The sequence below is a fragment of the Pinus tabuliformis genome, chromosome 6, assembly GCF_031772625.1.
Source record: "Pinus tabuliformis cultivar Carrire ecotype Pingquan chromosome 6, CPIR1, whole genome shotgun sequence".
Taxonomy (NCBI): Eukaryota; Viridiplantae; Streptophyta; class Pinopsida; order Pinales; family Pinaceae; genus Pinus; species Pinus tabuliformis.
This window is the reverse complement of record NC_142292.1, coordinates 1,668,862,345-1,668,934,433: the sequence shown is the minus strand read 5'-3', so window position 1 is coordinate 1,668,934,433 and position 72,089 is coordinate 1,668,862,345.

The following is a 72,089-nucleotide window of genomic DNA, read 5'->3' as shown; positions in this document are numbered from 1 at the left end:
GTTGGAGGAATAGGCATGACAATGCCAAGAGGAATCTTGCATTGGACCCTTTGTGGTCATTGGAATTCTTGAGTTGGTTCGCCAGTGGAATTCCAAACTGGACTTAGTATGTTCTTTGTCAAAGAACTATCTGGATGTGAAAATAACTCAATCCATTTGTAGAAGCTAGTTCCCATTGGTTAGGAGGAGTATTATTTTGCCACCATGGTTCTCATATCAAAACAAGTTAACTAATGAGATAAGTAATGTGCTAAAAATGAATTTTCTATATAATTTTGTAAATATTTTATCTACATCTTGACAGGAAAGGAGCCTAGTACTTGGTAAAGAATTAATGGAAGTATGGTTCCTTTATTGTATTACCAATCTTGTGATTGTCTTAGCAGGGTCTAATACAATATGCACTTGGTGTATTTATTTATTATTTTGATTATTAGAGAGCTAGGTGCTCTCTGAGTACTTTTAGAAGCACTGGTTATGTGCACTTGGTGCAGTGATCTATTATTTTTATGATTATAAGGTTGTTACTCTCTAAGTACTTGTGGAGGTACCGTGACTAAAATATCACTTTACATTACATGAATGATTCATAGTTAAAAGTATTTCATTTGATTGAAAATATTGTGACTAATATGATTATGTTGGATTTGTTAGTCATACATTGCAGAGTGCTTTCCATAGAGTGTTGATGGGTTGTCAAACCATTCTTAAAGTGTTTGCATAAAAGTGACCATGACTTCTCAGAGTAATTGGTAGGTAATGGTAAGTTGGTATATATACTTTGTTTTTATTTTGTGAATTGAATAATAGCTAAGTGAAGGAAAGTAGAACTGGAAAATTTTTGCAGTTATAAATGCTTATGACTATTGATTTTTCTTATGTTATAACATTATTATTTTTTGCTTATTTTTGAAGGAGAAACTGACCATTCCATTTCTCAGCACTTTATGTACTCTTATTTTTCTAAACATTGAGCATAATGAGAAGGGGTCATGCCATTAGAGCTGATCCAAGGAGATGTAGCCCAGGATGGGTGAATTCATTTAACAATGGCTGGAGTATTATTGATTTATGCATGCTTCCATTTAGTGTTTTGATTTCATTTTTAAAGTTTTTTTCATGAAATTAACTTAAGAAAACACACATAAAACCTAATGTTTTTACTTGCTATTTTGGAGTACAAACCTCAAGCACATTTTTGTATTCTGATGAGGATCTTAGCATAGAAAACTAATAATCTGAATTCAAATCAAGTTGGTATCAGAGCACTGGTTTTCTTTGTGGACAGAGGAATTGACTGTTGTTTGCAAGTGAATGTGTTTTGAAGCTCAAGTGAGGAGAATTTTTTGGAAAGGAGAGCAATGTTTTTATAATCTCTACCACCAGTTCTACCTCAAGTTGCAGTAGAAGCTTTAGGAAAAGCATGTCCCAAGGAGGAGAGCCTGCAAGAATGTTAGAGGATGTGAAGGCTTTTAGAAAGGATTTCTTAGACATGGCAGAAATGGTGAAAGTCCTCTATGAAGAGAGGAATTTCAAATTGCAAGGGGAAAGCTCTAGACCTCCAAGAGGAGAATGTTATCTAAAGGAAGAAGGTAACAAGAATGGTGATAAACCACCATCTTCTCCACAGTCTTCATGTTTTTCTACAACTCTTATGCAAGATGCTAGTGTAGAAAGTCACTCAGAGAAGGTACATGGACAAGTTTGTACCTTTTGTCCACATGATGTGGAGGATGAGGTTTAATCAACACCCAAATTCAAGGAGCTAAAAGAAGAGAGCCAAAGAGTCCAAGAGGACACATCCATAATAAAAAGAGAGTTTGAAAACATCTTTGTATGTCAATCAAAATATGAGGCAAATGGCAAGAATTTAAATGCTTCTTCTTTACATGAAAGTGTTGACGTAAATTCATTTGCAGCGTTTGAAAAACATAGTAAAGGCATTGGTTCCAAGCTCTTGACCAAGATGGGTTACAAGGGAGGAGGCCTTGGAGTAAACTGTAAAGGCATTAAAAATCCAATTGAGGCAAAGGAGAGGCCTTAATATGAGGGCTTAGGCTACGTTGCAAAATAAGAATGGTCTTCTAGCGACAATGCATGGGTATCAAGTTCCTCTTGCCATAAAAGAGGACATGAGGAGGCAAGGCGTTGGGATTTGCATCCAGAATTGGTACACGCTTGGTTCCTCAAGAATAAGGAGGACTTGAAGTGAAAAACGTCTCTAAAGAGAGATGAACAAGTTGAAGCAGAAATGAAGCTAAGTTCTTCTTGCCATGCAAGTTCATCACTCAAGAAGCGTAAGCCAAAGGACAACAATTAGAGGTATAATCGTCTTGTTAATTCAAATGATTTTAATAATGGAAAACAACATGATTATTTGGATAACATGTTGAGGAATGTGTTTCCATGCACCTTTTGTCTTTCATCTAACCATTGTGTAGATAAGTGCTATAAAAGGAAAGCAATCATCAAGAAGATGTTTATGTCTAATAGAATTGAGGTCGAAAAGGGAATATCTCATCCAAGGTTAAAGACATGTGAGCCAAGAGAAGCTCAAAAGAAATTTTGCACTCACTGCAATATCAGTGGGCATTGGGTCCAAAAATGTTGGAAATTGTTTCCACAACTTCATCCTAGCAAGGGCAAGCAAATTATGCAAGCACCAGAAGAAGAAGCGTCAAAAGAAAAAGTGGCGCAAGGTGTGACCATCCCTGAAGCATCTTTAGAAGAATAAAAAATTCAAATAGAGGGTTCATTTACCTGGTTGGGTAAGAAATGGGCGGACTATTTGTCCAGCTGAAGTTTGTAAATTTTTTTTTTTCACTAGTTGCATATCCCCATAGTTAAGTAATTTGTAAAAGTGATGCTCATAAATAAATCACTTATATGCACCAGTGTTTTCTTTGGGCATTATTATGCTAGTTTGGCTTGTTGATAGTCAATTGAATGGAAAATTTGGGAGTCAAGTTTATTCCATATTCTAAAATGCATTTCTATTTGTAGTTTAAGAAAGCATTTAAAAACTTTTGTATGAGTAGTTACAACACATTCAATATGTTACAAATGTGTTAAGCACTCAAGTTATACAAGTATTCACTATGCGAAACTTGTTTTGGTTCATTTGTCAAAGTATTTTTTGGACTTTTATCTTTGATAAGGATTTTTCAGAAGAGCGCCTTGGAATCCTTCTTGGGAAGGATGTTGTTGTGGATGGCCATAACGACATGGACAATTCGGGAAGAACATTGAACTTGACTTCTTTGGTTAGGTTATATTTCAAGTTCAGCTTAAGAAAGAGACAAGACAAGTACAAGTCAAGGCACTACAATCATCGATTAGATCAAGTTTGGAAAAATGAAGGAACTGTACCTTCAAATGCTGAACAATTGAAAGTGAACTTTTGGAGACCAAAAGTTTTCAGTGGGGAAGAGTGATCAGGAGCTCAAAATTTACTAAAAATTCAAAGTTGTCAAAATGGTGTGGAACCTAAACGAACACGTAGATCTTGTCGTCCTGAATTCGTCGCAACTCGTTTCACACAAAACAGACACCATATGCTCCCAGAAACACGATTTGTTCACCTTGTCAAATAGGTAAAAAATTTGCAGGTCACTGACAAGGATGCTGACTGAGCATCCATACCGCCTAGGTGGCAAGGGGAATATTTTAGGAATATTATGTTTTGGTGGCATCGTCCTATTGGTCCATGTGTCTTTTGTTTGGGGCAATGAGGAGGTGACACGTGGCTAAGCCGGAGGCCGCCATGTGTCCTCCTAATGGCACTTCAAAATTTTGGTACCGTAGACAGGGTGGAGCCCAAGCTCAACCCTGCGACCTCCCATTCAACAGCGCCAAGCCTTACCACTCCACCTACACGATGTTTCTTAACAATCTAAGGTGTCAAATTATATTTAAAGTGAATTTCCGCCATGGTTTGGGGGTCGGGCAGACTTAACCGCCCCCCATGTGAATGCTCTATGTGACACCGCCAGCGTTATGTTTATTGTGACTGTCAATGGTCACCATCGCTGATCACTATGACTGCCACCGGTCCCATGTGAACGGGTCGCCGCTAACTGTTTGATTTGACTACCAAAGTCACCGTCCACCTAACCGTTAAACAACAGTCCACATGTGAACACTCTACGAAAACCACTAGCATTTACTGTGACCACCAGAGGGAGGGAGGCCAGCGTCGAGGGCTAGCCCCTAGGCGCATGGTTCCCATATGACCAAGCTTTTGGTTTTGAGGCCCCAGCGGCAAAATTAATGATCCTACAAATCCACCTGAAATCCGAGGAATTTGTAGTGCCGTTAGCGGAAAATGGGGTGAATTTGTAGGGTGATGTCGGATTTGGTGCAATTTGTAGAGCGAATAGTGGAGAAACTAGGAGAGGTCATAACTTCTCTAGTTTTTGACCAAATTGGGTGCAAAAAGAGGCTAGGTAGTCAATTTTGGGCATTTTGGACTTATTGGAGCACGTTTCAGAATCAAAGGAGCACTTCTAGATAGGATTTTTGTAGATTGAACCCTATGGATGCCATGGTCAACCAGAGTGTTGAATCAGTGTATGGAGGAGTTTGAAGATGGAGATGATTTTAGAGGGCCTTTCCAACCTCCATATGCTTTATGCAACAACCATTTCATTAGCTCTGTAACTTTTATTCCTCTTTTCTCTATATGTGTATTGGAGAAGAGAGTTGTTTATGTACTTCAAGTGGATTGTGGTACTGTTGATGCTCTTTGAAGTTGGAGTATGGAGTCTTGGTGTAAGATGCTTTTGTTTGCGAAAAGTTTACATATTTCACTGTAGGTTAACATGTGTATGGAATGATAACTCTTACAGAAGTTGTTTCTTTGAAGGAGAAACTAACGATTCCATTTCTCAGCACTTTATGTACTCTTCTTTTTCTAAACATTGAGCATAATGAGAAGGGGTCATGCCATTAGCGCTGATTTAAAGAGATGTAGCCCAAGAGGGGGTGAACTCTTTTAACAATAGCTAGAGTATTATTGATTTATGCATGCTTCCATTCAATATTTTGATTTCATGTTTAAAATTTTTTTCTTCATGAAATTAATTTAAAAAAATACACATAAAAACTCAGATTTTTACTTGCTATTTTAAAATACAAACCTCAAGCACATTTTTGTAATCTAACAAAAATCTTAACATAAAAAACTAATATCAAAAATTCATCCCTCATTTGAACCTGCAAAAACACAATATGGTGTTGCAGTGGACCATGTTAAGATATGTAACAGCGAAGGAGCGAACTTCTCTGTGGTGGAGAGTGCCATGGCCGAAGATACTTAAATCGTGTTTTGTCGTAGTTGTTTCATCTCTCCTAGAGGGAAGCATCGTACCCTTATTTTTCAACTACTCGATATGATAAGCTTGGAGCAATTTTACATAGTTCCTTGGAGCAATTTTACAGTCATTTTAGAAACTTTTACACGTATGTAAAAGGAATATATCATACAACGAAAGTAGGCGAACCCGTGACAATTATGAAAGTTTGTTAAAGGTATCCAAAAGTTCGAGAGAAAGATAAGTACACGTGTTATTTACATTATATTTCTTGAAAATAAAATATGGCATATGAAATTTTTTGGGCTAAAACAAAATATAATAAACGTTATTGAACATTTTGCAAAAAAATATAGAGGAACCCTGGGCATGAGAGGATAAATAAGTCTTGTATATTGTATTGAAAAATTTGTAAAATTTGTGTGTGGAAGTTATATTATTTTTGGAAAATAAAAATATGTGTTTATATATTTTAATTGTGTTAAAGCTAAGGATATTTTTGCATATAAGTATTGTAAAAGTAAAATTGGTTATATTGGTTTTCCGTAAAAAAATGCATATAGTTATCATTTGCATAAAAGATTAACTATGTTATTTTAGAAACATTATTATACCATGAACAAGTATATTCCAGGTACGTTTCTTATTAGTTATTCACTTTCTACATTTAATTTGATAAAATATAATACAATTTAAAAGTATATTTAAAGATAAAATATTGAAGTAATTATATTCAAATTTAATAATTCACTGGCAATTTCATATTTGTACATGTCATCAAAGAGAAGTTGGTGAGAAGTATTTATTCATGTCATGGGCACTTATATAAATAGATTCGAGTTGTCTTTAGTGGTATTTTTTGGGAAGCTTTTCGAGTGGATTTTTCCGGTCTAATTTTTCTAAAATCTCTAAAATATCATAAGAATTCATTGAAATTACAAGTTTGATGAGTAACACCTGCACAATAGAAGTGCACTAGGGGTTAATCCATATATATATAGTAAAAAACTAGTTTAAATAACAAAAAACAAAATTTCACCACAAATTTTTCCCCTTTGACAAAAAAACTCCAAAATATCACACTAACGACATCTTCACACCCAAAATTCTACAAATTAAACAGTGTAAATTCAATTTTTTAAAATTCGCCGTAACAATTTGATTAAAATTTACCCAAAATAAATATTGACAAAAAATACATTCGTCTATAAATTAAACTACTCTATTTTTAAATAAAGTACACTTTTTCATTTCTAATTAAATTACACCAATAAACCACACAAATATCCAACCCTCTCTTTATTTAGATTCCACCATTCTCTTAAAAAGCCCTGTATATGATAACCGCACTTAAATTCCAATTTTGTTTTAAAAAAATTATCTCCTTATATATTATAACCGCACTATTGTTACCATGTATCTTATTTAAATTAGTAATTAGTAATCGAGAAACATTTTCAAATCTCTAATTTTTTAGTTATTTATTTTAAAATTTTATTAAAAATATTAAAAATCCCCATCCGCTTCGACAATCCCTTTCCTTCTATTTGGAGGTGTGCTAATTTAAAAATAAGCAAGAAATGAGAGTGTCAATAACGTTTCCAGTACGTGGATGGGTTGATATGTAAATGAGATTAGATGGTTGAAGATATATTGTTAATTTGGAATATGGACTACAACTTTATGAGTATGGAAATTTTTGAGGAGTTGATGGTATAAAGTATGGTGGTTTTAAAAATGCATGGTCAAATATCTAATTCTATAAGTGGATATTAATGCGTGCGCACTTCAAACATTGTCCGAGGCGTCAATCTAAAGGCCGAAAGCATCACGGTTTCACAAAATTTGTGGAGTTGCCTCATAAGATGAATGTGCCTTCTATGGATTCGGAGAAATCGGCTTCTCCTAATCTCACTTCTCGGCTCTCTCGTGATGGTGAATTTGTAGCTGATCATCAGCTATCTCCCTCACAGCCGACTGACCCTGATCCTATATACCGGATCTCGCCGTCTATGCCTGAATTGGAAACAACATCTGATTATGAGATCCCTCGTCCTCCTTATCCTCCAAAGGAACCTTTCGCGGATCAAATTGTAACAAATCCGATCCCCATTCCTCGGCCTCCAATTGGAAATGAATCTCTGCTCTTTCAGACTTCTTCTTTGCCCCTTAATAAATATTCTGCACCTGGGGAGCATGGTTTAGAAGCCCGGATTTCTCCCACTCCTGCAAATTCCCCTATTTCATCGCCTATTAATTCTATTGGTAGCGATTTAGACTACCTGCTGTCCAAGAAATCTCTTGCCCTCATGCCTCTCACTGTTCATAAACCTGCGACCCCTAAATCGCCTAAGATCAGCCCTACATCAGCTAGGAATATCACAGTGAGAAGAAAGAACAATAGGGGCAGTAGGCACTTCAGGGGGAGGGGAGTTGTATCTGACTGTTGTATCAGAAATCTTTCATTGGTTGACATTCCTATTACAGACATCTCTGATGACAGGCCTCTTAGAGCTGGAAAGGCCGGATTGCCTTCCAAATGAATTTCATTTTATCTGTTAATATTAGAGGTCTGGGAGCAGATCTGAAATTTTTGGCCTTAAAAAACTTTTTTTTATCAACGAGCCCTAAAATCATTTTGATACAAGAGACCATGCATGCTGTTTCTGTCACTGTATCCTACTTCAGGAAGATGTTTCCCCTATGGCACATCTCAGCAGTTGATGCCATAGGTTTATCTGGTGGTTTAGCGGTATTATGGGACCCACAATGGATATGTGCAAAAGCATACAGCTGCATTGCAGGCATTCTAATTTCTGCACAGATTAGAGGGTTTAAATGTCCTATAAATATATTGAACATATATGCTCCATACAAGAACAGATCAGCATTTTGGGATAGCCTTTTCGCATCGAAAGTGTTTGATATTGAATCATTATTGATTGCAGGTGACCTAAATATCACTTTCAACATGGATGAAATCTGGGGCATCAGTAAGAAGCAGGATCCTATTGCTGCCAGGATTAGGAATGAATTTCTAAATAAAAATTTTATTGACATTCTCCCTCCCAAAATTCTGCCCACTTGGGACAATGGAAGGAATGAAAAGGCTTACATTGCTAAGAGAATCGACAGATTCATCTTACATGCCAGCTTGATTGAATCCCTCGGCATGCCTTTTTCTACTGTTGAAAATATCTTTATATCTGATCATCGGCCGATCATACTTGGATGGAGATCTATGGGAATCAGAAAAGGTTTCCCATTTAAATTCAATAGACAATGTCTGGAGGAGCCTGATTTCAATAACATTGTAGTAAAGGCGTGGAAAGAGATGTCTTCAACAGAATCTGCTCCTTTTCATATGTCCTTCATTGATAAGATGAATGAAATCCGGAAGATTGTAAAAGAATGGCAGTTTCAGAAAAGACAAGCAAATATAAAAGAGCTCCGAGAAATCCAAAAGGAACTTGACTTTGTTGCGGAAGCTATGGCATATGATTCATTGTCTTATGATATGAGACATCGTATTAAGAGTCTACAAAAAAAGAAATTGCTAATCTTGAAACAAGAAGAAACCTTCTGGCGGTTGAAAAGTAGGGCAATATGGATGAAAGAAGGCGACCGAAACTCAAAATTTTTCCATAGATTCGCCAACGCAAGAAGGGATAAAAATACAATATGGAAAATCAGTGACGGTAATGGAGGCTTTCATTACTCCCAGCAGGATATTACAAATGAGGCGGTGGCATATTTCAAAAAGCAATATGAAAGAATGAATAATCGCAGTTTTCAGGATATATTATGGGGAATAGAAGTTTTTCCGAGGATGTTTGATAATGAATTAAACGACCAGATTTATCAGCCTGTTACTGAGGAGGAATTACTGGCTATTATGAAATCATTCAAACGGGACAAGAGCCCCGGTCCAGATGGCTGGTCAATTGAGTTTCTCATACATTTCTATGATATCATCAAGGATGACCTGTTGAAGATGGTGGAAGATACCAGAATAAAGGGTAGTATCAGCAAGCATCTCTGCTCCACCAATATCGCTCTCATTCCCAAAAAGGGGGATGCCCAGACTTTCCAGGACTTTCAGGCAATATCATTGTGTAATATATCCTTCAAGATAGTTTCGAGATCACAGCTGAGAGATTGAAGGGAGTATTATCAGAATTTTTAACAAAAGAACAACATGGATTTCTAAAAGGGAGATATATTCATGATGTAGTCGCTGGTACATAAGAGGCATTATATGCTATTCATTCAAAGAAAAGTGAAGCGGTTATTATCAAAGTCGACCTTAGGAAGGCGTATGACTGCCTAGATTGGGGCTACATCAGGTGTTTACTTGCAAGAATTGGGTTGAGATCCAATATGATCAACTGGATCATGGCATGTGTTGAACCTGTGGAATATGCAATCATCGTCAACGGCATACCATCCCCATTCTTCCGTGCGGAGAGGGGACTGCGGCAAGGATGCTCTCTCTCTCCGCTATTATTTATTCTGGCGATGGATACTCTCAGCTTGCATATCAAAAAGGCTGTAAATGAAAATTCGTGGCACCCCCTCAAAATCTGCAGGAACATTTCTTTATCACATAACTTATTTGTTGATGATATCATATTATTCGCCATGTTTTGCAGGGTCTCTTGGTTGCGATTCTATGATATTATGGAAAATTTTCAAATGGCTACGGGTTTACAAGTTAACCAGGAAAAGTCTACTATCTATCATTCTGATTTAAATCAGGAAGATGTTCTATGGTTATCAGAGCTGTTTGGAATGAAAGCACAGTCTATCAGCTGTGGCATAAAGTACCTGGGCTTCCGGATTAAAGCTAATGGCTACTCGAAATCCGATTGGAGTTGGATTTTGGACAGATTCTACAGGAGAATTTCAGCATGGGAGTTCAGATGCCTTTCCTTGGCGGGGAGAATAATTTTAGTGCAATCAGTATTAAACCAACTTACTGTTTACTGGGCGCACCTATTTCTTCTACCGGTGAGTATCATTAATAGCATGAATAGATTATCAGCTAATTTTATATGGGGGGGTCAAGCTGAAAGGAGGAAATTTCATCTTATAAAACTCGCCAGTATTTCATTACCTAAGAATATGGGAGGCTGGGGCTTATCCAATTTGCGATCCTTTGGAAAAGCTCTACTGTGCAAGTCGCTATGGAGAGCTATTCAGGGTGAGGGTCCGTGGAGTCACATGATTCGGATGAAGTATTTAGGCAGGAAGAGCTTTCAGTTCTGGTACAGGAAAGGTTCCATTGGTGTTTCATATGGATCTCCAATCTGGCTTAGTTTCCGCAGGATTGAATCATATTGCTTGAAGAATTTAATCTGGCATTTACAAACTGGAAGTAAAATTCTTATTGGCAAAGACCGTTTCAAATGTGGTGCTGAAGATTTAAATATCCCTGAATCCTTACTGAATTATTTTCACAGAAAAGGCATATTTTACTGGGACAGTTTGATAGCTGAATGGCATGGTCCCATCCCGCGGTGGAAAGATGCTGGTGAGTTGCAAATGTCACAGGAGATCGCATAGCAATGGATTCGCATTAGGACGGGTCTTCGGAACTGCGGCATTTTCCGATCAAGGGATTCAGACTTCCTTTCTTGGAACATATCAAAAGAGATAAATGCTGTGACAGTAAAAGAGGTTTACCATCATATGATAATGCAGCAGTCTCCCGGCTCCCCTGTTTTTCCTCAGATTTTCTGGAAGGATGGCTGCCCATCGAAAATGATCCTATTTGCTTGGCTTGCTTTTCACAATAGAAATTTAACTTGGGAGAATTTAATGAAACGTGGATGGCACGGCCCAAATATCTGTTCATTATGCAGATCAGACGGGGATACTAATGCCCATATATTTTTGAAATGTAAAAAGACAAAGCAGATATGGCTGGCATTAGAAAAAGATTTTGGTTTTATGCATTGCACTCAGGACACAATTCATGAATGGATTCTATGGTGTAGCGGACAGAATGAACAATGGCGAAGGATCTGTATTCTTTTCCTGTGGAACATATGGAAATGGCGCAATCACAACATCTTTAAAGACACAATCTTATCATATTCGGAAATCATCGATAGGATTTCTGTAAATTTGGAAGCTCTCCCATAGAAGACTACCAAGCATAAGAAGATTATACCCGATCTGCTATCATCGGATCACTCATCTTTTCCTGTTGCTTTTTTCGACGGGGCCGCTCAGCTGGGTACATGCGGATGTGGGTTTATCATCATGATGAATGAATATACACATTTCTCCACATACTGGAACGGAGGTTTCGGCTCCAATAATAAGGCAGAAGCCATCGCTCTTGCTGGTCTCTTAAAATTATGTCTCTTCCTTGATATACAACAGGTATCAATTTTTGGAGATTCGAAAGTATTGGTTGATTCGGTAACAAGGAAAAATCATATTTTGGCGCCACACCTGGCTGGCTGGAGGGATAGGATCAACTATTACTGGGGCTGCATGGCTGGCAGTTCTATTGAGCACATCTGCAGGGACAAAAATTTGAAAGCTGATGCACTTTCTAAATTGGGGCTCCTATCTACTCCAGGTTTATGGTATTTAGAGATTTTCTCTGAGGGAGAAACCTTCCAGATCCATGATTTTACATTCCCAGACTTCTAGTCTCTGATGATCTACATATCAATCTTCCTCAATCTGCATATGTTTTTTTTTTTTATGTATTTACATATAGCCTCTCTATACTATGTGAACCGTGATAGTTTATAGGACATATGTTGTATTTAGTTTTTGATGGGCTGTGAACCATGATATTCCCCATGCAGATCTTAGGAGCTTAAGTCTATTTTGACATATGGCCTTTTTAGGCCATCTCAGATGTATCTACTATTTGGACTCTTATATCTCTCATATAATATAAAGCTTTTTCGTTCTGAAAAAAAATAGCTAATGTAAATAAATTTAATAAATTATATGTCATATTCAATTGAAATATAAATTAATGTAATATTATTCTAATATAAAAATTAATAAATATTATTTCTCACTATCATGTTGTGAAAGATTGATGTTGGTTATACTTTCTTTACAAATATATTTACTATCGTATAATTTGTACATTTTATTGTTAGGAAAAATGACTAAAACTGGTGTCAAATAAAATTGTTTTAATTTTTTTTTTTTTTTTTATATATATATATATATATCGTAATTTCATTAATAAAAAAAAATTACATTTTGTAGATACATAACGTATTCCAAAACATAACAGATTTTTTTTTTTTTTTTTACAAATTCATTTTTATTTTGTGAATTCACTTCTATGATATTTTTATTTATAGGAAAATTTATGAATAATAATTATTTAAGTTAAACTAAATTTATTTATTATTATATATTTTATTTTATATAAGGTATAATTTAATTATTATATGTTTTATTTTATATAAAGTATAATTTAGTTATTACATGTTTTATTTTATATAAGTATAATGTTAGATTTAGTATATAAATAAATGAGAAAATAGTTAACCATCCTTTCCCTATTCAGTTATGAAATACTTTTTATTATTTTTTTAAATAATGAGATATATTAAATTAATAGATTAAGTAACTATTAAAAAATAATATAATAATATAAACTAATTATCTCTAATTAAGCATATACGGAGGGATTATTTAGAAGGTGAGTATTTTGGTTGTTTATGGTTTTGGCCTTGTTGTTTATGGTGAAAATTTTGGATTTTTTAGTCATTGAGTGATAGTGTTTCTCGAATTATGACAAACAAAGCAAACATTAGTACTCTGGAGATAATTTTAAACATGACCGAGTTTGATGTCAGATAAATCACACGAGGCTCGACTGCTGAAGAAGAGAATGAGGTGCAGAGCTGGGGGTTTCACATTACTGCAGGGGCGGTTCTCCATGGAGGGGAGCAAAGGGAGGAGCTCTTCTCCCTCCTACAGGCAGGTCGTGGCCAGTCGAGGCAAGAAACCATTAGAATCCATCAGAGGTCCTTTAGAGGAAGCAAAAAGAAACATGGAAGAGGAACAAGATTTTATCAAATCAAGGAAGGACAACAAAACCAAAGAAAATGAGGAAGAAGACAAAATACAAGGAGCAGAAAACAGGTGAGTATTTTTGTTGTTTATAGGTTTGGCCTTGTTGTTTATGGTGAAAATTTTGGAGTTTTTAGTCATTGAGTGATAGTGTTTCTCGAATTATGACAAACAAAGAAAACATTAGTACTCTGGAGATAATTTTAAACATGACCGAGATTGATGTCAGATAAATCACACGAGGCTCGACTGCTGAAGAAGAGAACGAGGTGCAGAGCTGGGGGTTTCACATTACTGCAGGGGCGGTTCTCCATGGAGGGGAGCAAAGGGAGGAGCTCTTCTCCCTCCTACAGGTAGGTCGTGGCCAGTCGAGGCAAGAAACCATTAGAATCCATCAGAGGTCCTTCAGAGGAAGCAAAAAGAAACATGGAAGAGGAACAAGATTTTACCAAATCAAGGAAGGACAACAAAACCAAAGAAAATGAGGAAGAAGACAAAATACAGGGAGCAGAAAACAGGTGAGTATTTTGGTTGTTTATAGTTTTGGCCTTGTTGTTTATGGTGAAAATTTTGGAGTTTTTAGTCATTGAGTGATAGTGTTTCTCGAATTATGACAAACAAAGCAAACATTAGTACTCTGGAGATAATTTTAAACATGACCGAGTTTGATGTCAGATAAATCACACGAGGCTCGACTGCTGAAGAAGAGAACGAGGTGCAGAGCTAGGGTTTCACATTACTGCAGGGGCGGTTCTCCATGGAGGGGAGCAAAGGGAGGAGCTCTTCTCCCTCCTACAGGCAGGTCATGGCCAGTCGAGGCAAGAAACCATTAGAATCCATCAGAGGTCCTTTAGAGGAAGCAAAAAGAAACATGGAAGAGGAACAAGATTTTACCAAATCAAGGAAGGACAACAAAACCAAAGAAAATGAGGAAGAAGACAAAATACAGGGAGCAGAAAACAAGGCACATAAGGGGCCATGTAAACCTAAGGTTGACGTCACTCCCAGAGTAGTTTTAAATGATCTTACTCTGCAGGCGCACAGGGATCACATGTGGACCTATGTTATCATTTGCAAATTCATGGGATTATGGCCCACTGAAAAGGCTCTACAAACGTGGATCAAATATCACTGGAAACCAAAATGAAGCATAGACCTACATCTGGGGTCAAAGGGTTTCTTTACTGTGGTCTTTACAAATATTGAGGACAAAGACAGAGTGTTTGAAGGAGGGCCCTACTTCTATGCAGCAGTAGGCCTCTACATGCGGCTGTGGATGATGAATTTTGTCCCGGAGCGAGAGACTTTCACCTTGGTCCCGGTCTGGGTAAGACTCTATTCCCTACCTCTTGATTACTAGCAAACATAATCGTTATCTGTCATAGGAAATAAACTATGGCGTTTTGTCAAAGCTTCTGAGGCCACTAGAAGGGGTAAATACACTTCCTTCGCAAGAATATGTGTGGAGATGGATCTCTCTGGAGCTCTACCGGATGAGGTCATCTTGGAAGTCTTTGATGAAGAATGGGTGCAAATAGTAGATTATGAGCATATACCTTTCAGATGCCGCAAGTGCCATGAACATGGACATCTTTTTAGAGACTGTCCTCTCAGTAAAATCGAGAATAAGAATAAAGCTGTCACAATGAAAGATAATGAAGGCTTCCACAAAGTGGGATATAGAGGAAAAGGGGGCAAAAGGGGAACAAAAAAGCATTAAACAAAAGGGAAACAGGTCAGACAGAATAGGTTCCATGTACTTGAAGAAGAGGAGGAGATAACAAAAGAAGATCAGGTCATGGAAGGTAGCCCTGGGGAGAAAGAGAAAGAGGTAAATAGTGAACAAACACAGGATATTACCAAACAGAAAGAAACCATGCTGAGTGATGGAGAACTAGAGATGGACCAAGAAATGATCCAGAGTGATATGGAAACGGAGGATCATGAACTACAAGAGATTCTGGATAGAGAACAACTAGATTTGGAAGGGTTCTTGAAACAGGGAACCATGGGAGGGGTAGACTCATTACCACAAGAAGAGTTCAACAGAGTACAACAACTGTTCCTATGGAAAACTCAGGCAAAGTGGCCAGAGAGTAGAAAAAACAAAGAAAGGCAAGGCAACGAAGGTGTGAAACCTATGAAAACCACACCAGGATTAGCTCCTAAAAACTCAGGGAAGAAAAGAGGTAGAAAAAATCATAATGATTTATTGATGGAATGTGGAAAGCTAATGATAGATTCAGGTAAGATGAAATACCTAACCAGCTACTCCTTTACAAATCAGTAATAATGAAGTTTACATCTTGGAATATAAGAGCTATAGGGTGTAAGAGAAAACAAATAATACTTAGTCACAGAATGAAACAAGAAGCACTGAATATGATCTTTATCCAGGAAACTAAATGTTCCATTCAAAGAATCAAAGAAGTTCATAGCAGTTGGCTCAGCAGGTATGAATTTCTAGAAGTTAAAGCAGACAATACAGCAGGGGGTATACTCACTCTTTGGAACCCCAAAAAGATTGGAATAATAGATGCTGAGGCATCTAGGAATTATTTATCAGTGGTTATCCAGCCTGTGGGAGATAGGGATACTTATCTGGTCACAAATGTTTATGGCCCTCAAAGAATAGATGATAAACTCAGGTTTCTAGATTCTCTTGAGGATTTGAGAGATAGATATGCAGGAGTACCATGGATCATGGGAGGAGACTTCAACATGATCAAATCACTTTCAGAGAAAAAAGGGGGAACCAGAACCTTAAGCAAAGACTCTACAACATTTCAAACTTTTATAGATAATATGAATCTAGTTGACACTGACATGAGTAATGGCCTATTTACTTGGAACAATAAAAGAGGAGGAGAGTCTCAAGTCGCCTCCAAGTTAGATAGATTCATAATCTCAGAGGACCTTATGCTCAACGACAAGGACATAATAGCGATAATTCTCCCCTTTGGAGGCTTAGACCATTGGTTAGTACAACTAGAGATGCAGGGCATCGGTACCCCCAAGAACAAACCTTTCAGATTTGAGAATATCTGGCTCACACAACCAGATTTCAACAGTAATATTGCAAAATGGTGGATAGAGGATCTGCAGCTGCAGGGTACAAGTATGTTTCTACTACACAAAAGACTAAAGCACATCAAGCTCAGGCTTAAAGACTGGAACAAAAATGAATTTGGCAACATTTTTGAAGCAAAAAAACTATTGAAGACAAAATGCAGGAATTGAATCAAGGCCTTATCATGGATGGTTTTGATAAGGTCAAAAATGATCAAGTCACCAAACATCAGATAGACTGGGAGAATCTATGTAAACAAGAGGAAATTGTTTGGAGACAAAAATGTAGAGTTAAATGGCTCAAAGAAGGGGAGCGAAATACTAAATTTTTCCATAGATCCACCTTGGCGAATAGATCTCATAATAGGATCTCTTCAATCAAGAATGAGGAAGGTCATATTCTTAATACCCATGCAGATATAGAAACGGTGCTAGTTCAGCACTTTCGAGACATAGCAAAGGAAACAATCTCAGACAGAGATCACTTCATTAGGGACTTAACAAGGCATATACCTAGGATTGTTACAAGAGAGGATAATTTCAATCTTAATAGGCCAGTGACTGAAGAGGAGGTTGGTGAAGTCATCAAAGAAATGCAGAATAGTAAAGTGCCAGGCCCTGATGGTTTCAATGTGGATTTCTTTAAAGCTTGTTGGAATATTGTTAAACAGGACATTCTGAAGGTGGTGGAGGATTCCAGAATGAATAGAACCATTTTGAAGGTGCTCAATACTTCCTTCATATCCTTGATCCCCAAACAGGATAATGCACTGACCCTAGACAAATATAGACCCATAGCTCTGTGCAATGTGGTGTACAAAATAATATCCAAGGTAGTGGCCAATAGGCTCAAACCTCTTCTTCCCACTCTAGTTTCTATGGAGCAATCTGGGTATGTGGAGGGCAGAAAAATTCTCAATAACATCATTCAACCGCATGAGGTGGTTCACTCTTTGGTAAGCAATAGGAAAGCGGGCATGATTATGCAATTGGACCTAGCCAAAGCTTACGATAAGCTGAATTGGACCTATATCAGGAAGGTACTTATAGCCTTTGGGTTTGATCATAACTGGGTCAGATGGGTCATGGCCTTAGTTACCTCTTCCAGCTTATCAATTCTAGTTAATGGTTCTCCTTCCAAGACCTTTACTCCCTCCAGAGGCCTCAGGCAGGGAGATCCGCTCTCTCCCTTTCTCTTTATCCTCATGATGGAAGGACTTGGTCGGTCAATCAAGCATGCGAAAGAAATTGGAAATATCAAGGGTCTTCAGCTTTCTGAGGCTTGTTAGGCTTTAACTCATCAACAATTTGTTGATGATACCATGCTTCAGGGAATCCCCACACTCAAAGAGGCACTAGCTTATAAACGTACCCTGTGTGACTTTGCCATGGCTACATGTATGGAAGTTAATCTCTCTAAATCTAAGATTTTTTTCTTTAATACCAATATTGCTATTTAGATAGACATCTCCAGAATTCTGGGCTTTCAAAGGGATGTCCTTCCTTCTAAGTACTTGGGAGTTCCTCTAACTGTTAAACAGTTGCACAAGAGCATTTGGGAGCCGTTGATCAATAAGATGTAGGATAAAATCAGGAAATGGACTATTAGATCATTAAACTTGGCTGGTCGGTTAGTGCTTACTAAAGCTGTTCTTCAATCTATCCCCGTCTTCATGCTTTCTGCCCTTCCTGCTCCTAAGGGAGTGTTGCAACAATTTAGAAACATTCAAAGAGACTTTCTTTGGGGCAAGGGGGAGCAGAGAAAGAAATGGGCCTTGGTTGCTTGGGATAAGATCTGCAAACCTAAAAAACAGGGGGGTCTTGGATTGGATGATCCGAAAGTGCTAAGTAGAGTTCTAGGGGCGAAATTATGGTGGCGCTGGGTAAAAGATCCAAGGGCTCAATGGGCTAGTATCTGGAAAGCAAAATATGCTAGCAATTGGTAAGAGAATGAGCACATATGGATGACTGGCATCATTAAAGGTTCACATATTTGGAATGAGGCCTGGGAGAATAGAGGAGTAGTACAAAATAATAGCTTTTGGGAAATCAGAGAGGGGGATCTTGCTTTGTTTTGGGAGGACAAATGGCAATAGAAACCTACACTACTAACAGAGGACTTTCTAGATCTCAAGAAAGAAACTGATGCGAAAGGTTTACTCAGGGTTAAAGATTTTTGGGTTCAAAACAACAGAGAAGAAAAATGGAGAATTTGGAAGAAGTTTGATTATAGGGATGATAACCCCTTAAAAGAAAAAGCAGAGGCACTAATGAAAGTGTTGGACCAAAGAAAAATTTTAGTGACAGGGGGACATGATCAACTTAGATGGGGTAATAATAATGAAGGTACCTTCAATCTTAAGGAGGCTAAAAGCATACTCCTTGAGCTGGACCACAATGTATCGGACAAGGCTTGGAAGAACCTATGGAGGCATCAAGGATGGATGAAGATCAAACTCTTCATGTGGCTAGTTCAACATAAGAAAATTCTGACTTGGGATAATATTCGAAAGAGGGGTGTTCTAGGTCCTTCTAGATGCCAGCTCTGTGAGGCCCAGGAGGAAACCATAGAGCACCTGCTCAATAATTGCAACTTCACTTCCAGTTTGTGGGACTCATTCGCCACTATTTTCCAACAGACAGACAGGGACAAAGGAAGCATTATCAACACCCTGAATAAATGGAGACGAAACTTCTCTGATTATGAGTTTCTCTGCTCAGCTTGGGCTTTAATGCCAAGCTTCATAATATGGAATGTATGGAAAGAAAGAAACAACAGAGTCTTCAAAAATGAAAAAATATCATCCCAACAAATCTTTGAGTATATTTTAAGACAACTTAAAGAGACGGTAGGAACTATTGTGAGAAATTCCCCAAAGAATCCACCTTCAGACGTTGAAAGGCAGATACTTCTTCAGTTGGGGATGCAGGAGCTCATCCCACAGGGCTTGGACAGGAAGGTCATGAAAATGAACACTAAGCAGGATTACTGGCACCCCCCACCTCAGGGTTTTTTGAAATACAACATTGATGGGGCCTCAAAAGGTAACCCGGGTGTAGCCAGTTTTGGAGGGGTGTTAAGAGATGATAATGGCTGCATCCTTTTTATTTTTCACTGCCATTTGGGAAGAGCCACTAATAATTTGGCAGAATTAATGGCTCTCGAGCATTGTTTAGAATTCCTAAAGCAAAATAATCTCCAGAATATCATAGTTGAAGCTGACTCTGAGTTAATCATTAATTCGGTTAAGAGAATCAGTTATGGTACGAAGCCAGAAAAAGTCTCAAAGCACTGGAGGTTGCTGCAGGTCTTTCAGCGGATTCAGCTTCACCTTCGGGGCTTAAGTACAATGAGCTTCACACATGTGCTAAGAACGGCCAATAAATTGGCGAACATCCTGGCAAATCAAGGGGTGCTCTGCACCATGAGCAGGGTCGAGCTGAGCTGGCAAGAGCTGCCTCAGAATGGGTTAAGGGTGCGCTGTCTAGATCAGGCAGACGAGGACAGAAAGGTGTTTCGTAATAGAGACATAGAACCGGCATCTATTTGATTTGGGTTTTTCTTATGAAGTGTCAGTTTTGTAGGGAGGTCCCTTTTGGGAAGCAGTTCACTGTTGGCCTCCTCAACCGTGGTAAGAACAATCTTAGAAGTCTCAGGAGGAGGTGGTTAGGTAGAAGCCGTTACTTGGGTAGACGGTGGAACGAATGACTTTTCATCTTCCTTTGGTGCTTTAGCGCGAGGAGATGGGCTAGTGCAAGAGGCCAGAATCCTGGATATCTCGGCAAACTCAACAAACCGGTTTTTCTTTCGGCGATGGTAATACCGCTTGGGGAGTGGTTTTGGGTTCATCACAAGCCCTTCATGCGGTTTGTGGTTTTTTAGATTTTGGAGCGATTCCATTCACATATCAACACGTGGCCTAGGTACGGAAATAAATATCGCCCTCATCGCGAGCTAAATCTAGGTGCTTTTGGCATGTGCGATATGTATCACAGCCGTTGGATCAAGCAATATGTTTCTACGGTCATGATCAATCATGCAGGTTGGTGGGTCCAGGGTGTTTAGTGCGCGGTTATTCTCTGTGTTTGTGGGTCGTGCGATATCTTCCTCCACTGTTGGATCTGGCAAGGGGAAGCGACGATCAAGGATAAGGTGTAGGGCAGGGCGATTGTTATCCTCCGAGCTTGTTACGCATCATGGTGGGCATTGGTGGATTTCGGGACAAAATTATGCTCGAGAGTTATCCCCTTTCGGACCCAAAATCCTTTTAGAATGGCTTCTTTCCCCTATTCGAATCCGAGGCTTATTTTATCGTAATCCATCGGATCTCTGGAGGGTGATTGATTGGTTTAGACTTTGGCCTGCTTTTCGAGGGTTTTGCGGTACTGTTTGTGGTTCTGTGGCTGTTAGTGATTTGGTTTCTCTTTTGCTCACAGTTCCTTGAGGACTGTTGTACCTTATGTAATTCGTATTGATATAGAATGTTCGACTCTTGCTTTAGCAAAAAAAAAGATAGTGTTTCTCGAATTACATATATTTTGTATTTTCTAATAAAGTAGATATCTTATTATCTAAATATTTGTTGACCAAGTGCCCACATCTTTCACTGTAGTAATTATATAAGTATTTTGTAATTTATAATAAAGTAGATATTTTATTATTTAAATATTTGTTGACCAAGTGCTCATAGGTTTCACTGTAGTAATTATATAAGTCAAGCCAAGTCGAAACTATAATAGAATGTATTATATAAAAATTTTGGAGTGTTTTGAAAATTTTTAGTTGGGAGAAAATAATTTTTTGTATTATAGAGTTCTTATTTGAAAGTTTGGATTGAACCATCTCACTCAATTCCAAACCTACAAGATATACTGGCCATTTTGAAGACATGTAACTGTTTTGAGTCAGATATCTATTTTCTTTTTTAATAACACCCATCATTGTTTCTTTTTATATATATAATAAAAAAAAAAAAAAATTCATCATTAAAATTTTATCATAAAATCTTTAATGAAATTATAATTTTGGATTTAGTAAAATCTTGGTTTATGAAAGAAAAATAAATTCATCACCTTAAAACGTCCCATGTAACTTGATTTGTAATGTTAATTATTAATATTGCAATTTTATTAATTCAAAATTATTTTCTCCTTATTTAAAAGAAAAGAAATATTTCTTTCCTTTTATTACTTGGAGCTATAGAGAAATTTAAAAACCATAAGGGAAATGATGATTTAGGGAATATTTAAACTACTAAGATACATTTTTCTTCTTTTATTTTATTTTATTTTATTAATATTTAATTAATTAACTATTAAAATAAAAATATATATTATTTTTTTTTTCCTAACTTAAAGAGGTTTTGAATTTCAAATGTCATGGTTTAGATAATATTTTATAACATGGTAATTTCAACTTAAGCTATACTTTATGGAAAAAATACATATTAATTATAATTTAAAATGACAAATATCAATATTAAATTTTTTAACAAAATTCGAGAAATTTATATTAATAAAAAATGTTGCACCAAAAAATTACAACAAAGTTGTACAAAATTAGTTTTCTGGGAGATTGTGTCATTCAAAATAACAAATGATTATATTTTGAAATGGTCATCTACAAGTAGCTAACAATAGCATTTTCAACTCAAAATTCTAAATGTGAAAAGACAGTGAAGGAGTTCAAATATCTTAATTAGTAGACATAATATATTTAAGTGTGGATTAGAGGGTAGGAGTTGTAATATCTTAATTAGTAGACATAATATATTTGAGTGTGGATTAGAGGGTAGGAAGGCCCACCACTACTTCTTTGCTTCCTTTAGTTGCATTCCTAGTGTCTATTCACAAATGTCAAGTTGTTACAATTCAGATACCATTCAAGCTTTAATTCAAAATCGACAAATATTGTTTATCCTTATTCATGAAGACTTAGGACTCTTAATATAAAATAGCTATTTCTAAGAAATTTTAGTTGTAGTTGTAGTTTCAATAGTTGATTATGTGTTACTTTTCCTATTAATGCAATGTGTTTGAAATTCTCATTTGTTCTTTTATTTTCGACTTACATAGAGAGGACCATGTTTATGATTTCCACATTGTATAAAAGTCATATTAACTGTTTTGAATTAATGCTATAGAAAATTTTGATTTACTATTGCAAAATATGTATTTCATTGAACTGAAAATATGTGAGGAATATATTATGGTTTGTAGAATTTTTCCATAGTATATTCACAATAACCTTGTGATAATTCTTGTGCCAGTTTTTCTTTCTTTAACTTGGACACCATGATAATCATCTATAAGGCACCACTATTGTCTACTCGTTTACATTTTATTTTATGAGTTTTGTTACAATGCACGCCTCTTGGGACTACTAATGACTTAGTTGGGCCCAGAAGCCAACCTGACACCAACCTGAATCTCTTAGATGATACAATTCTAACTTTTTTTTCTTATGGTCTTGTCTATCACTATTATTGTGATTCTTTATAGATTATACCATTGTTTAACTTTCCTTAAATAAATAACTCTATATTTATTCAAGGAACATTAACTTCACCTTATTGTTAGCATATGATAGTCACTTTTGATACAGTAAATCGTCCATTCAACCTTATCTTGGAGTTTGCAGATTTCGCATGTAAATAACAACTTTCTTCTCTGAAAACAAGAAATTATTAGAGACCACAGGTTCTGTATTACTTATTTGTTCTTTCTTTCAGCCTACCACAAAACCACAGGGGAAAGGGAATGTCCTCCTAACCTATGAGAACCAATAATACCATTGGTACTCCCGCCTCGAGCCACTCTCATATCTAGAATTTTTTTTAGATTGAGAACCTTAATAGGTTCACCCAAGACCACATGATCCCAACCAACTTCAGTTTAGGGTTCTCGAATAGAGTTCCACTAGCCAACCAAATAAAAAAACTCTATGTCAGGTAGTGTCTTGCCTCCCTCTACAACATCTTGTCAGAGGTTTAATTTTACTACAGTCTCTCTCCTCCAAGGTTTCATCAACTCTCTTGTTCCCTCTTGGCCTCCTTTTCCCATATGAGATGTTTTATCTCTAGGGAGAGCAGTTTGAGCAAGAAACTACCTCTGCCCATTACTGTCTTCATCTGTTCTGGAATATGAAACTCACTATAACATTACTTTCCCCGTAATTTTATGGCTAACTATTTAAATTATTTTTATTAATAAAAATGAACATTCATGTTTATAATTATTCACATTATATCGTTTAACATAGTCCATATCATTCCAACTAACTCAACAATGTAATTCAAATATTTACATGTTTACCAAGGGGTATTACATCTCCCCCTTTGAGCGAAACACCATCGTCGATGTTTTCTATCCTCTAAAACATGTTGGAATATGCTTTGCACATAAAATGCTCATCCTCCCAGATAGCCTCTCCGGGGCTAAAGATCTTCCATTGCACTTTACCCTGGGTGATAATTCACTTCTGAAGCATTGTTTCTATCCAATCAAGAATATTCAAAGGTTCGAACTAGAACTCTCCATTCAGTTTGACCTACAACCAAAATGTCAAGGTTTTCATTAGTTATCCCTCAATTTTTATTTAAGACACATATACAAAATCATTTCACACTTTATTACATGCATCATTTTTCTATTTTTTATGTACCTAGTGAGGGTCATCAACATACATCACAATCCAACAAGGGTCAACAACCTACACCTAATAAGAGTCATCAAAATTATTGTAAGCTCATCAACAATAGAAATAAATCATTTTTACTTACGCACTGTCCATGTCAATTAGCAAGGATCCCACTATCTGATTCTATTGTAAATTTGAGCTCAAGGAAGTACCAATTCCATTTGTACTATTTAAATAGTGGTACTAATATTTTAGAAACAATTTATTGTTGTTTTTTATGATAGATTGCAATTAGTGTATTGTCGTATTGGATAGAATTACTATATCTTAATTTCAAATGTTATTTATGCATTATTCATGCATGAGTAAAGTTTAGAATAACCTCCTTCTCTTGCCTTGTTCAAGGCAACTACATTGCTATCTATTATGTCCAAGTACTTAGTTATGTCCCTCTTGAGATGCTTTGTTATTTATTTTAGCATAAAACCAAGAGTCCTTCAATTTTAACCCTTTATCATCCTGTATTGCAAGTTGATGATGAAGGTTATACACAATTTATTTTTGTGTATAGCCATGGGTTTTCTTTCCCTTGCATTCATTTACACATTGACTCAACTTGAAAAAATAGGTTTAGATATTTCTATTTCTCTCTATAGTTATAGATGCACCACTTGGCCATAATCTTTTGTTTTTCCACTAGATTTTTCCACATCATGAAATCTTGTCATTCCGTCTGGTTACTCTAACAAACCCATTTAATGTTTACTTGTTTATACTACAACACCAACTCAATTAGTCTTTAGTTATCTGTGACACCGATTTGTACCCCATATAGATCCAATGACCTTTGCATTATTTTTGTTAGTATTTAAGTGTACCTTTACATAATGCCACGTACATATAGCACCATACACAATAAACATATACTTTGTACAACACATACACATAAACACATTACTCACCACTTTACTTTACCACATATAGTTCCAGAGACCACACCATGCAAACTAGGTCATACTACTTCTTCTGCTTCTCAATGATTACAATATAAGGGTCCTACATAGTAGAATTTTATTTGGTCAACATATAACTTTCCTTTTCCATATTAGCTGTAAGTAGTCAACTTTCATATTTTCTTACACACATATAGATCTATATATACATGTGAAACTCTAAGCCAAGGTTAAAATAATTCCCTTTTTTCCATTTTGTTGTCCATAATCTTCATGGACTCAACTAGCCTACCTGGTTGTCACATTACTGTTTCTACTCTCCATATTAGCCTTAATCTATATCACCTTGCCCATGTTCACGTAGAACTATCATTTTATAAATCTTTTCAGCACTATTTCTATGTGTCTTCGACTTTTCTATTTCTCGGAGCAAACAAAATATCGCTAATCACCATCACTTCTAATTTGATCGGCTAAAAATGTTTCATTAATTTTGTTATGTCAATAAATTAGTATTAAATTCTATCCCGACTTACCAACACTCTGTGGGTTTCGATAGGGATTTTTAAGCTAGAACTTCTTCTATTGTTCACAATTACATGTTTTTCACACTTCTTTTCCTTGAGAATGTCACTGGCCATGTCAGTGGCATCATTCTTTAAATTATTTGATATGCGGAACTAAAATTTTAGACTGCAAATAAGTCAATTGCTAACAATATTCAATTAAGGTAATTAGAAAGATTCCTTTTGAAAGTTTTTCAATGATTTTCTCTCTCTCTTTTCTAGGCAGGTATATAATTAATTCTTCCACTTTTATTAGTCTTGACAACAAAACCTGCTCCTGATAGCCATGGGAGTTTAGTCACATTCATAAATTACAACATTTAACATACTCACACTCACATTATGTTGTTATTATATATTTTTACTTCGATGAAAATATTCTATACATTAAGTTCAACTGTAACACAAATTGACATTGGGTACCTTCTGTGTTGTCCCATACTTCATTCAACATCAATATAGAGTTTTCCACCCTCTTCTCAACACTTTTCACAGGTATTTACAACTTTATTATGTATTTATACTCTAAAACAGAGTATTCATAGCGAAGGTTCCCTAACCTTCTTAGTCATCATGATGCACTAGTAATTTTCATTGGACTCCTTAACATTCAACAAGAATTATTATGATTCATAATTAACTTACATATTTTGCATCTATCATTATTTACCTCAAGGCTCTCAGCTTTTCCCTAACCAGCATTAATGCCCTTTTGGTTCTTCCGAACCCATACAAATGTAACCACTAATTGGTATGTATATATAATTTTTATAAGATGAGTCCAATCTCTACCCTTCCTATTTCAAGTTTCATTCCATAAGCCTCTCATTTTTAGATCACAAACGACATATTTTCTTCATGCTTGTCCATGGTTTTATCCACACTCTATCGTTTCTCATGGCTTGTTAAATCCTCTTAATTTACACATGCATGCATTATTCCAAGCATTACTTGCCATTGACTAGATTTGTTGATTATTTATCTACATAGTCCACCTCAGCAATTTCTATTTTTTTACTAGTAGTCCTTTTTATCATAAATTAAAATTTTATTTCCAATTTTAGTTTTCCTTGCTTCACGGATGACCATCATTTCCATGCAAAGGCTTGGAAATATCTAGGGAACCACCTCCGTAGGTAATTTTTTTGTAGAGCTTTTGTTCTCCTAATTCTAGAGTTATATTGGTGTACTTGTAAAAACTTCGAGTACTTCCATTTTGGTTAACATTGTTTCCATAAGGGCACTATTAATTGTCCATATTCCTTTCATGAGATTGGTTCTTAGTAAGGTTACTCTGTACTCCTACTACTAACTATTTTCCTCACCCATATTATATGGATACAATGATTGATATATCTATAAAACCAACAACAATATTGTTGATTTCCTTCATAGAATCAACAGAACCTTGTGTATTTCACATAAATTGGTGCTTGGGTCTTTAGTTAAATAAGTCTTGCAATTTTTAAAGAGTATACACCTTTTGGTTCAGTCACCATTTTCCTTTTCATGTCGTTCTTCTTTTGGAATGGCCTACTATGACTCTGGTCACCCTGATCTCCTTCAAAGATCTTAGAAAGAGACACCTAATTTTGGATAGGTTCCATGTATGGATGGAATACCCAACACTTATATTCTTGTTTTAAAAAACTTGTGTTTGGTCTGAAAGGACTTGATTATACATTTTTTTTAATCCAAGCATCTACAAGTAAGCTTCAATCCTTGATTTTGTTTCTACTTTCAATTGCTTAATGTAACAATAATGTTTTTTAATTATTTGTTGTTTTGGTTCAATTATACTTATTTACCTCGTCTTGTTAAGGTTTGATAATACAATCCTTTCTTCACGGTTGTAAGTACATTATTTAGTCATGTTACTTAGGTTTTATTATCTATCCACCTTGTTAGGAGACTACTTCACCATTGATTACTTCCTTGGAAATCTATACTACATTGTTAATATAAAACATCGTTATGAATATCGATCTTATGAATATCAATCTTTATAAATTATATATCAAAATAATATTTAGTGCAAATCAACAGAAAAGCCTTGCAACTATTAACAAACAATCATCATAGATATTATTCTATACTTTTCAAGGTGATTTCATACCTATCTGATGTTTTATAATTGTTTAATAGTATATGAATTAATACTCTCCTTCTTTTACACGTGTATATCTCTTAATTTGACTACAAATATACTTCTTCATCCTTATCGCTCATAAAATTCTCTCTCCACTCACTATCCAATGGTCACGGGATATAATTTACTAATTAACATGTGTTATTAGATAAGTCTTCCAAGCAACTCTTTGTTCTCGTAGGCACCCAAGATATCAATTATTGTAGGGAAGGGTTCCCCAACAATAATTCAATTGGTATTTTACAACTTAACTTGCGTAATAATTTTTTTTTTCAATCTACTCATGGCAGGGTTCTTTCACTTATGTTTTCCTTGAGTCTATAGCATAAAATTTTTATTTGGTTCCTCTTTTTAGTATTCATTTTCAGCCATTATATAAGTGACTTCTTCCTTCAATCTCTACCTTGTTTCAAATAGTATAGTGGTTATGGACCAGATTTCTTCGCCTAGCTGCACCCATGTCTTAAGATTTGATTCAAGTAAAGGTGCAGAACTTGGTCCTGAAAGCGAATTTGCCATATTTCCAAATCTTATTTTCTATCGAACGCAACAATTTTTTTTACTATTTTCCCTTAAAAAAGCCATATTGTTGAAGCCTTCAGCGCTAATACCACATATAATATACCTCAACAATTTTATTTTATTATTAATTTTTTTTTTAACTACATACTATCTATTAACCCATGGAACATTATTGCTAAATTTGAAGCTTAAAACACAAGAATTTTTCCAATTTATTATATGTTGTTGGTTTAAGTTTACACTTAATGATAGTTACACAGTATTTATCATTGTTGTGAGTACAAATTGGCATTATCCTAGATTTGGCCATATCACATTTTGAATGGCATTGATGTTTGTATCATTCCAATAATAAATTTTTGAGTTTAATGTATGTGGGGACTAGCCATCGAACGTTCTCGAAACTTGTCTAGTTGTCTTCCATCGAAATACCCAAGCGTCTCGATAGGTGTGAGGGCTTCAATCTATGGTTCAGATCTGGTAGGGTTTCTGTCAACGGTGAATTGGAGAAGTGGTGGTTAGAAAGTGACCACTCAACCCACCCACACCTCCTTCTGCTCAGTTTTTTCCCTTCAAATCATTTGGCTCTACAACCTTTCAGTGGGGAAATAGTTTTATTGCCTGGAATGTCCATCCAAAGCTTTCATAATTCAAACTATCATGTAATTGTAGGGTCAGAAGGTTAAAGTTTCTTTCTTTCTGTTTGAAATTATTTACTAAGTTTCATCATTATGGGGTGTTTAAACAAATTTCCCTATCTTGTGACAATCCTTGAGCTCTAAATGTAGGGATATCGACTAATCCTTAACATAAATTACCCTAGAGTTGCTCGGATATAGGAGCATGAGGGTGTTAGGGTGAGTCACTCTACCTTTAGGGAGACTTGGATTTTCACTTAATATTCTGCCTGTAGAATTGTAAAGTTTTGTTTTCACAATATTCTTACCATGCATTTGTGAAATTTGGTTTAATTTCCTTAGGGTTTTGCTAGAGGCTGTGCTTAGAGGGAACCCACATAGGTAACTCACCTTCTATTACTTCTCGCACCTTATAATTTTTCTTAGAAGTAATTTTATGCATTTACCTTAGAATGCTCGTTGTAACATCTTGCCCCTCTCTTTGTTTACAAGTGAGACCTTGTCGTTGCGACCCATTGCAATTATTTAAACTATTCGAGGTTGTTATGCAAGTTATGTTTTTAATGTTAACTCTTCGTCCCTTTTTCCCAGGTGTCCTGGAGAAGTCTTCGACTAGGTTTTTTTTTTTTAAGGTTACATACATTCGCTCCAAATAACATGTGGGCAGTCTCTAGTTTCGAATAGTGCATTTCGAGAAATAGCTCTCTATTGTATTAATAAAATATAACAATTTTTTTTGAATTAAAATGGCATACGACTAATCCTCATGCTAGGGTTGTTCCTACCAATACATAGATTGCAATTGTCTTTTGTTGTATTCAATGGTTGTTATAATTCTGATACCATTCAAGCTTTAATTCAAATTTGACAAATATTGTTTATCCATGTTCAAAAAGACTTGGGACCCTTAATCTAAAATAGCTATTTAGAGAAATTTTACTTGTAATTGCATACACCGGTTCTAGCATTTTAGGTGCATTTAAACTCGTCTTTGTTACTCACTAATTTCTCATTTTCAATAGTTGATTATGTGTTATTTTACTTGTTAATGCAAGTTGTTTGAAATTTTCCTTTATTCTTTATTCTTTTCTTTTCGTCTTCCATAGTGAGGTCTATGTTTTCGCCTTCTACACTATCTAGAAGTCATATTAAGTATTTTAAATTAACGCTATAGAAAATTTTGATTTACTGTTGCAAAATATGTATTTCGTTGAACTAGAAATATGTGATGAATATATTATGGCTTGTACATTTTTTCCATAGTCTATTTCAGAAGAACCTTGTGATAATTCCTAGGCCAATTTTCCTTTCTTTAACTTGGACATTGTGATACTCATTTATAAGGCACCACTATTGTTTTTGTCGTTTACATTTTGTTTTATACGTTTTGTTAAAATGAATGCCCCTTGCGACTAGGAATTGTTCCTAGGTTGCTAATGACTTAGTTGGGCCCATGAACTAACCCGAATCCCTCATAGGGTATAGTTCTAAATTTAATTTTCATATGGCCTTGTCTTTCACTATTGTTGTGATTATTTATAGATTATACCATCATTCAATTTTCCTTAAATAAATAATTATGTATTACTTCAAGACACAGTAACTTCACCTTACTATTTTCATATGATAGTCACTTTTGATATAGTAAATCACCATTCAATCCTATCTCAGAGTAAGCTGATTTCACACATGAATAACAAATTTATTTTCTGAAAGTAATAAGCTATTAGAGACCATAGATTCGATATTACTCATTTGTTCTTTCTTTCAACCTTCCACAAAACCATAGGGGAAAAGGAATGTCCTCCCAACCTTGAGAACCGGTAACATCGATGGTACTCCCACAAAGCCAGTTTCATATCTAGAACAATTTTTAGATTGAGAACCTTAATAGGTTCACCCAAGACCTCTTGATCCTAGCCAGTTTTAGTCTAGGGTTATAGAATAGAGTTCCATTGGCCAACCAACTCAAGAAATATATGCCAGACAATGTCTTGCCTCCCTCTAAAATGTCCCATCAGAGGTTCAATTGTATTACAATCTCTCTCCTCCAAGGTTGCCTCAGGTCTCTTGTTCCCTCTTGGATTCCTTTTCCCATATGAGATGCTTTATCTCTAGGGAGAGGAGTTTAGTCAGGAAACTACCTCTGCTCTTAACTATGTTCAGCTATTCTTGAATATGAGACTCACTATAGCATTACTTTCCTCGTAAGTTTATGGTTGACTATTTAAAAATTTTATTTAATAAAAATGAACATTCATGTTCATAACTTATTCACATTAGACATTTTAACATGGTCCATAGCGTACCAAGTAACTCAAAAAAGTAATGCAAATATTTACATGTTTACCAAGGGATACTACATAGAACATGTGTGTTTCAACCATTGTATTCAAAAGACCCACAGAACCTACTAGAATGTAAACTTGAATTATAGAGAGAGAATTTGACAAAACTAGTGGCATGTTTGAAATAAATGGTCTATGTTCATTTCAAATACAATTTTATGAATTACCATTAGCATTATTCCATTGCTTCTGCTATTCTAGCTCCAACTTTACCAACAATCCAACACTTCCCTAACTAGTCCAGTAGTAAAACCATCATTTGTATTAAACATCACATGCATAATACAAACTGGGACACATTTGATCTATATTTGTGAACATTACTAAAATTTTGCACCTTTCACCTCAGTAATTGAACCAATAAATATGATGATTTTTTGTTTTAATAATTCAATAGAAAAGTCCAAAAGTGCTTAATAATATCTTCCAAAAGAGTAATATATAATAGAATAGAACAGTAATACCTTCCAAAATTCTACAATATAATTGGTTCAAGGCATCCTGGTCTCTTATTAAAAAATCATGACAAATGCAAAGACCTTCCACTTTTAGAAGTGGCATTGTCTCACGGATCATATTGGATTTTATATTGGAGTTTCTTTAAGAAATGATTTTCCTATATAGTTTTTTATCATTGTTGCAACTTCAGCAATATAACATTTTCATAATAACATATCAACAATTGCATGGATTTATGTAGTGTTTGGCAATTTATATGCCACATGTTTTTATTAATTATGAAAGAATGTTTTAAATGCTTACTCCCGAAGCTTAGAATTTGGGAAGTGAAATACAAACAAAAAATGTTCCATGGGTTTAGGTTTAAAGTTAAAAAAAGAAAAGAAATTTATTAAATTAAGTTAAATTCTTTGGAAGTGTTTAAAAAAAATTAAAAGTGGAAATTATAAAAAATAAAATTTAATATTAAAAGAAATTGTAATATCTATTTTATTTATATAATGGAAAATTTATCATAAGTTATTTGTTAAATTGGAAATAGGATAACTAGTACGTTGACTCATCACTATTATTCACCTTATTTGTGGGTGATTTATAAGGGGTAGACTTTCGCTCATGCCAATACCTTTCATACTTTCACCCATGCCCATTATCTTTTATACAAGTATTGAAATTGTATTAATAAAAATGGAATTTGGCCCAAACTGTTACAATTCTTCTAAGAACAAGAGTTTCCACAATTTCTTGAAGATTTGGGAAACAAAACGTAGGATCATTCCAAAACCTTACTTTGGAACCCCAAAGTACAAGAAAATGGTTCTCATTCCAGCTAAAGAATTTCCAAAAACCCCTAAAATCCATATGTATTTACATCCCATTTTCAACTTAGTTCCATTTTAGATTGGATTGCTTTTTAGTTTTCCTTGGAAAATTACATTTCTTCTTTTTCCAACTTGAGTCGAACCCATATTTTTTGAATAATCTGTCTTACCACCATTTTTTGCATGATCTCTACTAACATCTTTGTTCTTTGGAGCCAGTGAAGGCTCATCCATATCCATCAGATCCACCCAAAGAGGAGCTTTATCGAACTGAATTCTTTGGGGGCATTCGTGAAGGGGGTGAACTTAGAGATTTTCTTACCCTTTTCCATAAATTCTCAACAACAGAGACCTTTTCCCATTAAAGTTTAAAGTTTGTCAGGGAAGCGCTTGGAGAAGCAATTGATATGCTATCTTTATCTAAGATGTCAATATCTTCTGCATTAGAACTCATTTGTTCTTGATTTTCTACTGAACAATTTGAATCATTTTGCAACTTGTCCTCCTTACAAGAGGATGAGATAAAATTGATTAAAAAAATAAAAATGGTTGTGAAATAAAATTGATTTAATTTGTTAATAGTTAATATGATTTTATTCGTATTGTATTGTATTGTTTTTATATATATAATTTTGGGAATGATAATTATTATTATAATATTAAGTTTATATATGCATAATATTAAGTTATAAATTGTATTTTTGTTAAATTATTAGAATTTGTAAAATTAATTATTTTACATTTAAGTTTTTTGAAGTTTTTTTAAAAAGTATATTGGGTAAGATTTTTTCATTCCAATAAAATTAAATGAGATGTTAATTGAATTATATTTTACATATGTATGGTTTTTCATTAAATATATAAATAGATCATATTTAAAAATATTATTATTATTATTTAAAATATATATTATTTTTTATTAGTATATTAAAATAGTTTATTTAAAATTTTGATTTTATAATAAAAAGTTAAATAAGTTAATTTATATAAAAATTTAAGCCTCAAGGGTTTTCTCTTAAAGACAAATTGAAATTTTTCGCATTTGAGAATGGAGAGACATTGATTTTATTTTACCAGGATTATATGATGCTACCAGGTCACTTAGTATCCACTTCCTCTAGTAATTTTGGTGACTTTACGTCAATTTTTTATAATTATTTCTCTGGTTATTGCATACAATTTTCTCTTTTTCTATCTTGTGAAGGATTTCTAACTCTCTTATACTATTATTGTGTTAATAGATTAATGGCTCTATTTGCACAAGAGTTTCACATTCGACACCAAAATGGGTCCATGGCTTGAGGGTTTCGACTTTGTTCCCTCCATTCCCAGATGGATTGTCAGTGTGGTAAGTTGGTTCTTATTCTTAAATTCTTTTGAAGGAATGCCACTTGGCCTATTACGACTCTCCTCTAGGGTTCAATTTAAAAAAAGATTGACTCACCAAGTTTTGGTATGCTTAGACTTACAGGTAAAGATGGCGGCCACATCTCACTTCCCTTCATAGGCATAATCGACAGGGTCTTGGTATTTTCGAATGAATTCTTTTAGAGAAGGTAACCTTTGTATCAACTCTCTGCTAACCTGGTTATTCTGACATATTGCAGTTATGAGAATTTTTGTGGGGTCAAGTTATAGAGAGAGAGGGTTTCAACTCGTTTCATGCCTTCTTGTTACAAAAGAGGTTCAACTGTGATCAACATGTTCTTATATGATTCTCATATTGTTTGGTACTAGATTGTGGTTATTTCCATCCATGAGATTGTGTCGATTGCTACATTAGTTGTGAAACCCTAACTTGATTGGAGTTGGGTCTTGTCCCAATTGCATTCCATTTTTTTTTAACTTGCACTATTTGAATACTATCAATTTGTACTTTAAATTAATAGGGAAAAGGCCTATGTTATTTTTTTTCATGCATATGAAATTGTTACATCCAAACTATCCTTTAATTACCTAGATTTTTATACTCTGTTTGAGCCAAGAGGTCAAGGGTTTTAATGTATAAACATTTTCCATCTATTTTCATGGAAAAACATTTATGTCATATGCATTTTAATGTTGTTATGACCATTTTTTGTACTTCTGCAAGTTCTTGTTTCCGATTTGATTTTTTCTCATAGCCAAAGGCATCATCTGTGTGATATGAGGGTATTAGCACATGTAACCTCGAATGTGAATTGTCACAAATGTTTTTCTTTATTGTGTAGATTATCTTCCGGATTCATCTTGCATTAGGTTTCTTGTTTTGATCGATGTTTCGAACCAACAACGGTGGTTCATCTTCAGGATGTGAAAGATTTGTGGAAAACTAGTCTTATTATTCAGTTCAATAAATAGATGTTTGAGATGCATTGCCGACAGATCTTATTAAATTATTGTTAAATTATAATTTATTAGGGACATAATTGTTCTAATTTATATTTTATTATTTTAATTATATTCCATTTTAATTGTTTTGTTTCAATTATTTATTAAGATTAATTATAAATATGGTTTTTTTAATGATATTAAAATTCTATTAATACATAAGTTATTGTAGTTTTGAAATTTATATGATTTAGATATCTTTTATATAGTTAAAGTTTGTTTAAAGTTTCTATTGTCAATTTGTTAACTTATTGTTAAATTATAATTTATTATTGTTTTTCTTTACTTTTTGTTTTTTATATATATATATATATATATATATATATATATATATATATATATATCACAACTTGTTTTCCAAAAGAATTCTGGTCAAGCATTATTACATTTTCATTTAAAGAACATAAAACTCCTTCCTTTCTCTCTTCTCTATATCATTTTACTGTTCAACTACTACTTTGTCCTACATACAATCTTCTTAAATGTTCAGGACCTACAAATACAAACATTGTTAGTTCTCTTTAGGATATGTGTGTGTGTGTGTGTGTGCACACACACATATTTAGTGTTGATTTTTTATGTCTTATTGTTTCTTGTCTAAGAGTATATACTAGACCAGAGAGGCTTAGGGGAGCTCTATAATAGTGTACCCCTTGGAATTCTCTCTAGGTCCTAACCCTCTTGCTCAGGACTGAAGGTTTTTAACTATAGGGTTATTTCCTACAGTTTACTTTCTAACCTATATGACAATCTCTTTGTTTCTTGCAACAAAATTACTACTATATATATATATATATATATATATATATATATATATAAGAACAATTCTTATAAAACATTCACTGTAAATTATATACATTATCCATCACCTGCAACAAATACAGATAATCAGTATAACAGTTCTTTGCCCTATGGGTGTTCAATTTCTTCCTTTGCACATTCCATAATTTTCTTGTAGAACACACAATTAGTATTCACACAATCTTTCACAAATATTATCGTTTCCTTGCGCAAAAAATTGTTCCTATATGCATATGTCTATTTTTGTATACAACTTTCTATGCAAAACAAATAGTTAGCCACACAGTAAATTTCATTCACATAAGAAAGGCATTCACAATTATATCTATATTCAGAAAATTAACCTACACTTATATGAGTCCTCTTAGGAATATATATATATATATATATATATATATATATATATATATATATATATATATATATATATAGATATATCTATCTATATATATATATCTATCTATATCTATATATATATATATATATATATATATATATATATATATATCTATCTATCTATCTATCTATCTATATATATATATATATATATATATATATATATAAGAACAATTCTTATAAAACATTCACTGTAAATTATATACATTATCCATCACCTGCAACAAATACAGATAATCAGTATAACAGTTCTTTGCCCTATGGGTGTTCAATTTCTTCCTTTGCACATTCCATAATTTTCTTGTAGAACACACAATTAGTATTCACACAATATTTCACAAATATTATCGCCTCCTTGCGCAAAAAATTGTGCCTATATGCATATGTCTGTTTTTGTATACAAATTTCTATGCAAAACACATAGTTAGCCACACAGTAAATTTCATTCACATAATAAAGGAATTCACAATTATATCTATATTCAGAAAATTAACCTACACTTATATGAGTCCTCTCAGGAATAAGCTAAAGGCCTCCACGTTCCACCCAACCTTCAACCAATCATTCATTGGTTCCCCCTGAGCTATCCTCTAACTGTCAGGAAAAAATAGTAACTTTGTAAGAGTTGTTCTTTGGATTTGCACCTCCTGAACTCTTAGTTGTCCTGCTAAATTCTTTGGGTTCCAAAAGTCTTTCTCTCCCACTGGTGTTTATTTTTAAGAATTGTCTTTATCTCCCACAATTCTTTATCACAGAACTCACACTATGGCATTTATCTGTAGCCTCATAAAATATATTGTGGTCTGTAATCTTTCTTTCTTCTTTTTTTCTCCCAGAAGAGACTGGAAGAAGGAGGATTTCTTTGTTTTACTTATGCCTCACTAGGCACAACCAACTCCAATTGTTTTTTCCTAACAGCTAGGGGTTAATATCTCATGTTAGCCTTTAACTTTTTCCTGAGAGGATTAACACATTAAAATAATTCATAATTTCATTGTTTCCAAATAATATTTACATTATAATATTTATCACATGTCATTTAATTTCCTCATCCAATAATTAAATAAAAACAAGTCATATAGTCGTTTTCTCAAGGCTATTACACCCCCCCTTAAAAACACCATTATCGGTGCACTTCCATGCTTCATATTCATTTAAGAAACATAGGGAAAGTATTTCTCATCTGATCCTCTAACTCCTAGGTAACCTCTTTAGGTCCAAAGTTCTTCCATTGCACTTTAACTTGGGTGATGACTCAACTCCAGAGTGTAATCTCCCTCTAGTCCTAGATTTGTTGTGCTTTGATCTAGAATTTTACTTTTGGTTCGACTTGTACCACATGTAAATCAATTATGTGATACAGTTCATGTACATACTTCTTTAACAGAGACACATGAAAAACATTATGAACTTCAACATGTACTGGTAATGCCAACTGATAAGCTACCCACCCAACTCTGGCCAAAATCTCAAATGGTTCACAAAACCATGGAGCTATTTTAGAAAAATTCCCCAAATTTAAAGAGATCTTCTTTGGCTTTACTTTAACATAGAAAAAATATCCTAAGCTAAATTAATTACATGTTCTTTTGAGATCAACATAAATCTTCTGCCTATCTTGGGAAACATGTATATTTTTCCTGATCTTTTTTATCATTTCTGCCATTTCCTACAACTAATATGGTCCCAACAAGATTCTATCTTCTATTCAATGCCATTCCAAAGGCACATGACGTTTTCTTCCATATAGGGCTTCAAAGAGACTCATACTAAGTAAAGCCTGATACCCATTATTGCAGGAAAACTCCACTTGGTGTAGATAATCTTCCCACTTAGTGGGTTGGTTCATAACATACATACGTAACATATCTTTTGACACCTAATTAACCCTCTCTGTTCTTCCACCCATTTGTGGATGATATGTCGTACTGAAGTTTAATTGTGTTTCTAATCCAACAAATAAATATTTACAGAAGTTCAATGTGAAGTTTGCATCCCTATCTAATATCATTGTCTTAGGTATTTCGTGTAGTCGAAAGATTTATTTCATGAAATCCTCTGCCACTTATGCGGCCTTATAAGTGGTTTGTACAAGAATAAAGTGAGCATCCTTATTTAGTTTGTCTACAACTGTCATAATAGAATCGTGTTGTCTTCATGTTTTGGGCAAACCAATTATAAAGTCCAGGGATATCGCCTCCTATTTCCATTCAGGTATTGGTAGGGGATTCAACAATACTACCAAATGTTGGTGTTCTTCCTTCACCAGTTGACATTCCTAACACCTTGTCAAGTACTCTACAACCTCCCTCTTCATTCTGATCCAATAAAACTCTTTTTTAAGTGCAAAAATCATCTTATGGTATCCTAGGTGTGTTGCATATGGTTTGTTGTGATATTCAGTCATAATTAACTTTTTAATTTCATCCTAATTTGGAATGTAACGTCTATTTTTATATATCAACAATAAGTCTTTGTTAGTTTCATATTCCAAATATCTTCCTTATGTGGTTTCACTTCTCACTTTGTCATAAATCATTTTATAATTATGATCGCTTATTATTGCTCTCTTTAATTGTTCAAAAAAATATGTTTCAATTTTACTCACCCCTATCTCACACAATCATCTTGAATTTCATCATAAAGCATCAGCCACCCTATTTTCTTTTCCTTTTATATGTTTTATATCAAAATCATATTCACTTATGAATGTCATCCACCTAGCTTTCATGGCATTCATGTCAAGTTGGCTAAAAAAATATTTCAGACTAATGTGATATGTTATTAACATAAATATCTTACCTATTAAATAATGCTTCCACATCTTAAGGGCATGAATAATAGTTGCGAACTCCAAATCATACACTGCATAGTTTTCTCATGCTCTTTTAATTTTTTGTATTCATACGTTATCACATGTCCTTCCTGCATTAATACTCCTCCTAGTCCTTCCAAACATACATCGGTACACACAACAGATTCTTTATTTGGGTCTACTATTTGTAAGATATATGTCATCGTTAACAAATGATTTAGTCTTTCAAAGCTTTCCTAGCATATTTGAGTCCATTCGAACTTTACTCCCTTCTTCTGTAAAGAAGTTATGGGATGTGCTATTATTAAAAACCCTTCTATAAATCTATAGTAATATTCCGTTATTCCCATAAATGATCTTATGCCTACCATGTCCTTCGGGAATGTCCAGTCATCCATCTAGCTTTCCTAGCATTCATGTCAAGTTGGCTAAAAAATTATTTCAGACTAATGTGATATGTTATTAACATAAATATCTTACCTATTAAATAATGCATCCACATCTTAAGTGCGTGAATAATAGTTGCTAACTCAAAATCATACGCTGCATAGTTTTCTCGCGCGCTTTTAATTTGTTGGATTCATACATTATCACGTGTCCTTCCTGCATTAATACTCTTCCTAGTCCTTCCAAACATACATCGGTACACACAACAGACTATTTATTTGGGTATACTATTTGTAAGATAGATGTCATTGTTAACAAATGATTTAGTCTTTCAAAGCTTTCCTAGCATATTTGGGTCCATTCAAACTTTACTCCCTTCTTCTGTAAAGTAGTTATGGGATGTGATATTATTGAAAACCCTTCTATAAATCTACAGTAATATTTGGTTATTCCCATAAATGATCTTATTTCTACCATGTCCTTTGGGACTGTCTAGTCAAGTATAGCTCTTAATTTCTCTTAGTTTACAACTATGCCTTCTTTAGATATAACATGACTGAGATATTGTATCTTGTTTTGGTAGAATTTTCACTTGCTGAATTTTGCATATAACTGATGGTCACATAGAGTCTGCAACACTATTTCCAAGTGTTCCCTGTGCTCTTTCAATGTCTTAGAGTATATCAATATATTTTTTATAAAATACATCACAAAATTATCTAAAAACTTGTTGAACACGCTATTCACTAGACACATGAACATAGCAAGTGCATTTGTGGGTCCAAAGGGTAAAAGTAATGCCCGTATCTTGTTCTAAATGTTGTCTTTGGTATCTCTTATTCCTAAATCCTTAGCTGGTGATATCTGAATCTGATGCCTATTTTTGAAAATACTGACGCACATTTGACTTAATTAAACAAGTCATCAATCCTTGAAAGGGGATACTCATTTTTAATGGTCAACTCATTTAATTGGTGGTAATCAATGAATAATCTAAAGGTATTGTCCTTATTTTTAACAAAGTGGACTGATGCACACCATGGTGACACACTAAATTGTAGGTATCCTTTCTTAAGCATTTCTTGCAATTGCATTTGCTACTTTGTCAGTTCTGGCACGCTCATTCGGTAAGGGTCCTTCGATACCAGAGATGTTCTCAATATTGACTCTATGGAGAAATATATCTCTATTTTTGGTGGCAGACCCAAAATATCATCTGGAAACACATCTGGGTAATCTTGAACGAAATCCAACTCATCCACAAATTTACCCACCTTGTTTGTTGATTGATCCTTGACTTGTATTGTAAAAAGTTGGCACCCTTTCCTTGCAACTTGTTTTAACTATAATGAAATTATCTGTCGTACAAAGAGAGGCCTAGATATACCTTTGATGACTTGCACTTGTCCACTTTATGTTGTACATGTAACCATTTTATTTAAACAATCAAAATTTCCTAGTGCCCCTCTAACAAATCCATCCCTATCAACATGTAATAGGATCCCAAAGGTAATATGTTAAAATATACGGTGCTTTGAATTCCATTCAAGGTCACTAGGTAGGTCCTTGCCTAGTTTGTCACCTTCCTTTTTATTCCTGTGGCTAGTTGAACTAACCACAAGTATTTTTCATATTTAAGCTTGCATTTTTCTACTAACTGAGGGCTAACATAACTTATACTAGCACCAAGATATATCAATATAGAAATGTTTTGGTTAAGAATGGTACCTTTAAGTTCGACCATTGTGGACTGCTGCTTTTCTTGACGTCCTTCCATCCCTGCATTAATGCATGGTATACTCCTAGCTATGTCATTAACTAAGAAGCTTCATTTAAATGTTGTAAATTACGCATAGTTTTTTTAGTGTAAGGACATCAATAAATGGGGTTCTCCACAACCCCAACACCTTAGCCCTGTCTTTACCATTGTCACCTTTATTAACTTTTGCTTGCTTAGTCCTAGATTAGGACTAATTATGTGCCTTGGATGTTGGATTACCATTTATGTTCCATTTTCCTCTCTGGTTTCTCCTTCCAAACTGTTTATACAGTCCAAATTTCCCTCTTTATTCCTTGATGCATCTTTTCTTTTTTCTTGCCCGACCAGAACTTTTGACCTTCACTCTTGTGTCTAGCATGTTGGTAACAAATTCGAGCTTTTCTGATTACCTCATCCATAGTCTTTGAATTATCATACTCAGTTCTGTCCTTAAATTAAAGTGGAAGATAATTAAAAAAGTGTTGTAATTTTGCCTTTTGCTCTTTAAGATAGGGCACATAGCACAATAAATGGTTAAATTTTGTTACCAGTTCGTCCATTAACATTTGCCCCAATTTTAAGTCGTGAAATTCCTTTTCTATGTCATAAAAGTAACGTTCGGTTAAATACTTCTCTTTAAACAATCTCTAAAATTCTCCCCAATCAACCTCTTTGCTTTCTAAATTATGGACAATCCTCATTTCTTCCCACCATAAGGAGGTATTTCCTTGTAACTTGTAAGTGGCCAGCTTGGCCTTTAACTCCGTGGAGTAATCATATACTTGGAAATATATATTAATATTCAGTAACTAAGCTTCAATTGCTTCTTCTATTTCCCCATCAAAAGTGGGGGGTCTAATTTTCTGAAATTCCCTGTGAACTTCTACCCTTGGCTTCTTCCCTGCCTTTATCTGCATTTTCGAGGAGTTATGCTCCTCTGTTGCAACAATTTTTTTCCTCTTTACTTTTGCTACTTCCTCTGCAATTTTACATTTGGAATTTTCCCCTCGATTCTCTTCATCCCTTATTATTTCCAATGTTTTGGGGTTTGAGTATCAATGAATTTTTTAATCAATTTCTCCTGTTTAGCATTAGCTTTCAACAATTTCTTATGCCCTGCACAAAAATTTATTAATTCAGTCTACAGGTTTCTCATCATATCCAATAGTTCTCTAGTAATAATTTGCGCTTGTTATCATAAGTGTACATAAAGTTCTTCTTCTCCAATATATGTGTCATGTAGTTAATCCATTCTTCTTATTTTATGTCTCTCATTTACTACTCGCTCTCTCTCTTTTATGTAGACACGTAATCATTCATTGGTTAGCAAAAATATCATCAACTCTAAAGGTTACAGTTTTCCAACCTAGGATCCATACCACTTGTAACATCACCTCCTTCAAGTGATAAATTACCACAGTGAAATTTGTATAATAGACATGGCACTTGTTTTTCTCTAAAAGCCACGTATTCATATTTACTTGCTCTCATAAATATTTCTAGTTTATCTTCACAATTTGTTACCCCCACTGGTATAACAAAGATCTAGATTTATATAGCATTTGAGCATCTATGCATAACAAATGATCAGTAATAACCCAATCCACTTCTGGTAAATTAACATACCTACACAGAGGACTTATCATTTATTTTCTTTTTACCAAGACTGGGTATGAGTGCAACTTAACATTGGTAATCATGGTCCCTAGATAAATTACCCCTTATCATTCTTTATATCTTTGGAATTATTTAATCAACCTTTGTTATATGCTATGCATGAAGGGTCTCTCCACATATCATAGAAATACCAAGTGATCTTATGTTTAATTTGAGGGTTGTCGAAATGATAACACTCTTTTTTTATTTATGATGACACTAGACCTTACGGCCTTAGCCATTCTTGTTTTATATGTGTGTGTGTACCACATATCGAATACAACATTTTTCCATGGTTATACGTCCTCAGCTTGGGTTCAATGAAAACCACACACACATTATAATGTTGTAATTAAAGGTGTGACATTGCATTCATTATTTTTTAATGTAATATGTTATTTGATTAAACTATTCACCACATATGTTGACTTGTCAATGCGTTTGCATGCATTTTGAAAGTTGGCATGTCTAGTTGTCTTCCTTCATGGCATTTGTGTGCTAGTTTTCATCATTGACGATCTAGATTTAATCATATTCATGGAAGAAGGGGATTGAATAGATAGTGGTTAGGGTAACCACCTTGCCCCTGTCTTACCCGCGACTCTCATTCTTTCCAAATATTCTCGGATAAATAATTCTTTACAAGGATTTAGGTTATTTTGCAAACCCTAAACATTTTTGCTTGGAAACTCACTAGAAGTTTTCACATCCAAGAACAACGAGACGCTAATTTCTTTTACCAGGATTCTCTTATGCTACCAGGTCACTCAATATCCACTTCCTTTGGTAATTTTGGTGACCCTCTATCTATTGTTTATAATTATTTCTCTGGCTATTACATAAAGTTTTCTCTTTTTCTATCTTGCGAAGGATTCCTAACTCTCTTATACTATTATTGTGTTGATATATTAGTGGCTCTGTTTGCACAAGGGTTTCACATTCCACACCAAAATGGATCCATGGCTTCAGGGTTTCGACTTCGTTCCCTTTATTTCCAGATACCTTGTTGGTGTGGTAAGTTAGTTCTTATTCTTAAATTATTTTTGAAGGAATACGACTTGGTCGGTTATGACTCTCCTCTAGGGTTCGATTTTAAAAAAATGTTGACTAAACAAGTTCTGTAATGCTTGGAATTACAGGTAAAGATGGCGGCCACAACTCACTGCCCTTCATAGGTATAAAGGGTAAACCCCATTCGATAGTGTCTTGGTCTTTTTGCATGAATTATTTTAGAGAAGGTAACCTTTGCATCAACTCTCTGCTAACTTTGTTATTTCGGTCATATTGCACGTATGACAACGTTTGTGCGGTCAAGTTATAGAGAGAGAGGGTTTTGACTCATTTCGTGCCTTCTTGTTATAAAAGAGGTTTGACTTTGGTCAATAGGTTCTTATACGATTCTCCTTTTATCTAGTGCCAGGTTGTGGTTATTTTCACCTATGAGATTGTGTCGATTGCTACATTAGTTGTGAAACCCTAACTCGATTGGAGTTGTGTCTCGTCCCAATTGCATTCCAGTTTTTTTAACTTGCACTATTTGAATACTATTGAGTTGTACTTTAAAGTAATAGGCCAAAGGCCTCTGTTGTTCTTTCTTCATGCATAGGAAACTGTTAAGTTCGAATTGTATTTTAATTATCTGGATTTTTGTACTATGTTTGAGCCAAGAGATCAAGGGTTTTAATGTATAATTTTTTCCCATCTATTTTCAAGGAAAAACATATATGGTGTATGCATTGTAATGTAGTGACAAGTATATTTTGTACTTCTACAAGTTCTTGTTTCTAGTTCGATTTGTTCTCATGGCCAAAGGCATCATCTCTGTGATACAAAGGTTAGATATTAACACCTTTAACTTCGAATATAAATTATTGCAAATGTTTTTCTTTCCTTTATATATATAATGTTTTTTATTTTGTTATATATTCCTTCGTATAATATTTTAGCTACAAGAAATCATCTACTCATTTATGTGATCATCTGTATTAAATATTGCATTTACTTAAAATCTTTTCCATCTAAACTGATATTCATATAAATGAATAGTCATATAACTAAAATGAAAAAGATGAATTTAGTAAACTACTTATGAAATCAAATGATGAGCTCATCCTCACCACTAAAGATATTTCATTTTTTGATATTGGATAAAAGATAATTCCTCAAACATAACCTACACCTCCGTGAAAATAAAATAAAATATAGCCATTTGTAGATTTTATACATTAAGTTATTTGCAAAGTAAACATCTTATAATATATAAGTGATACCTACCAGTGTTGTCACAAACATCCACTCTCTCCATTAATATACTAAGTCAAAATCATATCTTCTTCAATAACTCAATCCTTGGTGGTATTGAAGTTTTCTTTTATATGGTGAGGAAATTTATTCATTTTGCAGAATTATATTAAGTTGTTTGCATTACTAACTTTTTTGTATTTTGATTATAGTTGTTTTTTCTAATTATCTTTTAATTTATTTTTAATGAATTTATTTATATATAATTATAAAAAATAAATGAGAGGTGAAATATATTATAACAATTTAAAAAAATACAATATTAAAATAGAATTATAAAAATAAAATATAAATAATAAGAGTATGAAAAATAAAAATAAATAATAGTTTTTTATATTTTCATCATCTTTAATATATTATAAAATATTAAAATATATTTAAAATTATCTATTTAAATAGAATATAAATAATAAAAAGGCCCAAGGGTTAGTTTAGTTGGTCAAAATTAGTGCCTCGCTGATCGGGTGGTCACACGGTCCATTTTGCCCGAACCCTTGGGGTTAGGCCTAACTAGTGGGCCGTGGGGCTAGATTCCCTTAGATTCCCTCCCTTAGATTCTTTCGATTTTTCTGTGGACCCAGTGGGGCTAGATTCCCTTAGATTCCCTTTGATTTTTCTGTGGACCCAGTGGGGCTAGATTCCTTTAGATTCCCTCCCTTAGATTCCTTTCAATCTTTCTGTGGACCCAATGGGGCTAGATTCCCTTAGATCCCCTTCGAGGTCGCTCAGCCTAAATTTTTCCGTGGACCCAATTGACTAGAGTATCCATGAACCACAACAAATATATATATATATATATATATATATATATATAATAAAATATAAAAAATAAAAATAAATAATAATTTTTCCTCCAAGGGTGGAAGTTTTTTTCCTCCTCTCTCGAACCATTTTGCCCAAAGCCCTTGGGGTTAAGCCTAGCTAGTGGGCTGTGGGGCTAAATTCTCTTAGATTTCTTTCGAGGTCGATCAACGCAGATTTTTCCGTGGACCCAGTTGACTAGGGTATCAGTGGTTAGTTGACCAAGGTATCCGTGAACCACAACCAAATATATATATATATATATATAAATAATAAAAAAATATAAAAAATAATAATTTTTCCCAGGGGTGGAAGTTTTTTTCCTCCTCCCTCGAAAATTGGAATGTAAGGAGAGTAACTTTTTAAAGTAGCCTTTCGGTCGCACCTTTAACTTTCTATCATTTGACTTAATGGCGTCTGGACTGTCACAGATTCCCTCAGATAACGGATGGGTCTGCGTCAACATCTCATCGTTAAATTCTTCACGTGGTTGGTGAAAATGACCACGTGGACTAAAGTTATTGGTCGTGTAAATGCATGTGGTACGTCTGACGAGGATAGCACTGTAACGCATACGGCCCATCTGTTCATTGATGGAATCTGTGACAGTCCAGACATCGTTAAGTCAAATTGACGGAAAGAAATACCTGCCGGCGGCGGCCGAAAGGCCAGTTGCTAAGTTATCCGCTCTTTACTTCCCGACAGCGGAGGGAATAAATTCCCGTCTTCTTCTTGGTTTCACGTCAATTGACAAAAATACTTTTTGGTCGGTTAATGGATTGGGTTGCATTGCGCGTTATGATTATGATATCAAATCATTTGGGTGTAGCGGTAATTCTGTTTTTGGAGGGGCCTGGAGATAAAGCTATTTTCATCTAAAGGAAAAGTTGTATATGATAGTGTCAAAATTGTGTTCTAACATAAAGATTTTGAAAGGACAATGATTGGAAAACAATCATAATAAATCATTTTTCCAAAAAAATTATAACATCATCTATTATTTTTTTATAAATTTAATTTTAATTATATATAATATATTATTGAATCAATATAGGTGGATAAATAAGAAAGATAATGCACATGAGTGAAAGTATCAAAGGTATCTACCAAAAGTGAGTTCTTTTAATATTACATTTCTTTTATAATTTCCACTTTTAATTAGTTTTTAATCTATTTTAAATAAGTGTAACTTCTAATTAATATTAGCACCCAGGCAACAATTAATAACTTTTAAGATCTTACACATTTACACAGGTCTATCATTGGGCAAAAGAGGCTTCAACCATCTGAATCAAAAACTTTTTATTGAATTATTAAAATATAGATCATAGTTTTTATTGGTCCAATTGTTCAAGCCAAAAGTTCAAAATTCCAGTAATGTAGACAAATATAGATAGAATGTGTCCCAGTTTGTATTACGCATTTTATGTTTGATATAAATGATGTTTCACTACTGGAGTAATTGTGGAAGTGTTGTTGGTCATCATGGCTCGCAAGTTTGAATAGCATAGTTAATGGAATAATGCCAGTGCTGATTAATAAACTATATATAACATGAACATAAACCATTTATTTGGAACATGCTACGAGTTTTGTCAAATTCCTTCTCTGCAATTCAAATTTTTGCTCTAGTAGGTTTGTTGGGCTCTATGAATACAATGACTGAAACACACATGTTCTAATTTCAATATGCATATCATTTCAATATGTTTAGTAAAATGTGGCCATGAGCAGCGAATGTGGGTAAATTTCATACAATTCTGAGTGGAGATCAAATCCCTAATTTTTAAAGTTATTTATTCTTAAATCCAAGTTCATGTCATGTGAGGGTAGTTAAACTAAATTTCAAAGACAATTACTATAAAATTGAATAGAGAAAGGCAATAACTTTTTAAAAACAATTTTTTTTCAACAAAGAAAAAACAAACGCACTTTTCATTAAAAAGAAAGTTTACATTTACATAGATTTTCTTCAAATGCATCCCACAAATATATAACTCCTAAACCATCAACAAACACTACAAATCCTTAAACCATGAATACGACATAAACATACAGTCTACTAAAATTTCATATCATTAAAACTAATAAAGGATCTTATCATCACCCCATAAAAAGTTGATGTCCTAAAACAAGCATGTAAATATTTCCCTCCTTTCAGACCAAAAAAACACAAATAAGAAATCTAGACAGACGATAACGTATCTATATAAACTACCCTTAGATTTCAATATATCCATACCTCTAGAACATTTCACCTGAAAAAACAATGTAATGAATCTTAAACAAAGTAATGAATCTTTCCTAGCACTTGGGAGCATCCTTCTTTTGACAATATATCAACGTCTGTATTTTATTATCGAAATATGCGAGAGACAAAAATCTTGTCAAATGAGGTGATCAGTGACTTGGTCCTATCCAAGAAATGTGTGAGAGCTAGAGCCTCTAATTTAAATCTCAACTTTTTCCATTCAACAATTTCCTTAGAATCACCATATACATCGATCTCGACTAAGCCCAACCACCCAACACAGTAAAGGATACCACATAGTGCAAGTAACTATGCTTTCATGTTAGTACCATGGCCACTGAACCATCTAAACTTATATAAATCTCTAGGCATCATGACTAATAACATCATGTTTTCGCACTACCCAAATGATGATGCCCCATCAAAGAAGCCAATAGGTAAATTGTTCCAAATGTCCTTCAAATTAAAACGTCTTCTAGATATCTTTTTTGCAATGGGACCTTTCTCCATGAAATATCCAAAGATATTAAAATTGGTACCTCTCACATCTAGATTTATTTGATAAAAAATATTAGCATTTCTTGCCCTCCAAATACCCCATATAATGAAGAAATTTAGTGTTCTATACTCCTTGTATTTTACAAACCACTGTGACTGGCAGGAACCGATAGAGGATTGGTTCTAAGTAGCATTGAGATGAAGAATATGAAGGGCCCCCTTCCAAACAACATCATCAAATGGACACAATTGAAAAAAGGATAAACATCCTGCGAGGATAACTAATACAGTACACATCTACCAGGCCCCAAAAAGGATCTCTTGAGTGAATTCACCCATGTGATAGTTTTTATCATGGACCACTAGCCAAAAAAATCATTTCAACTTCTATGGAATATCCCTTTTCCACTATTCTTTAAACCAGCTTGTCCTATGATCCAGAGGTTGACCCTCATATAAGAATATGTAAATTTCTTTGTCCAATAACTGTCCCTTAACCATACCGTCATTCCACACTAGTCAGTCTTCCTTAGCTGTCAATGTAATACCTGCCATCCTAAGGTGAAATATATACTCATTCCATTCTTCGATCAGAGCACTTGAGAGATCGTGTCCCTTGCATCTCTCCTAGAAATTTGTTGCAAATCCGTACTTCTATGCACGAAAATGTCTTCAAAATAAACAAGTCATTTAATATGTAAAATATCCAAAAGTGTGATAGACAATGTTTGTATACCTGACATCCATTTCATGGCCTCCAAACCAACCTATGCCTTAGCTCTTGAGCCAATCTCCCATCTCATATTTCCCAAGAACCAATGTTTGATTTTCATCAGGCTTCTCCATGATAATAATGCCTCTTTCTTATTTGGAGCTCCTTCCCTTATCTAGCGCACCAATGTATGGTTCCTCAAATATTTTTCTTTTATAATTTGATGCTAAATGCCCCCGTCGGTAATAGCTCTCCATAAATTTTTTATCAGCAACTCCATATTGATGCTTTCCATATCTTTAATACCCCAACCACCTATGGATACTAGTCTGGACAATGACTCTAGACACATAAGGTGGATTTTCCTGCTATTCATAGACATGGCCCACAAGAAATTAGCTATGATGGAGTTTATTCTATAGATCATATCTTTTGGGAGCTTGTAAATATGCATCCAATAAATAGTGATGTTTTGAAACACAAACTTTATCATTGGGAGTTTGTCATCTAATGTGAGCCATCTAAAAGCCCATGATCTCAGTCACTTCTCAAATTTCTTGACAATGCTTGACTTTAGACAACCACAGTTGATTATAATTGAATATGCTTAATATAGTTAACCTTATTATTATTATTAGTCAACTCTATTAATATTATTATTAATGTTATATGGTTGACCAAGTTTGATCATGGTCAATTATTAATATTATATTCAATCATATACTAATAATAATAGTCTAGTCAACCTTATTATTATTATTGTTATTGTTGTTATCAATGAACTTTATTAATATTAATATTTTTATCATTAAACAATATAAAATCTTGATTTTAACTGACCAATGATGACCTTAATTGACTAAGGTTGACAATGTTTGACTTTGGTCAACCATGGCTGACTATAATTTAATATGCTTGAGTTATGTTGACTGAGGATAGCTATGAGTGAACAAGGTTGACTATTGTTAACTATCTTAAACATAGGGTTGGCCAAGTTTGATCATGTTCGATAATTTAAACATTGACTATAAAGGTTGAGTTTGTTTGACTAATATGGTTGATTATCATTTAACTATTAATATTAATCAATAATGATAATAAGTGATTATGTTTAACCGAAGTTGAAGAGTGTTGACTGTAAAAAATAGTCAAATGGCATAGTTAACCACACTAATAAATGTGGTTGACTACTTTTGTAATGTCTCATTGTGACGTTGGATAAATTGCAATGTAATGTAACATTGTGACAATGTTTGTCACATTGCGACATTGGATAGATGTGTGTACTCTTCCAATGTCATATTATTATTATTATTATTAGTCAACTTTATTAATATTAATATTGATATTATTAAAAAAAAAACTTGATTGTGATAGACCAAGGATGACCTTAGTTGACTAAGGTTGACAATGTTTGACTTTGGTCAATCATGGATGATTAGAATTTAATGGTTCAGTTATGTTGACTAAAGACAATTATGAGTCAAAAAGGTTGAGTATTGTTAAATATGGTAAACATAGGGTTGACCTAGTTTGATCATGGTCGACTATTTAGAGATTGACTATAAAGGTGGACTTTCTTTGATTATGTTTGCTTAATGTGGTTAAATACGTTTGGTTTTAAATATTAATCAATAATAATAGGCAATTATGTTTGATCGAAGTTGAAGAGTTTTGACTGTCAAACATAGTCAAGCATAGTCAACAAGATTAGTAAATGTGGTTGACTAATTTTGTAATGTCACATTGCGGCATTGGATAAATAACACTGTAATGTAACATTGTGACAATGTTTGTCACATTATGACGTTAGATAGATATCTTTATCATTCCAATGTCACAATATTATTATTATTAGTCAACTTTATTAATATTAATATTGATATTATTAAACTTTATAATTCTTGATTGTGATCAGCAAAGGACGATCATAATTGACTAAGGTTGACAATGTATGACTTTGGTCAACCATGGTTGAATATGGTTGAGTTATGTTGACTGAGGTTGACTATGAGTGAACAAGGTTGAGTATTATTGAATATAGTAAACATAAGGTTGACCAAGTTTGATCATGGTCAACTATTTAAACATTAACTATAAAGGTTGATTTTTTTGACTGATAATATTAATAAATAAGAATAATAGGTGATTATGTTTGATCAAAGTCGAAGAGTGTGGACTATCAAACATAACTAAGCATATTCAACCACATTAGTAAATGTAGCTGACTAATTTTGCAATGTCGCATTGCAATGTTGGATAAATTGCAATATAATAGACCATTGCAACAATGTTTGTCACATTGCAACATTGGATAGATTTATGTGCCATTCTAATGTCATATTATTATTATTATTATTAGTAAACTTTATTAATATTGATATTGATATTATTAAACATTTTTAAATCTTGATTATGACTGACCAAGGATGACCTTAGTTAACTAAGGTTGACAATCTTTGACTTTGGTCAGCCATGGTTGCCTATAATTGAATATGGTTGATCGTGGTTAGACTAGCATTGACTGTGCATGACTATTATTTAACATCATTGGCAATATTTTGAATATTGTTAATGGTTGTTCGACTATGGTTGATCATGAATGACTATGGTTTTCTATGTTTACCCTATTTAAGCATCACTAACTATGTTTTGACTATGATTGACTATTTTTAACAATTGTTTGACTATGGTTTACAATGGTTGACTATAGTTGCCCATGTTCTCCATGTTTAAACATGCTAACTATGTTTTGATTATGAATTATTATGGTTAATGATTGTCTGACTACAGTTGACCATGGTTTGACTATATTCAAGATTAATATTAATGTCATTAATAACATTAACAATATTATTATTAACGTTAATAATATTATTGTTCTAAAAAAATATTAATGTTGTACTAATGATGTTATTAATAATATTGTTTTTAAAATTAATGTGAATATTGTCCTTGTATTATATTAAGGTTGTGTATTAATATTAATATTATTAAATGTAAATTGAAGATCTTACATCATGCCATACATTATTATTACTAAACATTACTATTATGGTAATCAATCTTATTATTTATGAACTAATATATTATAATAATAATTTTATTAAATTACTTAATATAAACATTAAATTTAATAAAAATAATAATTTTTTTTTTAACAATCAAGAAATTGCATTATATTATCAGATAGAAACAACGTACATTTTGATGGCTTTTAGCTCTCCCCACTTCACTCCGACTGGATTTGTTAGCGAGGAGAGTCAGAGAAAAACATAAACGATGTGTCTATTTCTTACATATATCCCAAGGAAAAAATGGCCAGATTATTTAAAACACATACAAAATTAGAAAACATCCTACAATTTTCATATCAGCGAGGGGGGTTTGGAGCTTGACTACCCAGAGTCGTTGGAGGGTTGTGACTTTCATGGACATGATGGTCGATGTGCGCCATACGCGCCTCAATCTAATCCATTTTCTCATTGTTGCGATGCTGACTACATCACACATAAGCCAACTCCTCCATAATTTCTCCCTCGTACTAAACATCGTTGATGTAGGCTACGATCTCATTCCGGTCATCATACCTATATTGGCTGATAATGTCTAGGTTGGCTTGAATATCTTGCAATTGATCAACTATTGTTCCAAGTGAGGGAGGTTGTTCTATGCAGCTTTGAGAATGGGCATGGGCATGAACTATCTCACTTCCCACCTTGTCCTCATTCAACTCCCCCGCCCTGTCAGCTCGAGCACTACGCTTACCACAAAGGCCACCACCACGTTGGGCATGCCCACACTGGAGTATCATCTCTTCCACCTGCAGTTGATGGACTCCCCACCAAGGCCTCACAATAAGGGGTTTACCCTATTAATGGACCAGCTTACACAAGGACATGTTGTACCATGCAGGTCTTGACCCTGGCACAAAAAGAAACTCTCCCTAAGAGGTGAGATGAGCCTAGAAATCTCGGTAATGGCATAATTAAAAACACATAATATCAATCAAACAAGATGCAATAATACCTCTAAGAAAAGGACCATCATCGACTTGGTTTGTAGCTGCCCAACCCCACACTAGACACACAATGTTACCTTGAATCATTGGGTACCTTGCAAGCCCCACAATTTGAACCACATTAGGTCGAGAGCAATTTCCCCCACTGCAACATCTTTCCTCAGAGAGCCATAGGGCTCCCCCACACCCAGACCACCCACCAACAGACCACAGGTTCAAAACCTACTACTCACATTGCTTTTAGCACCGCACAAGTAAAACATTGACATGAAACACTAACAGGGACAAGAATTATTGATTTGAGGTTTCTGCGATCTATATTCTATGAGGTGTTATCTTCCAGAGTCATCGCATTCATGTTTGTTGTAATCGACGTTTCGAACCAACCTCTATGGTTCATAATCATGGATCTAATCCATGATGATGAACCACAGAGTTTGGTTTGAGACGTCGATCACAACAAACATGAATGCAATGACTCCGGAAGATAACACCTCACGGGGACAAGAATGTCTGAATTACCTCCTCAATTAGCTTTGCAATGAAAATTTGGGGTCGTAAGACTAGATATCTGTTAGCTAAGTTGAGGGCAGCTACAAGATAGCTAGACAAAGCCAGTCCTCACTTAAGCACCAACCTAGAATCCCATATAACTACTTGTTTAGATCTTTCTTGCAACACTTCCTCTCAATGCCAGCTTATAACATCTTCTATACCCCAGCTTGGCTCTCCAGAGAGGCCCTCAAAATGAACCGAGCAGGTTCTACCTTCCAACCTCCAACTTTTCATCTTCCAAACAACACTTCTGCTCACCGCAAACATCGATAGGGAATAAGAACCAACAAAATCTCCAGAAAGTTCTCCTACACGCCATGTAGACTCTCATACTTGTCATTCAACATCGTCATTGTAGCCATGTGGGAGGGCTTGAATTACCTCGAGACAGTATGCTTCTCAAGTCAATCACCCCAGCAGGGAATAATATTAATAATATTAGTAATAATAATTTTTTTATAATATTATTAATAATATATAATAATAATAATATTATTATTAAACTCTTCTAACCAGTGAACTCTTATGACTCTTAGTTTTCATTTGCATATTTGATGATGCAGTATGGTTCTAGAAAGTTGGATAGATTTTAATGTTTCTTCCTTTGTGACATTGAAAAATTTGTTGACATTTAAATTTTAGAGTAAATACTTAAAGAATGGATGGTCAAAAAAACTTTCCCCATTAGGCAGTGAATTGATCAATCAATGTAATAATTTTTTTGCTTAAGGAAAGACACCACCAAACAATTTACAAAAAACACATTACTACTGCAATGTGTTAAAATATTTAAAAATCTGCATTCATATACTATTTTACGTTCATATATGTTCTAAATTAGAGTTTGAAGATTGCTCAAAATGGAGTTGGAAGGTTGAGTGGGCAAGCCTCGATGGAATAGGAATAGGAGTACCGCGAAGAAACTATTCCAATTTTGATGGCTTCTGTGTTTTCAACTCCTGCACTCTTGATGGATGCAACAGCTTTAATTCAATTAATGGAAAAATGCTGCAATAATTCACTTAATGGAAAATATACCAATAGTAGAAAAAAAACATAAAAATACAAACACAATTAAAAAAATTAACAATTATAAAATAAATGTTATTGAACAATAACCCTTAGTTTTGCATTTAACAGAGGTAAAATTACACATATTATTTTGCTAAAGTTTTATGTTCGGGACAATTTACATAGCTTTATTGAATTTACCAACAAAATGAATTAACCACTCTAGTTCCAAAATCTTGTAAGTTAAAAACGTTTTGTAACAGACCCCATTTGTGATGTGAGGATTAACCCTAAGCCTGATTCCCATATAGATCATGCTCATCGGCGTAAATATAGATTAGAATAGTGTAAGTATTCAGAATATTTAGATTGAAGCGATATGTATATAGTATGATGATGAATTAGAAATGAATATGTTTGTAAATTTAATGTAAAATAATTTTAATAAATTAAATGGAAATATAAATCATTTTAAGTTAATTTTAATTTTAAAGCTATAAATTGAAATGGTTGATAAATAAAATTGGTTCAATTTATCTTTTAATAATTAATACAATAAATTTTATACAATTTATATTTTAAAAATAATTCGAAGAATTAAAATCGTTGGTAAATAAAATTGGTTCAATTTAATTTTTAATCAGAAAAATTAAAATTTTTTTTTTTCTCAGAAGAAAAAACACCATAGATTATATTAAGTCAACATAAAAAACCATGATTGGATACAAAAGGATGACTTGAGCAGCCATATCAAGACATCATTGAGAAAAACCATATAAGAAGGATGACAAATAGCACAGTATAACATGGAGACTGTGGAGAAAAGGATCAGACCGATATTCAAAACTTCTAGAACTTGATTCTAGATTGAGAAAGACAGTACTCATAAATACATATACCTAGCATCATAATCATGAAAAGAAAACAAAGGCCACAAGACCATAACCATTTGGAGTCCAAACTTTAGGCCTATTTTCTTGGAACAGAGTCAAAAATTGAGCTTATGCGGTGCAAAATGGACTTATAGGGAACCATGGAATCTCTGAAGATTTTATAATTCTGCCACTTCCATGCGCACCAGATCATAATAACAAGAAGAGGATGCCTTGATTCGCTTTGACTACACCACCATTGAAAGGCTGCATGAACAGAAACAAAGACAATATGAGGAAAACCAAAAAGAATGGCAAGATCATACCAGATTTCCTGTGAGGAGTTGCATTGAAAAAACATGTGTAGATTAGTCTCCTCATCTAATTCGCACATCGAACACCTGCTAGGACCATGCCAACTTCTCTTCCTCAAGTTGTCCCATGACAGATTCTTATTATTGAACACCAGCCATGCGAAAAAAATCATTCTAGGAGGGCAGCCCGATTTCCATAGAACCATCGGAAAATTTGAGACTGAGTTCAAAGCCTTTGAGTAGATAATATCAGAGTAGATATCTTTAACTCGGGCTGGCACAATAGCATTTGACATGGACCAGATTAGGTGGTCATATAGCCCTCCACGATGAATCCCGCTTGCTTGCAAAGAAGCTTTGACCGCATTCCATGTAGAAGAGAGTTCGGCAGGCAGACCAATGTCATCAGCTTCCTTCCATATAGGGATAAGGCCAGACCAATCAGAGATGAGTTTATCCCAAGTGAAAGCACCGATTCTGTGCAGGAAAAACAAGATATTTTCTGGAAAATAGAAGTTACGACTACATGCAATGGGATCAAGACCAATTATGAGCCTGTTTCCAGAGTGAATCCTCCATCTCAGATTTGACAAAAAGTATTTCTCAACTTTCCTGAAGCTAAGCCAAATGGCCGACCCTTTTTTGGTTCCAATTGCGCTATTTTTGTACCAGAATTCCATGCATTTGCCTTTTAAATGGAAAAATTAAAATTGTTGCTAAATAAAATTGGTTCAGTTTATCTTTTAATAATTAATATGATTTCATTTTTATCGTACTAATATATCTATATATTATATTAGAATTATTTTTATAATAATTTATTATTTTATATATTAGATTTATTTATATAATAATAAATTTTAAAATATATTTTTGTTAAGATAATGAATTTTTTAAAATTATTAAATAATAAGGTGAAAGGGTTATTGAATTGAATAGAATAGAATATGTATATATCTATAAATTTTTAATTTAATATATTAAAAATATTTCTTTTTAAAAAATTGATTTTATAATAAAAATTTAAATTAAATTAAATTAATATAAAAATAGTTTTAATAATAAATTAAATTAAATTAAATTTATAAAATATATGGTCAACTATTGTCTACTGTCACATTGTGACAAAGATTGTCTCAATATGAAAATCAACCATGGTCAATTGTGTTCAAACATGGTCAACCATGGTCAAACGTCACATTGTGACAAAGATTGTCTCTATATGAAAATAAATGATGGTCAACCATGGTCAAATGTCTCATTGTGACAAAGATTGTCTCTATATGAAAATAAATGATGGTCAACCAAGGTCAATCATGGTCAACTATGGTCCAATGTCATCTCGTGACAAATATTGTCTCAATATGAAAATCAATCATGGACAACCATCGTCGACTATGGTCAACCATGCTCCAACGTCGCATTGTGACAAATATTGTTTCAATATGGAAATCAACCATGGTCAATACTCATGGTCACATTGTGACGAAGATTGTCTCTTGGTCCAATGTGACATTATGATAACCATGGTCATCCATGGTCAACCATGGTCCAACGTTGCATTGTGACAAATATTGTCTCAATATGAAAATCAACCATGGTCAACCATGGTCCAACGTCACATTGTCATAGAGATTGTCTCAATATGGAAATCGATCATGTTAAACCATGTTCCAACATCACATTGTGACAAATATTGTGTCGATATGAAAATCACCCATGGTCAACGATGGTCAACCATGTTTATTTTAGGTTTATAATATTAAGATTAGGGTTTATATAACTTGGGTTTATAATCCCTTGTGTTTATTGGGCCCTTGGGTTTATAATATCAATCCCTTGGGTTTATTAATCTAAGCTTTCATATCCTAGGGTATAGCATTATTCATATGGTTTATAATATTAATATTAGGGTTTAATATAAATCCCTTAGATTTATAATCATGCTCAACCATGGTCCAGTGTCACATTGCGACAAATATTGTCTTAATATGAAAATCAACCATGGTCCAACGTCACATTGTGACAAATATTGTCTCAATATGAAAATCAATCATATTCAACCATGATCAATCACAGTCAATGATCATCAATAACCATGGTCACATTGTGACAAAAATTATCTCATGGTCCAACGTCACATTGTGACAACCATGGTTATCCATTGTTAATCATGGTCCAAAGTCACATTGTGACAAAGAATGTCTCAATATGAAAATCAACCATGGTCAAATATGTTTGTTTTAGGTTTTATAATATTTATCCTAGGGTTTATATATCCTGGGTTAACAATATTAATCCTTTTGTTTTTTGGGTTTTTAGTATTAATCCCTTGCATTTATTAGTGCATTGCGTTAATAGTATCAATCCCTTGGGTTTATTAATCTAAGGGTTCTTATTCCTAGGGTATAATATTATTGATCGGGTTTATAATATTAATCCTAGGGTTTAATATAATTCACTCGGGTTTATAATATAAATTCCTTAGGTTTATAATATTTATCATAGAGTTTATATTCCTAAGGTTTAATATTAAGCCTAAAGTTTACAATATTAATCCATTGGGTATTATGATTTTAGGGTTTATATTCCTAGGTTTTAATATTCATCCTAGGGTTTAATGTTATTCCCTTGGGTTTATAATCCCTTGGATTCATGATATTAATATTAGGATTTAATGTTTATTTTATGGTTTATAATATTTATCTTAGCATTTATATCCCTTGGGTTTAATATTATTCCCTTTGGTTTATAATCCCATGGTTTTTAGTATTCATCCCCGAGGTTTATTAGTCCCTTGGTTTTATAATATCAAGGGTTTAATATTGTAACATTGGAATGGTACAAAAATGTATCGAACATCACATTGTGACAAACATTGTCTCAATATGAAAATTTAAATTTACAACTCAAAGGAGTTGAGCTCAAGTGGTAAACGCACATATTGTGTTTCTCGGTTCAAATATTTGGAGACATGGTCTACTTGGTGAAAATTGTGAAAAAAGTCGTATAAATGAGTTTTATTGGCTACTCCCATAATTATTTCATTGAAAAAAAATACAAATATTTCTAAATTTATCTACTTAAAATTTTATATAAATATTTAGTTTTTTATTTCTACATAAACATTTATTACATATTTTATATATTTATGTAATTACTGGTACAAATTAATAAGATTTTAATTTTAAACATTTTAATATACATATTAATATTGAAATAAAATTTAATATATTAACAAAAGTAAAGTCTAATATATTATAATATAAATACTATATAACAATTCTAACAAACATTACAAGTTGTTTTGGAATGACTTTCAAACTATTTAGAATAATATTTAAATTATATCTAATTGTAATATAACTTAATATATTTGTATGCTTCTTTAATGTATAATATTATTATTTTAAATTTGACATGTTTTATAAATATGGGAAAAAAAATTAGCCAGTCGAAATACTCATATCCATATTCTCAATCTTCCCTCATGTGACATAATATTTTAATTATTTGAATTTAAAATGATTATAATAAAGCCTTGATGGGGTGTTATTGTCGTTGTAATGAGGGAAGGATACGATATGCCATACCCTCCTATTGTGCATCATCCTTGCACGCCACATTATCAAGGTTCATTTATGGGATCTTACCTCCAAAGGAGGGTGGTAGAGCTTCCCTAACATGTCTTAGAATTTAAAATGATTATAATAAAGCCTTGATGGGGTGTTATTGTCGTTGTAATGAGGGAAGGATACGATATGCCATACCCTCCTATTGTGCATCATCCTTGCACGCCACATTATCAAGGTTCATTTATGGGATCTCACCTCCCAAGGAGGGTGGTAGAGCTTCCCTAACATGTCTTAATGCTCGACTCTATTGTGTGGTCTACAAACTACACCATGCTCCTTCTATTAGGTAATATGTCCACCCACCTTTTGTTCCTCCAACAACTACTTTTTATGCTCCCTTTGTTTACCATGACTTTTGACTATTGCAAGGTTGCCCCTATATGGGGGTCCTCCCCAACCCTCTGGCTTTCCCTCCACCCATGCCGGATTTTTCTAATAGCAAAGGACTTTCCCCAAGTTCATTGTCGTTGTAGCCCTCCAGTCATGAGCTTTTGGTTAAATTCTTTCACCACATTCTTATGTAACTTCTCTCCTTGCTCCAACCAAGCCTTAGTGAAGTCATACTACTTTCGGCATCCATGACGTGCCAACACCCTTTCTACGGTCACGAACGAGGAGGCCTAAGGGATTCATGTGGTTTTAGAACTAGATTTCATGTTGAGTCTTTAGCTTGTAGCTTTAATGAGCATAACCCTTTGAATATACAAGAGGGAATTCAACTGGTAGAGGTAGAAATTTAGTAGTGAAGATAGGTGACCTTGGACTTAAAGGTTATGGCAGGTATTTCCCCCTAAGTTCCTAATATTGGCAACTATTGTGGTCATAAAAATTAGTATATTCATATAGTTGACCTATACTGGCATGTCAAGTTGTTATTTGGAAATATCCTTGTGGACACAAGGCAAACTCGAGTAAACCTCATGCATCGATTCAACGAGCTTAGGGATCTCATGTTGGACATGTAAGGATGGATTACCAAGCGAGAGATGGGATCTCCACCCAACTCTCCAATTCCATTGTCATACAAGGTAAAGGAATAGTTCATCAACGTCAACACCTCATTAACTTCCCGATGCCCAGGTTCCTTATGTTTCATGGTTTTAGTCCATTGGGTTTCATACTTACCCACCAGAGTTGTTGAGAATTTATTTTGAGTTTTTGTATAGTTTTCTTAGCCTATTGTCTCACACTACGGAATTCAAATGATGCACATTTTATCTTTTGCTGCTTATTTCCCCATGGTGGGGCGACATTATGTTTGTAAACCTTCAAGTTTTAGATTGTTATTTATGACTAAATTATGTTTCCCTAAACTCTCTAATCTTTTATTTATGGCCTAGTTTATAGTGTGACAAGCCAAAGACAATAGGAATGGTATCTCACATGTAATCATTTGATACTTTCACTGCAAATTAACTTTAAAAAATATTTTATTATATTAATCCACACAAAAAAATAAAAATATATATAATTTTTATATTAAAAAACTATATTAAAAATATATACATCAATTTATTATTAATTTATATTAAAATAATTATTTTCAAAATTTTAAATTAATATATGTAATGAATATATACACTCGTGAATTTCGTTTTTCTAGGAAAGGGGAAAAGAAAGGGAAAAGAAACCACTTTACTTCATTAGACACAATAGTATGTCAAATAAAACAAAAGAAACCCATAAGAGAAGTTTAGAGGTGTTTTCATTAGGAGGTATAAATAAAATATGCAAATATAGTTCATAAATGAAGGCGTGTTCATGAAATTACACTCAGATAAAAATAAGAATGATTAAAGATGAATAGATACTAAACGGAGTAAGAAAATTATCTTCAAATTTAATAATTTAATTTGTGTTTTTATAAATTTGAATATGAAAAAAATGTATAATTATATTATTTTTGCAATTCAATATTATAATAGAATTTAGAATATATTAAATGTTTTATTTAAATAATATATTTATTTTTCATTACATATATTTCAAATAATGATGTGTATATTGAAATTAGAATCTGTGTTTTACTCAATCTATTTGAAGGACTCAACCAAAGTGCAAAAATGCAACTTTACCTTGAATTATAAATTATAAACCATGAATATTTTGATATGGTTGCATGTTCGAACAAACGGTTTATGCATCTTGTAATGCGGCTTTCATTATTGTCAATGGCATTATTCCACTAATTATGTGATTCAAGCCCCTTCGTTATGATTTTGTAGTTACTACTTGTTAGGCTAGCAACAATGACAAAAGAGTCTAAGCCTAAAGGAGTTGATCCTATCAATTTAGTTTGTAGTCTAAAGGAGTGGATGCAATCAATTTGGTTGATTAATTTGTTTATCCAACCCCAATAGGTAGAGTTGATTTTTATTATGAATATGTTATTAGTGAGCTAACATAAAAGAACATGCAAATATACATGGGAGGAGTTTCAAGTCCAATAAATTTAATAGTTTATATCAAACATCAGTATAAATTAAAATATATATTATTTATATTTTTTTTATGTTATTAGATTTTTGTATTGAAATATATATTTAATAATAATTTTTAAAAATAGTTAATAATAATTTCCAAAATTTCTAAAAAAATTAATAGTACTTATTTAATTATTGAAAAGTATAATAATTGAATAAATATGTATTTCTACTCTATCATATTTCTAATTTATCACAAATATATAGAGTAGTTATTCATTGGATGTAAAGTTTAATTATATATTTAATGAATGTTTATAATGTAAATTTGTATAAAAATAATGCAAAAATATGATTATTTTAAAACCTATTTTAAAACTCAAAATTTCTTCAATAATTATATATTTCTCGTGAGTTATAAGGAATGACTTAAACCCAAAATATACTTATAACTAACATATAAAAACACAAATGTTACAACAATATGTCAATTTGTTCGTGTTTGACAATATATTGACTCTTTGTTTATTAAATTGTGCATAGTGTAACTTTGATTATATCATATATAAGGCAACCCTATACATAAGCTCACGTCGTCCATGGTGTATTAAATTGAGGTTTTCAAAATGTGCCTCTTTAACAAACAATTTTCCCATATAGCTTTGAGTCTACCAAGATTTTTATGCAATATTTTGATAACTTATCCATTTAGTGTTAGTGTCGGGCATCTACTAGTGCACAAATTGACAGAGTATATAGCAATGTATACATCAAGTATGTTGTTCCTAACTATATAGCAATGTATACATCAAGTATGTTGTTCCTAACTATATAGCAATGTATACATCAAGTATGTTGTTCTTGACTATATAGCAATGTATACATCAAGTATGTTGTTCTTGACTATATAGCAATGTATACATCAAGTATGTTGTTTCTAACTATGGGGTGTATGAATCTAAAGGATGTATTAAGTTATTTGACCATGTTAATGTTAGAATTTGAAAGGGGAAAATGTATAATATGTTAAAATCTTGGTGGCATGTGTCATGATTGAATGATTGAAAAATTAGTGAAATTTTATCCAATTTAAAATTCTCGATATTGATTAAAATTTGGGAATGAGATATCAAAATTGTGAAAAAGAACCAATACTATATTTTATTTATGAGAATTAACATCTATGAAAGGTAAACATTTTAAATTGAAATCAAATTTGTAAAAATAGATATTAAATTAAATAAGAAAGAGTCTATAAAAATATGGTTAGTCTTGAGTAGAAAATAACATAGTCTTACGCGATAATTTATGGAACTAGGATTTGGAATATACCTATATATACTTCATTTACAAGAAGAAACCAATGAATTTTAATGCAAAGAATTCATTCAAATAATATAATTGCAATAACATAATGATGGTTATATATGCTTATCAACAATGACCACATGCTGGTTATAAAAATTTGTGGCCCCTTTTCTTATTTAGTGTACTAACTCTTTCTGTTGTGTTTGTTGAGTCTTGTATTATGTATATATTAATTTGGGTTGATTTTTTCATGTTGACATGAAAAAAATATAAAAAAATATTCTAAAAAAAAATTAAAAATATTAAATCGTTATTGAATGTTTGTTAGAAGGTAACTTAATAATAAGAAGACCCAAAAGACATCGCTAAGAAAGATAACTTATCTATTAAGCGAGGGAAATTTTACCCTTAATCTAAGTAATATGGTATTAAAACATGCAAATTGAAAAGAATTAACTATTAATAAAAATATTAATATGAATCTTATGTTCAAAGGTTTCATATCCAAAATGATAGACATAAATGTTTCCAACTTGTTTTTATTTTTTTAATAAATATAATTAAAATTGATTAAAATTTACTTAATATTAAAATATAAAATATTAATTTTATTTTTAAAATAAATTTAAATTCATTATCTTATAAAAATATTATATATAAAAGTGATGAGAGTAATACCATAAATAAGTATTAAAATTTCAAGTTCATCCTCAAAGCCTCTCAAAAATTCATGATGGTCCCATTTTTTTTTAAATGTGCTTGAATTTATATTTACAAAGATTAATTTGACAATTTTAGGTTTAAAAAATTATAATTATAAATTGTTATTAAATTTAAAGAGTTTATAGAAAGGTTAAAAATGGAGAAATTGAAGTGGTTGTGAGTGCGAGTAGTTAGGTTTATCTAGTCATTACCACTTTTTCTACCATTTGCATATTTACGTGGCAATTTTTTGCAAATTTGTAGTTTGTAGTGACTATATATAGAGGTCTTTATGATTGATCGTAAGTTTATGTTCTTGATTTGGGTTTCAAAGTTGGGTTTTTGCTGCCCCAACTTGTTATTCAATTGGTTGATATATTCTCTTAGTTGGTTTTTTTGAGTTCATTACTTGTAAAATGGGTGGCCTTTCCAAGCCTTATGTAGATGGTCATGACTCTTTTCCTTATAGTAGATTTGTAAAAAGGGAAGAAACAATTCATTCTCTTGATTTGGGGTTCATTGCCTCTATGAAGAAGAGCGTTAATACCCTTAAGGAACAAGGGTTGATTGGTAAGTTCACCATACTTTGGCATAGTTATAGCTTTGTTTTAGAATGGATATCTAATAATTGGGAAGATAATGAGCCCATTAATACTTTAGATTGTGGAAGTGATTATTTTGGTTTTGTTTTTAAAATCAAAGAGAATAAGGATATAATCTAGGCCATATTTCATGGGCTCTAAGGGAATGGTTTTCACACATTAGACTCTAGATTTTAATCCTACCATGGAAATCTCTTCTATGTCTTTCAAGATTAGAATGCCATATCTTCCCCTTATTTGCTACGATGAATTTTTTTTCAAGGCCATAGGTAACAAACTAGGCAGCTATTTTACTAGTTCTCAAGGCGAGGACAATAACTTTTCATATGCCAAAATTTGTGTTGAATTGGATTTTACAAAACGAATCATCAAGGCGATTCAACTTGACTTCCAGATTGGTCCCACCTTCAGGCTCTAAATTATGAGCAAATTCCTCTTAAATGGAATTTTTTCCATGAGTATGGTACTTTGCAAGAACTCTAGCTTCTTAGTCTCATCCTATCCCTTTACCATCTTCTTAAAGTAATGATGAGCAAGGAGCATTGAAACTAGTTTCAAGGAAGCACAAGAATCATCTGTCTATGAAGTCTCATTCATATAGGCCTGAATCTCATCAACATTCTCCCTCCAATAATAGATATGAAGCCTTGAAGTCCTCAAAAGCAGAAGTTGAAGAAGATCAACCATATCCAAATCAAGTGCCATCAGAGAACATCATTCATCCATTGAGGAAAAGAATACACTTCTAGGAATATTGACAAAACCCCTCCTTCAGATAAGAAGGAAGAAGAGGCCAATTTAGAGGAAGAGAAGGAAGACAATCTATCCTCTTCTTCTCATTCCTACTCAGATTTTCTAAAAATAAACCAACCATCTTCTCCTCCATTAACAAGGAATAGAAAAGATCAAAGAAAAAAAATCCTAAAAATCTATGGCCCATCATTGTTTAGCCTCCTATGGTTCTAGTGGGAGTTGATTTCAATTAAATCTTAGAAATGTTTTGTTTTTGTACCATCTTGTGCAAGCAATTTATAAGAATTTGCTCTTATTCTCAAGAAGTAGTATGTTCAAGTCTCAAAAGATCTAGTATTAAATCACCCCTTCTTTTGTTAGAAAGATATATATATATTAATCATTGAAAAACTTTTCTCAATATTAATTTCAATATACTTAAGCTATATTTTAACTTAATATAAAATTCTTATTATAATGAAAAAATTTATAATTACATCATCCATTAATATTAAATAAAATAATATCTAATTAAATAATAAACACAATATACTTAAGTTATATTTTAACTTAATATAAAAATTTTATTATAATGAAAATAATTATAATTACATCTTCCATTAATATTAAATAAAATAATATTTAATTAAAAAAATAAAAAAAATAATTGGATTTTTTTTTTCTTTTGAACTTTATAATAAAAATACTCCTTACCCTCACATTTCTTCACATTTATTTTTGCATATATAATATTTGATTAATTTAATAGATTAATAAAATACACCTTAAAATTTAGCCATCTAAGTTTTATACTTATTGCAAACCTCAATACTTAATATTCCAGTTTTCCATTTTTCTCATACATATAAAATATTATTGAAGTAAATATTAAATGATTTATTCTTCATTTGTGTAAAAATATGAAAACAAAATAATGGAAATACACAAACTAATCTAGACATAAGTTCATACTTATTCACACAAGTTATCTTTGGTGTTTCGAGGTATCAAATGTTGTCATATAACCTATTTATCTCAATATAGGTAACTCTTTCACTTTTTACCGTATGTATCTCATATTAATAATAATTTTTTAATTAAAATCTTGCAACCATTATTCCGTAGATAAAGTTATTTAGCAATTTCCATTAAAAGTCTAAAACTACACATTTATAAGGTATGGAGGGTTGAAAATGTTGTATTGTATTTTAAATAATGGTGGGGTGATTTTCAATTTATAATATCATAACTAAGTGATGTGCATGAAATATTAGCGGGTTAATCTTCACTTTATTTTGTTTAGTAGGTTTATTAGTGATGTTAATGAAATAAATGGTAAATGGTAAAGATGAAAAATTTGTGGAAAAGTTGTTATTGATGGCAAAGTGTTTTGAAAGTATGTTTTTTTTTTTTTTTTTGAAGTCACAATTGAACATGTTCTGATGTTTAAAGCAAGGTATGTTGCATAGTAGCAAGGTATGTTGCATAGGCTTTTGATGTATGCTATTTGTCAGAGGTATGACTACCAATGTGCTTGCATATATTGCGTTGCTGGAAGTTTCATGTATTGTTGCAAGCTAGTGTGTCTTAAAGTTGAGTATGTATTGTTGTCCCTATGTAAAGTTGATGATCATGGAAAGTTTGTCAGAGGTATGTTATTTATCATGAATGCTTACTCATATATGGTGATGTAAATTCAACCCAATTTTTTTTAGCCTTGGAGATGCTTGGTGATTGGAGTGCTTGGTTCAGGTGTTATGAATAAAAGTATTGCAAAAGTACACAAAAATGTTGTGATGCAAGAGGATGTAAGAGGTCTTCGACTTTAGTCACCATTAAAGTTGTCTTATGTTAACGCATGTTGTTTAAAATTCATTTTATGTTCTTTAATATTCAAAAGTTGAAAGGGTTTGGAAACAAAGAGATGGTTCTAGAATGCAAAGAGGAAAACTTTTCACTTCATATTTCTACATTGAATACTAACATCCAACAAGCTATCTTTATAAAAGATGTGATTTTGGAAGGAAAAAATGGTTGGTAAGCTTATGAGTTGAAAGATTTTTTGTGAGACATTGTTAGAAAGTTACCCAACTCAAAGAAGAAGAAGAGATGATGTGAAGCTAGAGAAGGAAAAGACAAAGAGATGGAGGTATGCACAGTTAAATACCAGGTAAACCAAAAATTCATTTCTTTTATGTATCAAGGGATTATGGTCTCCTTTCATGTGGTAGCTTAAATATGAGTAGGATGGAGCATATTGAAGTGGAAGCAGGAGATTCCAAGCAAGTTGTATCTTGTAGATCAAATTGAGGTAGGAGCCTCATGTATGTTGTTGCCTGCAGGAAGTAATGTAAAAGAGGGAGTACGAGCTTCGCAACAAGTTGTAGCTTGCAAAACAAGAAAGTGGTTGGAGCCTCTAAAGGTTGGTGTAATAGAGGAAGTAGAATACTTCCTTTCCATCACAAAAACAACAAATTCATGGCTTTTGTTGAGTTTTCAAGTGTAATAGATACAAGAAAAATATTTTTACTTCTAATGATATATATATTTGTTCAAGAATTCTAGTTTATCATTAAGTAAATACGTTTCAAAAATTCAACCATAAAACCATAATAATAGTATAGATCACAATGCATAAAGATAACACAATATTTACGTTGGGAAAACCTACTTAGGGGAAAATCCAAACAACCTTTTTCTTAGAGAAATTCTTCAGTTTAAAAAGAGATATACCTAATGTTGCTAGTCAACTATGAAGTCAAACTAACTAACAAATATTATGGTAAAATCGGTATTCAAACCTCAATTCAAGCCTCCAATATTCCCTACAACGTGGCCGGATCTGATTTGCCACAGGTCGAAATTAAATCTCCTAGAAATTCAACCTCCCAGTTTGCCCAAAAATTTGACCTGCCTAGAATACGTTGCTTAGAAAAATTTCCAAAAAACACACGTGTGAGCTACAAAGAGAGATGAGAGGATGTCACACCTCCTTATTTAGTTTCTGTACATAACTTGAAATATAATAGTGTGTTGAGTAAAGCAAATTTTTTTTTATAATCCCTTTTGCATTATACTTAACGAATATTTACCTTTTGTCTAAGTACCATTTGATGACTAAAGGTGACCACACATTCTAATGCTATGTTCTCTTTCCATATTGACCTTTCGATCTATAGCATAAAATGGTTTATATGGTTATCTTGTAAAAAATGGTAGGTATTAGATGTTCTAACCATACCTTTAAACTACGACTCCTATGTTTCCAAGTGAAATAATGAATGGCACTAAGGCAGTTTACACTCATATGTTTCCCAACCATATAATGAATGGAGCTAAGGTATGTACATATATCTATACACCTTGCTTAAATGTTTTTAATTCTTCCCTTCATCTCATTGGCGCATATGCTAAGGTTTGTACTTATCCCCATTACACCTTGCTCTAATGTATTAATTCCTCCCTTCATCTCACTGATGCGTACCTTTTTCTCTACCACTTAACCCTTTCTAACTCATAGTCTTCACGTGCTTATCATGCACCTCTTCTAACTTTTTCCCCTTCTTGAAGCTGTCACAGATCAACGGTGCCAAAGTCCTCCTCCTAAATCAACGGTCCTCTTGGCTATGTGATAGTACCCTAAACCATTTTGAGTTTATACTTCGCCTGCTGGGTTTTGATTGTCTTGATGTTGCGACGAGAGTCACGCCATGGATACCTGGCTCTTGCAAGGCTATGAAGGTGACATTTGCTGCATTTCCTAGATTATTTGATGTGTATTCTCTCAGTACACAGCCATCCAGGTATTGGGTTACTGCTGGTATGCTACATCTATATAAATTCGGGTTTGATTTCATGTCAAATTATAATTTGCAAATCTTAATATGGGTCTCTCCATTTCAATGCGTTGCGGGCTACCCTGAGAAGAGGATATGTATGACCCTCCTTCAATGGATTACCTTGCTTACTGCACAGGTATCACATTTATGCAAGAACCCCTACTTTTTCCATTGCGAGCCATGTTCTTCTAAGTTGTTGAGTTGGGGACGACTTCTTTTCATAGGTTCTAGGTTTTACCCTCTTATACAATGTTGTGCCTAGTAACGTTCTCGACGTCCTAGAGTTAGGTAGTGACTCGCACACCCAGGTAACACTGGATTACTCAAAATTACTTGGCACAGTTACAGTTTAGACCCTGAATTTGGTTCTTAGGATTCCCCTTTGATTTTCTTCTCTTTGGGTTTCCTTTCCCATGGCAGGTTTCCCAATGAGTAGAGGCATCGCTATATTAGCTCGTAGGTAATAGGATTTATTTTGTTTTGTGTGGTTTTCTATGTATTAGAGGCCTTGTTCTTGTTTGGAATATCTCTAATCCCTTTTTATTGTCCCTTTTGATGTTGACAGGTAAACGTTTGAGCTTATCATTTGTTTTTCCTTTATGGTCAGTATCGCAACCTGGGTTCTCACGCACCTGTTGTTTTTGCTCGAGGTGGGTACACTCTACGTGGTTTTCTTCCATAGTATTCGATGCTTGTTTGGTTTGATTCATAATGCCTTAGCTCCTTTGATGCGATGTCCTTTTTCTGGTCTCCTGAAGACATATATCTATGATTACAATGGTGGTTGAGTTTGGTTTTGCTAAATTTTATTCTTATTTCTCCTATTCGAAGGGACTGCATTAAGAAGGGGTTTTGCCCTTGCCATAATTATATATTACAAAAGCCTCACTCGCTCATAGTGTTGGTTGGACTATATAATTTGAACTTTGATAAGTAATTTATACTTTTCTGTAATTTCGTTGTTGTTTGTTATGGGTTTTTATGTTGGGTATAAGATATAAATCTATGGTTGTTTGTCTTTTTTTAAGGATCTACTGCTCCTTGTCTCTGGTATGATTGTAATTGAATATTTGAAGAAAATTTTATAAAGTTATTCTCTTTCTGGGTTTCGCTAGTTTCATCTAGTTATGGTTTGTTGTGGGATAGAAGTTCTCATACAGTATTTCGATTCTTGTTTTTAGTAAAATAAAGAGTCCTATAGAGTTCAATAATTATACTAGAAAAACTTGTTGTGGCAAGAATAATTTTCTATTTACAGTTTCGCTGTGGCAAGAATAATTTTCTATTTGCAGTTTCCTATGGTCTGGGTAAAAACACAGTGATGATAATACACACAGTTATATTTTGTTGTTTATACATTCATCATATTAATGGTCTCCTGTGCCTACATATTCACTTAAATTATTTTCTTCTCTGCATAACAGATTAGTTTCTCTTTCTTTTCTTGTTAGAATTATTTACAGTTTACAATGTTGTAGGTTTCCTAGCTTATCGCTAGAGTAATTATTTTAGTTATTGTTGGATTGATATAGTTGAATTTAAATGTACATATCCTGTAGTTAGGTGCACTTTTAGGAACTCTAGAAACCAGCGATGTGTATTCACGTGTGCTTTACTATTTTTCACCCACCATGCGACAAGTTCTGCATTCAAGGGAATCCCCTGTAAGGAAATGAATCTTGGTATCTTATGCATGGTGACTCTGTCCTGACTTTGATTTTCTTCATGTCTGATCTCCGAGTAATTTCTCTCCAATTCCCTAGCATTTCTAGCACTGCATGTTTTTAATTCTCTACCCAACTTCACAGTTTATCCTAGGACAACCCTTTCGATCCAGGTGAAATGGAAAACGACCAGGCAATAAGCTTAGGGGTTCTTGGATACCTATTAAATATGAGATAATTGATGACTATAGAAGTTAAGTTTTTCCTCACATCAACTCTTTAATATGGAAATTTACTCTTACAGACATTCAAGCTTTTTGAATTTCTACTGAGGACTTTTCCGGTTATACCTACTCTACCACAGTAAAAATAACTTGCCTTTCTCTATTGCCATGGAGTATAACTTTGACACTTACCAATAATTCAACTCAGATTCAAGTTAACAACAAAACATGCACTCTAATAGTTATAAATTATCAATCCAATTATTCTAGTTTGGTTGAACATAACATACAATGAAATTTTATACAAATCCTGCACTTCCCTTTCCTTGAGTTATTTACTCTTTAAACCCTTATGGTCATAAGAAACAACATATAATAAAAATCTCTTTCCTTAAATCATTTACTCTAAATTAACATGCACCCCATAATCATAACATGCAGAAGAAAACTATTCAAACCTTTCCTTTACAATTTAAGAATAAGCCGAGAATGATAGTAAAACACTGATGACAGAAATGTCTAACCAATGTAATCGCTGAAAAATGCGAAGTGAGAAATGCTTTTCCTCCCAACCATGAACCAAGTGCTCCCTGGTTCCCCCTGAGTTGAGAATATTTACTCTGGCCTTCAACAACCTCTTATTGATTCCCAATTCAAGTCTCATATACATGATTGTCAGCAGATGTTTCCTTTTGGTGGTGTCCCACCTTTCAAGGGTCTGCTTATCCCCTTAGCCTAGGTTGTTTCCTCTTTCGTTTAAAAAAAAATAAGAAAACCTGTTTTTTTCTCCAATATATCAAAAATATTATTTTCCTCTCCCACAAATTTATTCCCTCAGTATTTATCTTCAACAGAGTGGATAATTATCTGAATATCTAATTTTCAAATTAACAAGCTTCCCTT